Genomic DNA, 72,089 nt, shown 5'->3' with positions numbered 1-72,089 from the left:
GGAAAAAGAAATTGTACCTTTTTATAAGTTGCTAACATTAGCAAGTTAATGTTTTGAGATGATAAAAACCTTACATTTTCACTAGACAGTTCTTTTGCAATTTTTGTATAAGAAGCAATTATAAAGTTCTAAGCAAGATCTATTATCTTTTGACAAAGCTAAGACTCTTTGTAAAGATCTAGTTCGTCATTCAATTACCACCCACATTCCATTTCTCCTTTTCTTTGTATTCCTGTTAAAGGTTGTTCTTTCCCTGTCAAGCCACGGTATTATTTTCGTACTTGACAGGAATGTTACCAAAGTGTTACCTAAAAATGAATTATGCAGAAGGTAACTACTAGATGTGTTGAACCCTTGTGTGCACATGACCAGTTTTTACTCTACTTGTGTTCACTAAATACCCCAGGTATGTAGGAACTCTTCAGACTTTAATGGGAGCAAATATCCCTACCACACTGACCACATGCCCTTTCCTGGGTTTACCAAAAATGTTATTTTTGATTTATGAGTTTTTAAGATTCAACACTCTCTAAATACTGCTATTAGTATTTCCTAACATTGAAAGCCCTTTTAAAAGGAGTTATTTTATATCTGATAAGGGGCTGGTATCCAAGCTATATGAAGAGCTAATATACCTCAACAAAAACTGAAAAAACAAATAATCCTGTTTAGAAAATGGGTAGAGGACCTGAATAGACATTTTTCCACAGAGGTCATACAGATAGCCGACAGACACATGCAAAGATGATCTTCATCGCTAATCATTAGGGAAATGTAATTCAAAACCACAATAAGATATCACCTCACAGTAGTCAGAATAGTTACTATCAAAGAAAGAAAGAAGTTTCGAGGAAGATGTGGAGGAAAGGGAACCCTTCTATACTGTTGGTGAGAATGTAAATTGGTGCAGCCTCTATGAAAAGCAGTATGGAGGTTCTCAGAAAACTAAAACAGAAATATCATACAACCCACGTCTTGTAATTTACCCAAAGAAAACAAAATCACTAATTCAAAAATACATATACACTTCACATTTATCATAACATTGCTTACAATAGCCAACATATGGAAGCAACCAAAGTGTCCATAGGTAGATGATTGCATAAAGATGTGAAACATATATGTAATAGAATATTACTCAGCCATAAAAAGTGAAATCTTGCCATTTGCTACAACATGGATGGACTTAGAGGGTATTATGCTCAGTGAAATGAGTTAAACAAAGACAAATACCATATGATTTTTCTTATATGCAGAACCTAAACAACAAAACAAACAAAATAGAAATAGAAACACAGAGAACAGATTGGTCATTGCCATTGGGATGAGGGGTAGAGGCATGGGTGAAATAGGGTAAGGGGATAAAGAAAGAAAATAACTGTCTTCAAAAAAATAGAAGTAGTTCTTTTAGAAATATTGTAAACACTACAAAGAACTAATAAAACTCATTTCTAAATATGCATTTCTTTAAATGTAATGAATTGTAACTGCTAATTGAATTTAGTAGGCATGAGAAAGTTGAGATAAGGAGTGACCAGAACCTGCTGCCCCTCAAGCCCACAAGAAAACTACAGCACCAGTTGACAGTAAGGGGGCAATACTACAGTCACCAAACACCCCAATGTGTCCAACTTCCCTTTGAACATTTTTCATGCATTTAATCCTTGTAGCAACTTATTGGAGGCATATGTGTGTGTGTGTGTGTGTGTGTGTGTGTGTGTGTGTGTATACAAATATATATATATATCATCACCTCCATTTTACTTAAAAGGAAAATAGAACACATACCATGTCAAAAGTCAGAGAGTAAGTGAAAGACCCAGTAACTACACATGGCAACTGGAGGCCAGAGTCTATGCTTCCAACCTGTGTGCTCTGATGCCTATCAAGTGGTAGATAAGTAAAGAAGTTGGTGTATGGTGAACTTCTGATAAGGATTTTAGCATTAGATGATTGTCAGTGATAAAGTTCTAGTTGGACAAGTGGACAAGTAGTATGAGGGAGATAGAACAGTTGGTCTTGGCCCTAAACTTTGTGACTAATACTGGGGATTTGGGGGTCTAGGGCACAGGTAGAGAACAAATGCAGGTCTAGAGAAAAGACACATGATAAAAAATGTGGGTCACAAGGCAGCGATCATAAACCTAGTATGCAATAGGAGAGATGTCATAATTGTAATTGGTCCCTGGAAGTATAAAAGGCTTATTTTCTGCTTGATAACCAGACTAGTTTTCAGGTTGTGGGATTGATTAATTCCAATAGTGAGGTCTAGAAGCAAGACTATAGAAGTAGGGAAAGAATGTCATTCACTGTACCCTACTAAGGTATTTACTAAAAGTGTGGGCTCCATGGCTGGGAGGGAATCTTCTGTGAGCATGGTCAGCCTCATTCTCCTACACCTTGCCTCTACTGACTAGCATTTTCATTTTATTTATCGGGGGTGCTGAGCAAGGGAACATTTTTTTATTTTCCTTTCTAAGGTTTCTAACAAGATCTCCCAGAAATATAGCAGACATTTCCCTGCTTTCGCATCCTAAGTTAGGTCTGTGCTTCTATTGTACCGGGATATAATCCATTCCCATCCTTTTATCTGTCACAGTTTCGATGACATGTCTTCAGAGACTGCGCATCCACTCACTAGCTCCCTCAGCCTGTCTGGAGCTTTGCCACACAGGACTTTAGGACTGTCAGATGTCCTTCAACCAAATTCTGAGGAATCCACTGGGGGATGAGTATGATGCTTGCACAATTTGTGAGGCATCTCTGTTTCCCACTCAACAGTCTGTTCTTTGTGCTGACTGAGATCTATTCATTGAAACAGATTCCCACATATCCACAGCACACTGATGGCTAATATCAAGTTATAGTTTTAACAAAGATTCATTGAAGATTTGAAGGGTGGTACCAGAGGAGAATAGCTATAGAATATAAGAAAAATTTAAAACTAAAATTACTATTATATGTCTCAAATTGCTATGTTTCACTGGTTATTCAATCACAGCAAGTCCAGTAACAGCCAAAGGACCCCTCAGCTGAGTCACTTCTATCTTTCCTCTTCACCAAGTCTTTGTGCCCCCCAGATCTCTCTTGGTTAGCCTGGAGGAATTGTCTATTTCTTTTTATTAGTGATCTCTGGAAAAGACTATTTATCATTAACTTAGGGAAGAATTTTTAATGTGTTAACAATTTTTCTTACTATCAGATAAAATATTCTTGATGTGTACAGAAGTCAGTATTCAAAGGAACATTTGCATTTTCTTCTAAATGGTGCCATCAAAAGAGGACTTAATTAGCAATATATATATATATACACACACAAATATAAATGGTGGGTTTATTTTTTATATAGTTGCGATATATGTACACAATCTAACTACTGCAGTAAAGTGCTGTTATTAGAGCATAATGATTTTACAGTCTGTTTTTATTCATTTAGATTCTCCTAGATTTCCCCACAAATACCTCCCACTCTCACCACCAGCACAAGGGTGGTTTCATTTCAAGGGTATGTGGGAGACAGTGTATATGCATTTTAGAAAACTTTTATATGATGTTAATAATCAGATTCAAAATGGTGATTGTATGCACCTAAAGCAACTTGAATTACACTTAGATATAGAGACCTGAATTTTAAAGACTTGAAACTTTAAGATGCGAAAATTGGATTTACCTTATTTTTTTTTTTACTTGTCTCTGTGACTCCATACATACTTACTTTGCTGTTTTCACATGGTTATAAGAGGAGAGTTGGAAGAGAGATACCAAAATGTCTTATTTCTGGGCTTCAAATAAGAGAGAAGCTGCCAGAGAGGTCCCTCATGTACTGTTGTCCCGGTGCTGCTGGCTGTCGGTTTTAAAAGTCATTGGTGACGCCCAATGAACCGTCCTGGTAGTAGACGCCAAACCCTCACTGCTCAGCTTCGGCTATGGTGCTGATTCAAAGGCTTCCTCAATTTTTGTTGTTATAGTTTCCCTATTTGTTTTAAAGGTATTATGTATAATGTAAAATTTGCATTACATCATTAATCCATATTTAACAGAGAGCAAGGGACTAAAAAGCAGTTTTAACTAGTTTCTGATACTTCATTACTTTTAAAAATATGAGATCTCTGAGCAGTTTGCTGATTAGTAACTTGATTTGTATTTTGCATATATAAAATATTTTACTGTATTCAACCTTTTTCTTTGCATAATGCAAAAAGCAAAATTATGCTGCCCTTTTTTCTGAAACTAAAACATCTATTGAACTACCTCAGAAATGTAATTATCCACTGTTGCTTTCAAAATTTTAAGATGTGATGACCTAGGTTTGCCGATACTCTTTGCCCTTCCTTGGTAACTTGTAGATGTTTGCTACAAGCAATAACCACTTTAAGTGGAAAGATTAAAGTGTTGATGTAATGGTTTGTACTCAGTAATTTAGGAATTATTTACAGATTATTTTCATAGGATTATCCACATTTTAAAGACTGAATTTAAGTTGATTTTTGGATGACTATGTACTGTATTATGTTAATCACTCAAAAAATCATCAAGTTATTAAAAAATCATTTTAAAAGTTTTGTCCCTTTTTAAATTAAAACATACGTTAACCTAGGCCACAATATAAACAAAAGTATCACCATTCTAACATCACTAGTATTGAATTATAATAATTCTGTAACAGAAAAGTACCATTCTTCTGAGCATAAATTATGTATGCTGCCAAACTTGATTGAAAATAAATATCTCTATGACACCAAAATATAAAACCTTTATTCATTCTTCTGGGGTTCTATTGGGTTCCAAGAGAAGGGCCTGAGTTCTTCCATGATTCATATTATGAATCTGATTTGAATCCATCCTTTAGACTATTTTGACATTATAATTTCCATGGCAGCTTTACTGTTTTCTGAGTCTAATAAAGTTACATAGATACCTGATCCTATCTCTTCCACAACTTCTCCTAACTTTTTTATAATTTCTTGTCCTCCGGAGCATCTCAGCTTCCCTGCTGCCCTTAACATACAATGAATTCTTACAGCAAACATAAGGTATCTGTGAATATACATCAGATTGGACAAAAAGCTAGAACAGAACAAACACTTAAAAGACTCACATCATAATTTGATGGGGAATATAATATAATGGGGAAATCTGGATTCTCATATGCTACTGTTGGTTCTATAAATTGATACATTATGTCAGAGAACAATTTGACAACATATGGTCAAGGTGAAGATGCATGTACCAAAAAAATTCCAGTAATTTCACTTCTTTGAATATAACCTAAAGGAAATGTACACAGTTTCATTGCAACCTCATCATTATAGATAAAATATTGAAATTATATAAACATGAATTAGTTGGGCAAAAATAAATAAATAAATCATAGTATATTCATTTATCTAATTTTGTGCAACAAACACACTAGATCTTCATATGTCAGCATGACTATACAGTAAACATGTGAAATGAAAAAGCAGGTTTTAGAACTAATGTATATGGAATTTTCAATACATGCAAAATCTGAGGGAAATATGGCAAACTAGAATATTAATTAAATCTGAATGATAGGTACATGGCTATTTATTATTTTCTAATTTCTCAATTTTGGACCTACATTTAATAATCAAAAAGAAGTATCAATTACATATATCCAATTTTCTATGTTAATGTCAACATAAAGTGTTCGATTGTCTTATTTAGCTACTAGCTTACTTAAGATGTATGACTAATATTACAAAAAAATGCTGTACTGATTAAATGCCTTAGCATATTTAGGTAAAAAGGAACTGAATAGAGATTGAAGAAGTGGGAGAAAATAAGAACAGAAGGCATAACTAAAAGAATGGGAAAAATTTCTGAATTTCTGTGAATGGGAGGGATATTGGAAACATATTAACAAATACATTGTAAATTTATGGGCCAGAGAAAAAGCTGTCCTGGAGAGCATGTTGGGAAAGAAGTTAAAAATGATGCTGCATATAGAAGATGGTCAGCTTATCAAGGATGATTTAAAAAAATGGGCACATATTAAGTTATTTGGGGAAAAAAAATGTTACAATAAAATAAATTTTGAGAAAATATTGCGACAGTATTATTATGGAGTGGATTGCTGAGAGGACATGTAGAGTTCCAGGAGCCTGTCGTCAAATTCCAGGCATGAAAGCGTGGGTAAGCATGGTGGCGGAGAGAAATGAGGGAAAATGAGGAACTAGAGAAAATGTCCAAGGAGAAATGAGAGGATTCTGTGATTAGAGATGGACCATACACTCTGCAACAATGAAGAGTGTTTATGTCAACACTGACAGTCTCATGACTGCCAGGAATAGCTCCTACTGTGTTCAAACACTGCATTCAGGATGTGCACAGCCATGCAAGACAGAGCTAAGTTCCCTGGTTGCTTTTATACTTTGCTAGTTTTGGGGCTCCTCAGAGTGTGTACTAGTTCTTATCTCCAGTGCAGTGGAACCTCATGTATTGTTTTTGATTGTTCAATAAACAATCCCACACTGGAGGTGCCATCACTTTCTTATTTAATTAAAGTACTTGGTTTGATTCTCAGTCATATTGAATCTGAGCTAAGTGGACTCCTATAAATTCATTGAGTTTTCAAGGTAATTTGTCCCCCAGGCAGGAGGAGAGACCACAGAACCAACTCAACCCTTATCAACATCTCCCCACTACATATTCCTCAGGAGAGTTCTTATAATTGCTTGTAATTATAAGACATATCCACAATATTTGTGTGGGTAAAATTGCAATATTTCCAGAATCTCTCACCTGGCCTTAGTGAATCTCCATATCAGTAAGTATTTTTAAAGGGTGGAGAAAAGCAGTCCATCGCCATATCATAGGTGCTTACAAGGGGTGGAAAGAAGCAGTCGTCTAGATATCAGTAGGTGTTCATGAGGGGGAGAGATGGCATATCTGGACCAGAGAGGTTGGGTGGGGACCGATTTTTGCAGTCACAAGAGACATGAGGGAGCAGAAGTGGATGACTGCTTGGAAGCGATAAACGGGTTTCTTCCACTTCATTTTCCGTTTGACTGATTTTGGCTTCAAGGTAATTTGTCCCAGGGCAGGAACATGTTTTAAACCTGGAGCTGCAATCTGATGCATAGAAAACAGTGATGACAAGTAGTACTTATATCGCCCAGTGAGGAATGGAAATTTCCTCCTTAAAATATGCTAACGATAACCAAAACTCTCACAAGTTTTCTGATATTTTTTATCACTTGGACTATTCATTTCCTTCTTTAATTCATTATTTTTCATACTTTTGAATAGATTTTGATAAGAAATTCAACTGTATATAAAACTTTACTTTTTCTTCTGGCCAATTTCCATGGGTATGACAGCAACAGGGAGCTTTAGTTTAATGTCTGAAAATATAGCTTTATGCTATATTTATGCTAGGATCATTGTCTACTCATTTCGTTTATATTTAGGTCTATAAGTAAAGCTATAAATCTTTTACTATAACATATAGCTTCAATGCAGATATTCAAAATATGCTCTACACACCATATTTCTGTTAATATTATCATGTTATTTCTCAAACCTTCCATAGAAGATCTTTTTCTATATAGAATGCATTTCCTGTTACCAAAGGAATTGCCAGAGGCCACTGCTTACTAAGCAGTGAGGAAACAAATCAAGTGAGGAAAGAACTACCATGCAAGCAATTGACAGCACAGTATCCATTTCTCCAAAGGTATAAATATTCGTAAAGGAACAAATGATCTGAGTGAAGAATCCACATTATGTGGCTCACCTGAGGCTGACTGGATGTGCTGTCCCAGTGCTTAAGGTAGCAGTAGTCCCATGACCTTGACTTTCTAATTGCCCTCCTGATTTGTTGGCTCACTAAGCAGTCAATTGTTTGCACGATGATTCTTCAGATTCTGTCTGGGATGGGGGAACAGAGCATAACCATACCCTGACCTTTAGGAAACAAATTTTCAGCAACACAGGATTCCAGGTATCATTTTGAAGCACTGACCATCTGCCTCCCGACCAATTGGATGTACCGTGGGGAAAGTTCTTTGTTAATTCAGGACACCCTGGCCAGGAAATAATAATGATATAAAGTGTTCTTACTAGACACCTATTGTCATATTTTAGTCTACACATAGTGTCCCTACATATGTATTCCGCTAGCCTAGGTCTTCATCATCCCTAGTTACTGCCACCTTTTTAAAAAATGATTAGTATACTTTATTCTTTAAGCAGTTTTTGGTTCACAGAAAAATTGAGTGGGAAGTACAGGATTCCATATACCTCTTTCCAGATGCTCCCAGTTACCTCATTATTGATATTTTACATTCAAGTGGTATATTTGTTCTGACAGCCCAATATTAATATGTATTATTAACTGAAGTCTGCAGTTTTTATTAGGTTTCACTCTTCATTTTGTACATTCTATGGATTTTGACAAATGTTTAATAAAATATATTTACCATTACATTATTATACAGAATAATTCCCCTAAAAATCTGTTGTGCTTCACCTATCCATCCCTCCCTCCCATCCCCCAAAACTTTCCAGCTTTGCCTTTTCCAGAATGTCATATAGATGGAATCAGTGTGGTGTCTTTCAGGTCGGCTGCTGTCATTTAACAGTGTGCATTTAAGGTTCTGCCGTATCTCTTCAGGGCTTGGTATCTCATGTCTTAACTTAGAGTGGGCATCTCCTGCTGAGAGTTTCAGATTCGTCATACCACCCAGAGGCAATTAGATGAAATGACCTTTCTGGAATCTGCCCTTTTGTCCAGTCTCAAGAAGGAGTGCCATTAGAAAGTCAAGGTTATGGGACTATTGCTACCTTAGGTGTGGGCCGGAGCTTCCAGTCAGCTCTAGGCGAGCCCCATTATATGGAATGTTCACTCAGATCATTTGTTTCCTTAGGAATATTTATACTTTAAGAGCAGTTGACAGTGTGGTGTCAATTGTTTAAATGGTCATTCTTCACTCTTCTGGGACTCACAAGTGCAATCCTCAGCCTGTTCCAACTAGATCCAATAAAATAAGAAAAATGTTTCTAAGTTGAGAAAGTCAGTTAGTGTGTGATTGTATCACCCTCCAACCTTCATTCTCATCCCCATATTCTTTGAAAAGAATCTGTTTCAAACATGTCCCTCCTGCATTACCCCTCATGAAGTTTGGGCTATTCAGCACCAGCAGCTTGCTGTTTGGGGATTTTGTCCTTGGCCCTAACTGACAGCTACAACTTGTTCTTGGATGCAGTATACTCCCTCCTGTCCCCACTCCAGAACTGTTAGCAAATATACTCCTGTAAGCACCATTTCCACTTTATTAGTAGATCTGCTGAGTTGCTGTGTCTTTATTGGAAGGTCTTTTTGACATTGCAACTGTCTGTGGGGCTTTATTTATTTGGTGTTCAGTGGCTTGAACTGTCTCCACCAAATCCCAGGAATAGATCAACTGACTCCTGAAAATTATATGTAGACACTGTACTCAGTGACTTCCAGTTCTAAATTTCTGGTATTTTATGCTGAGATGCAATATTAGACTTCTTTCAGTGACTCTAATCTGCACACATTTATTTGATGATACTTTCAAAACTATTTTTGTTTTAATTAAAGTTAAAATATTCACTGTGGAGGGAAATTGGGCTATTCTGGAGGTTCTCCTTTAGCATGACAAACTAAAACTGAGCAAAAGGTGAAATTGACCCATTTAAGCTTTTAAGGCAGTAATGATAAAGCCCTCTATTTTATATAAAAAATGTATTCCGATTATGGGCTCGGGTGTAAGAGATGCCACAAGATATCATTCCCTTTCATGCTGTCCAATCTGCCGTTTCTTGTTAACTCTCATGCCATCCACTGCGGTAGCACTGTGCCCCCCAAGTTGTCTTACGGCTCTCTCATACTGCCCTCTGTAGCATCAGGTTCTCGTAGGCCTCATCCCAGCCTCTTGTTCACAGGAATGCTGTTTAAGAGGTCCTACACTTTGTTGACATCCACCACTATTTGCTTCACGGTTGTCTCACTTGAGGATGGCTCATTGCTGACGACCGTATCACAAACCTAGGATTGCTGGCACCCACAGTATTTCAAATGCCCAGAAGGACTGTTTCATTTTTCTGCAGGTGGCAGAGTTGCCACTTTAACTTTCCAAACACACCCTGTATTTCCACCTCCATTAATCTCAGAAGAGGTGACACTTGTGCATTTAAATTCTGAGCAATTGTTTGGGTACTGAACACGGCAACCGATGGATGAGTAATACTCATTTTGAATAGTCTCCCTATTCCATTGTGTTTACCATCCCATTATTATTCCCTTGATCATTTATGCAAAAAAAAGGAAGATAACAAAGATTCACAGGCGTTCAGCCAAGTCGTCCAGCTCTCCCCACTCCTGTTAACATACAGTAGTTGGATGGTGCATTTAGTAATAAAGAGTCATAAAGAAATAGCCTCATGAAGGCATGCTCTATCTTTCCTAGTTCCCAACAGAGCTTGTAGCAAAAAATGGGGCCCATTTTGTTTGTTTGTTTGTTACATACACCCGTGTCAATTTCACCTTGTTCTCTGTTATTTTCTTCCTCTTCCCTCCTCAGCAACTTCACTTTCACAAAGTGACTAGCAGAAACAGGCGTCTCTTATTTCTAGCATTTTTCCCCCACTTACCTTTTTTATTTTGTCAGTTTTTCAGGGGTCAGAGCTTTGTTATGCAAAGTTTATGAATTAGAATGCTTTGGTAATCAGCTTTAGAGTTTGCTACAGCATCAAAATCTCATGAAATCCTCAATCCCCATTTTCTTCCTCCAAAATATTTCTGATGTATTAATTTGGGGGTCCAAAAGTCACTTCCTGCATTGCTGTCATTGCCCTACTCACTTTACTGGCATTATTGGTCTAGGGTCAAGTGTCTAGGGACTTGAGTCTGAATTAAGGGAAGTGAGGTTTAAATTCTGAGACTCTCCATTTTTTACTTAGCTCTTTCATGGCAGCAATCCGTTATTTAATCTCTTTATAACACAATATATATTGTAGTGTTCATATCAGAAGATGAATTGATGAGAGTCACATAAAATAGTTAAAATTTCTTACAATTCAGGATTCATCCAGTCCAAAAATCAGCATTCTTCCATGCTACTTTTATTCCCCAGATGGTTCTGACGTGGGGGAGTCCCCTGCATCATTTCAGGTATCTTCAGCAAGAAAAAAATGCATATCCAGTAGAAGTTGGTGAATATGTATTCAATAATTTCTATAATTGTAATCACACTGGCCCCACAAAATAGGCCCAGTTGACCACCGACATCTCCTGTAATAAAGCCAATAAAGAAATGGACATATAAAGCAAATTAAATGTGACTAGAATCTAAACTATTTGAAGCTAATAAGTTACCCATAAAAAAATTAGGAGATTTTTTTCCAATTATATTCATTTTATGTTAGGCATACAATGAAATTTTTGGAGTCCCTCTCCCATGAATCACAATACAAATCACTTAAAGATTTTTCAATATCTCGAGAGAAGAGAATAGTATCTCCTGGTTTAGCGTAATGTATTTGGATAAGTAAGGAGAAAATAATTGTAGCATAGGAAGTAAGAAGCTACCTTGCACTCACACTTAGAATGAGTCATACTAATATTAGCATAACAAAGGATGCTTCTCAACTGTCAAGAGAAATGGTTTGCAGCCAATATTTCTTCTTTTATTTTCTGGGCCACAGGGCAGAGAGATTAGTTAATTTTTATATTGCCTATCATCTTTAGTCTTATGTATCTTGATTATTTCTTCTCTTTATTTATTCCATTTTGTCCTGTGATCCTACTTTCCATTTCAACTACAGGCAATCTTTACATTGTGTTTATATGCAAAAATGTATTATATGTATATTTACTTTAAAAATACATTTTCTTTTAAGACTTGTGCGCTGTGCCATGTGCATGCATTTTCAATTTACATAAACTATTGCATTATAGCCTTATTGTTAGTGGGGCTTTTTTAAACCTTTTTTCTACCTCGAGTTTCATTTTTGATATTTATCGATATTTGGGAGGCACGTTTAATCCATAGTGTCTTCCATAGCACTGACATCGGCTTCTCCACTGGTGGGCTCACAGATGATGAGCATCTTGGCATATCACATCTCTATGGGAGAATTTCTCTGGAGTGTTTACCCACGATTGGGATTTCCGTTATAAGTGGTACATACTGCTCATTTGACTTAGTGCTGTCAGGTTGCCCTGACCTCCATCCACAGCACCAGTACTTGCTTGTAAGTAAACTTGAAAACGTTTTTAATATTTTCAGAAGTTATTCTCATGTGGCTAAAGGAGATGAGACCCAGAAATACTAGCCAGAAAATGAATTTGGGGTTAGAATTCTATGACTCTGTGATTATTATTCAATGTGTTTGACAAGTCTTCTGAATTCACCACTGGCTGAACAGTCAGAGATCCTGAAAGTCCATTGGTTGCCTGAGGGGTAGGGACAGCACTGCAATTCTTGACATTCCTCTCAAGGTTAAGTAAGTACCTAGAGGTACTTGGAAGAAAATGATACAGTGCTCCCAAAATGCTATAATTTAACTTTATTTTCAGATAGATTTAAGTATCCAGCTGTCTAGGAAATATAGATTCCTGCTCCTCCAAAAGTCAGTGATACAACAGAACTCTCCAGACAAAAGCCAATAATTGTATTTGTTGAATTGTATTCAAAATGAAAATTCCCAGAAATTTTGGTAAGCATAAATTATATATGTTATTTCCTGAATAAAGAAGTATCTTGTCTCCTTATATACAGTTTATTAAGTCTAATTTATGTATTTAGTCATAAATAATTTATTTTTCCATTACACAAACACTCATTCATTCATTTAAAAAAATTTATGAAATGCCTACTTCATAGTCTCTACTGTTCCAAGTGCTGGGAATTCAATGATGAAAAACAATAAAACAGTTGTTATATCTTTTTTATATATAAACTAGTATATACATGCATAAATACAGAGACAAAGATTTATATAAAGATATAGATATCTACAATGACTTTTATTGAATCCCCAAAACTATAGCATAAAGTTACATAACAATGAATTAGTAATGAATAAATGTGCAGAAAAAAGCAAAAGCTTTTGTCCCAAGCGGACACGTGAACATCAGCATTCTTCCATGCTGCTTTTATTCCCCAGATGGTTCTGACGTGGGGGGGTCCCCTGCGTCATTTCAGTTATCTTCAGCAAGAAAAAAATGCATATCCAGTAGAAGTTGGTGAATATGTATTCAATAATTTCTATAATTGTAATCACACTGGCCCCACAAAATAGGCCCAGTTGACCACCGACATCTCCTGTAATAAAGCCAATAAAGAAATGGACATATAAAGCAAATTAAATGTGACTAGAATCTAAACTATTTGAAGCTAATAAGTTACCCATAATTGATATTATGTAAAGATGAGTTAATTATATTTCTTTAAGTTTGGTATAAATAAAGTATAGCGATAAAAAAGCTTAAAGTAATATTCATATAAATCATCTCATAAAGGAGAGGAAAAAAAAGCAAACAAAATCTGGTTCCAGAAGTATGACTCAAAGACTTTGGAAGATACTGAATCTAGGCAAATGCACAAAACAACCTAGGCAATTACAAGGTCATGTCTGTGTGTTGAATGAAGAACAGAAATGTAATGTCCAGATGACATTATCGGGTGATGATGTCCTCCAGAAACAAATTTCCAAGGAATTTGTGACTTCAAGTGTGTAAACTATTTCTTTTTAAGCATTTGTAACATTTTATTAAAGTAAAGTGTATTAACACAGCACTGCTTTCTTTATAAGAAAATTTTTAAAAGCAGCGTTTTTCTTTATTGTTTGTGCTTTTTTTTGTGGTATATGTACACAGCATAGATTTATCATTTTAACTGTTTTTAAGCGTGGTTTGTGACATTAGCACATCCACATTGTTGTGCCACCACCACCACCATCCATCGGCAGAAGGTTTTCATCTTCCCAAACTGAAACTCTCCCATTAAAAAATAAGTCCCACTCTCTTCTCCCCCCTAGACCCTTGCAACCACCATCCTACTTTTTATCTCTATGATTTGACTACTCTAGCACTACCTTCTGATAGATTGCATTATTAAACCTCTTCTCACTGCTCCGGGCCAGTCTGAGGCTCATGCTATTTGTGAAATGTGGTAGTGAAGTACAGGCTTACCTAAGCTTTGAGGTATTTGTATATTTTCTCCCTATTCAGAGGTTCAGTGTCAGCCAGTGTCTGACTGCTGTCATTGTGCCTGACTTTGATGCCCTCTTCTGTCCCCACATGACTTCCTCTTATATGCAGTGAGATCTAGGAAATCAGTAATTAAGTTTGCTGAGGATTGTGCGATGCAGGATCATGAGCAGCAGACTGTGGTTGTAACTTAAAGGCTGAGTGTTGCTTGCTCACGCTCTTTCAAACCCGCTCTGGGTGGAGGTCTGACATGCCTGACATTCTACCCAGATGCGGGATTGCTGGAACACTTTACAATAGTCACTTGCTGAGGGGGGTTCCTGAGGAAAAGTAAGATGCTGAGTGTGAGCACAAGATGTTGAACACCAGCTTTTCTTTGTGAAAGCCCATGTGAGGTTTGCTGGAGGTGTATCTATGGAGTAGAAGAGTGTCAGATTTAAATGGCAGGCAAATGACAAGCATTTTGAATCTTTCCCTGCATTGATAAGCTAAACCTTAAATTTGAAAGAAGGAAAAAAAGTGACAGAAAATAGAAAAATGAGGAACTACTAAATAACACTTACCAAGTAATTCAGACACACTCACTGCTTTTTGCTGCTGGGTTATCTTATAGTTTAAGTCACTGTAATTTATTTCAATGTTCACAAGATTCTCGCTGCAGATAAAAACAGAGTTAATCTAGTTCAAGATTGTCATTAAATTTTAATTGCTATTTGATGAGTAATATACATTTTCGATTCAGATATTACTTAATGTTCAAACTGACACACCGTTGTATTCAGTACTAATTACAATAGCCAATAGCTGCGTGTGGAAGGTACTCTTGTCATGTTGGTATTTAGCGAAAACACTTTCTCTCCAGTACCAATAATTTTTCTATGCCTCATTCTTGAGAAACTGGAAAAAGACATTAAATGTAAATCTACTGCATAGATTAGAATATTTACAAGAACTTAAGTGTATGTCTAACTTTAATTCAAATCTTGGTTCTGTCCTTTATTATTTATGTGATTCTGAAGAAAATACATGGTTTTCCAAGTCTTAATTTCCTCATATTTCAGAATTTTAGAATTGTGGCAAAGAGAACTTAAATAATGTATGTAAAGAATTGACACAGAACATGGCGTATACTGGGTGTTCAATAAATGGTAGTTATTTACATCATTAGTATATTAGACAGAGACTCTGTTTTCTCATGTGTCTTCCAGAAGACTTCCTGTGTGACCAGAGTGGCTAAGCACTATTTTGAAATGGTAATACTTTATGGAGTCTTGAATACCCTCACATTCTCTATCTTTGGCCCAGACTTCTACCTTGAGCTTCAGTAATATATACAATGGCCTCATGGTATTTCTACTTGGATGTTCAATAAGTACTTCAAGTTGAACATGCTCCATATGAAACCTTTGATATTTCTCCATTTATAATGTAATAACAATGGACAGTCAATTCTTCAGCAAACATTTGTTTTACCTTTAGAATATATCCAGAATCCAGCCACCTCTTTTCCTATACCACCTTTGCCAAACCTTCCTTTATCTCTCACCTGACCATTTCCAGCAGCTTTTTGATTGGTCTCTCTACTTCCCGCTTTAATGTACTCCACCTCAGCAGACACACACCACCTGTTCTTCACACAATTACTGAAATAACGCCTCTGCAATTTGCAAATCATATCACTCTGCTGCTCAAAAGCCACAGAAACTTCCATTACACACTAAGTAAAAATCCTCCTGTAAGATGTCTGTTTTATCACTACCTCTTCTCTTCAAGCTTTCTCAGCTCATGCCCTGCCGTTCTTGGCCATTACTTTCTCTGTGTCTTGGACACTGACCTCCATTCTATTTCGTCTGTGCGCGAGGCATGCTGCCAGCTCAGGACCTTACATATCCTGTGTCATGTCAAGGTTAGGTCTTACATATCCTGTAGGTCAGCAGTTCTCAGTATGTGGTCATAGACACTTAGGGGTCCCCAGTGTGTTTCTAGAGCTTTGTGAGGTTGGAATTATTTTCATATTATATTAACACATTATTTGACATTATCACTCTGACTGCTATTTCAAGAAAGCTGCAGTAGCCACTTGTACAGAACATCATTTTTACTCGAAAAAATGACTGACAATATATGATTATTTGAACCATGATATTTGGCAGTCATTTGCACAAAAATGAACAAAATAAGCCTGTTCCTTTAAGGAAAATAACTGATAAGATTCATGGTAGATAATAAATGTCAAGCTTAGTTTTTATACTAACAGAATTTTGGAAAATTTGTGTCTCTTATGATAGCCTTGACAGAATCCCCAATTTTTAAAGACTTAAAATATAAAGACGTTTTTGGAACTCAACCAAGAATTAGGTTGCAAGTTGTAGTGCTCCAAAATCTTGAGACTACAGACTATCTACTGTTAAAAGAACATATGGGATGTGAACAGTTCCCAGGAATGTGTTGTTTTAAATTGTCTGATTTTTCTCAAACTATTCAAATTCAGTTAGACAATATCCATCATATCATAGATAAGTTTTCACAAATGCTTAGGGTGCCTAACTGGTTTTCTTGGTTTCACTGGAGATGGCTGGTAATTGTAGGTCTGCTTTGGTTATGTAGCTATATTCCTATTATGTTAATGTGTGTGTGCAATTTAATTAGTAGTTTAAAACCTATACATGCTTAAGTTACTCTACAAGAAGATATGTCAAAGAAATAACCAATCTTCCCATGTTTTCTTCCGTCTGCTACTTCTACAGCTTTTTTTCTTCCTTCCTAATTACAACCCTTAAATAGAATTCGTGCCTCATATCGAATTTACCGAGTACCATAATTCTTCCAAGTGGTAAAGATACGTCAAGACAAATGCTGGGCATAAAACCCACAGGGCATAAATCTGCAAAGAAGTAAAAAGCTAACCTTTTCAAACAATATGGCTTCTCTCTCACTTACCAACTTTACATTTCCCTGTATGGTCCCGGAAGATGACTGGTTAGCCAGAGATGGGTAAGATTCCTTAAGGGAGGAACAACCTAAGACAGGCACAGTCGCAGGGGGGCCATCAGGTGAGAAAATGGGGGACAACAAAGGTGAGGCTTAGAACCTCACCCCCTCCTGTTTTGAGAGAAATCTTCTGCATCCATGAATGTTTTGTTGCCCTTGTTTAGCTTGGATTAATATTTAGCCTATAGGCACACACCTGATCATCTACATTTGCTTTCTTACAGCACTAAACTATGTTTTCTACCTTTATCTTGCATCTACCTACCATTTCAGCATTTTATTAAAAATAATAATAATAAGGGAGAAATGTGGGATTCACATATAAATCAAGTATAAAAATCAAACGAATATTCATATTTGACCTGATTGTTTATAGTTTATAATGCGTGATCAAAACCGAAAGTTTCTGTGACGACTGCCCTTGTACTGTTCACCATGTAAGAACTTACTCACTATGTAAGAATTTGTTCATTGTGCTTCAGAAGATCTGAGACTGATGAGAATTAAGCTTGGGGTGGATTAATGATTGAGCATTGAGTCCCCTGTACAGAATTTTATTGTTGTTAACTGTTAGCAACCATTTGATCAATAAATATGAGAGATGCCCTCTCAAAAAAATATATATATATAAAGACATTTTTAAAGACATAAGTAATGAAATTAAAATTAAATGTGTATTATATAATAAAATGGATCAATATTTAGAAGATCTGCATAACTCATAGAATTTTCCTAATGATCAGCAAATGATGTTCAAAAGCATTCATGGGCAAAAGATCCATTCAAAGCACAAGGGCAAAGTGGGTATTAATATAATAGAGTATGAAAAGTTCATTGATATGTTTTGAAATTTCACTGCTGACAGCTTTTGAATGGTACCATTTCCTCCTCTGGTCCCCTAAGAGGTGATCTGATAAGAGGGCCCCTGCACTTCCTCCTTTGGCACCTAGGAAAGTTCAAACCACATAAACTGGCCACATTTCAGGCCTCTCATCCAAGTCTCATCATTTCATACACACTGAAAAGCAAAGCCAGCTGCCTTTCCTTGTTCTCTCCAGCCAAGAGAGGATTTGCTAGGGAGCTTGCCCTTCTCTTCCCAGAAAGTCTCATTACATATGCAACATAGGTTTCATATTCTCTTGATGCATGTGTGGCATCATAAGTCTCATCAAAACATCCAAATGAAATCTTGACTGGGGAGTTTATCCCACTCCCTGTGGGACAATGAAAAGATACACATTGTCATGAATATTTGTGGAATTACACTTGTTTGAATTTTGATGTGTTATCAAAGAAAAATATCAGTTATCTGTAAAACCTATTAGAATATGCCTCGCTTTTCCAATTACGTGTCTATTTGGTACAAGATTCTCCTCACATTCTTCAACCAAACAATATAAACCAACAGATTAAATGCAAAAATGAGAATTCAGCTGTCATCTATTAAGCCACTAAAGAAATGTACAACATTCTAAAACAAACCATTGAGGAAACTGACAACATTCTAAAACAACACTCCTTTTCCTAAATTTTTTATTTTGGGAAACTTTTTTGTAAAAAGCTTTCGGTTTATGTTACAATATGGTACACGTCTTATTGTTGTGGTAAATGAATTAGTAAGTAAAATTTTCACAGTTGAAGTTGCTAATATAGAAAATATTGACACTTAACAACACACAAAGGAAAGCTTATTGGACTCCTTAGTAATTTTTACAGGGGCAAAGAGACCCAGAGACCAAAAAGTTTAGAACAACTGCTTTAGATCTTTGTTCACCTGTTACCTTTCCAGGAAGATCTTACTGATCACAGTCCTCAACCTTGAGAATAATCCCCCCAACTCTGGTTTTCCTCGGCCCTTTTTCTGCTTCCTTTACGGCCACAGTCTTTAGCACCATCGACATGACAATCTGTATTTATTGTCCACCTTCACAGCATTGGAGCCAAGCGCAACAAGGCAGGGCTTTTGTCTTTTTCTCACTGAGGTCTCCCTAATGCCCAGAACATCCCTGAATCCTTATGCATAATAGATGCTCATTATATATTTGTAAAATGGACAATAAAGGGAGCAAATTAAAGACGAAATAATTGAATGAATGGAAAAAATATTAGCATGTCAGTCTTATACATTGAGATGGAAACCAACCATCTGATGATTTTCAGATGGCAACAATAATTATCATTAATATCATATAGATCCTATTAGCAATGTTTCCTGGAATTACATGATGTTCTGTAATATATCTAAGTAACATGGCTGTAAATCACTCTTTATTGTTTACAGTTTTAGAAATCAATATTCCCAAATATGCTTAATTCGAAAACATTGTTAATATGTTTACTTAATTTCCTGGGTAGCAGGAAAATGTACGATGTTTAAGTAGATTGTCAGGGTATATCATAATATTTGCAAATAATAAAACAGTTGCCAAAGTGAAGGAAATCATAGAGTTGTCTTGGGAGTCAAGAAATCTTAGTAATACTGAAATCTTTTTGTCCCTAACTGTGCTCCTAACTTGCATGTACATTGATAATAATGTTTAACTTCCAGTTAAAATCCATTAAAAGCTGCAAACTCAGAGCCATTTCCGAGCATTATCCACCTGTGTTTTTGCAAGAACATAAAGTCACTCCCAACAAAAATATTGTGATATATTCTCTTAGGCACTCGACTTGCCTAGTAATTTGGCTCTCACTGAATCTATGCCTTACGGTAATAAAATTATTCAGCATTTAAGTTAAGAATATTTATTTATATAAGGTGAGGTACAATTATAAAATAAAGTCTGAATCTTAATAAGGGTAAGGAGATAAAAATTGAGTGTTTCTTGCATTCACAAAATACTAAAGAAATGCTCCCAGGTGCTTAAGTACTGTGTGCTGTATTAAGGGAAATGAATTGGTTTTACATAAAGCAATCAGTTTTGTAAAATTTTCACTTGAAAATTTGCTCAATTAAAACAGAAAAATTAGAAAACTTCACATCTTTTACTAATTAAATTGACCTAAATTCAGGCACAATTTACCCTTACATGCATTTCCCCACTGCCTGCTTTGGGTAAGATAAGCTTAATGGTGTTCAGCAGCTGCCACCCGAGGCCCTGGCTTGGTCATAGTCTGGGGTTGGTTTCTGCCCCTGGAAGAACACATACAAACTTCATGATTAAAGTAGGGGTTGCTTTGTTTTAAAAATCTTTTTGCTGCTGAGTTTTTCACATCTGTTTTCCTGTAAACTGCATTTTGTGTTTTCTGTTGTTCTTTGATGTCTGGTATCCATGCACCAACGAGGTTCTTAGTTACATGTGTGATTTCTAACCCCTGGTGCTATCTAGGAACTGGGCAGCCCTGAGAGCAGCTGCACTTGTTCAGCTCCTTGCCTTAGTCCTCCCAGAACAACCTTTATTCTTTATAACCGTGTAAGGTCCCCAAATATCAATTACATGATAACATTAATTGGACAGCTTTTTATAATAACCTAAGTTTAGATAACAAAATGTTTTCTAGGGTCGTCTTGTTTATACATGGGTTTCTTTTCTGATTCATCAATATGCCTCCAAAATGATGGCAACATCCTCTCCGTGAAACTCGGGAAATCTTTATCAGCTAAAAGTCACACAAAGTGTTTCACTCATTTTTAGGAGTAAGTATGAATATTCATTCATATTTAACTATAACAGGCATAAGTCAGTTAGTTTTCCATATTAAACTAGAATACAAAGAGTTATCTATACTGAAAACAGGAGTGTTAGCAAGATAAAACTCAAAATTTTCTAGCTTTCTGTCTTTTTATCTGCTGAATATTTGAAATCATACCCTATATTTCCTGTCTTGATGAAAATAACTTTTCTTCCTGATTTGTTAAGGATCACTTCACTGTATAGGAATTTATTTACATAGAGAGAACATTGTTTTAGTCCATCAAAATAAATATCAGGTTAAAACTGGAATCAAAACTAGAATCAAAATATAAATATGAGTAAAAAAAAAAAAGTGAGGTAGAACAAAGGAAAACTGAAGGAACAAAACAACAGCAGAATCACAGAACCCAAGAATGGACTAATAGTTACCAAAGGGAAAGGGACTGGGGAGGCTGGGAGGGAAGGGAGGGATAAGGGTGGGGAAAAAGAAAGAGGGCATTACGATTAGCATGTATAGTGCATGGGGGGCACAGGGAGGGCTGTGCAACACAGAGAAGACAAGTAGTGATTTTACAGCATCTTACTACGCAGATGGACAGTGACTGTGAAGGGGTATGTCGGGGGGGCTTGGTGAAGGGGGGACCTAGTAAACCTAATGTTCTTTCTGTAATTGTGGATTAATGATACCAAAATAAAAAATAAAATTAAAAAAAAAGTGAGGTACTTGGCGGCGCAAACAGAAATCACATTTTAATCAGTTAATTTATTTTTATTATAATAGATGTAAGCACAAACACCAATGAACCACACTGCTGTTTCAGGTCCTCAAGTTGAAAATATAAATGAAAACTCAAGAAATGTTAAGGTTGTTCCCTGATTTTAAAATACAGAGTTCTTTATATAGCTTGATTTGTAACTTCTAAAAGGCAGCATGGTGTAGCAGAAAGGGATTTAATTTAGTTCTTAATGAAAATTGGAATTATATATCTCTGTGGAAAATATATATGGAGACCAGAGTCAAAGGTCCTGGGCATAAATTTTTTCTGTGCCACCTACTGTCTTCTAATAGGTACTTGAAATACAGTTTGCTTCACTTTCCTCATCTGTAAAATGAGAAGAATAATTTCTGATCCATCTACCTTATACACTTATTCAAAGACTCAGACTGTGTAATATACAAGTAAGGAATTTTCATATTTTAAAGTATTAACTGACATTAGTTAGCATTATATTTTCCCCAAGTGGGCCAGTAAAGGTAATATCATAAACATATTATTCAAGCAGGCCTCACTTTACTTTTCACACAATTAAATTAAGGGATTGGAAGATATGATCTTATCTACCTTTAATATTCTAGGCTTTCGTTGTTAGCTAAGTGACCTAAGCCACTGCCTGCTTTGATGGATCAGAATTTCATTTCCCGAGGTTTTGAAAGTTTTGAGTGAAGAACATATTTATGTTAATTACAAATAATTTACTAGACTAAAAAGATTACCTGATATATTCTTGGCTTTGATTTAACTTCTTGGAAAGATATTTCAAAGCTTTTTGACTTGGAAAAGTGGAGTAAGAAATAGTAGCAGGGTATTCTGTTTCTTCACAAGCAACAGGACAGCTAGAATTATGTGTTCCCATTGTACACAATCCCTTAACTTCAATGTGGTCTGAAATGAAAATCAGGACAGGACATTTAGAGAAGAGGACTATTTCATAACGGGGAGGACAGAGCTTTTTAAAATTTCATCCTTTCACTTTCAATACCAAAAAAAATTGGCTGAGAAGATCTATCATGACTTAACAAATGCTGTTTATGTTTTTTATATTACAGCATAAATACAGCAAAAGAGATGGAATACAAAGCATGGGAGCTGTTATCCTTGAATTCATTGAGTCACTGGATTCAGATCTTTGTTAGAAATAAATTCTTTTCAGAAAGTCTCGGGGCTTATTTCTGTAAAATATCAGACATTTGGAGAGGAGAAAGATGCAAAGTTTTTTGTGTGACCTTGTGTCACTTTGAGAGGAATTTTCAAATGCAAAAAAATCCTGAAAGCCAATGACTCAAGTTTAAACTCAGCTTATCCTTGGGCTTGTCTCAACTTAATTGCTGTATGAAATAGTGTGGCAGGTATTTAGAGAGTCTTCTTTCTGTGGACCTAGTGACTTCTGTATCAGCCACGAAGATTCCCCATCTTCTGGCCTTTCGTGTTCCCTGCAGAACAGCCAGACTGTCAGTGCAAATATGTTGGGAAAAAGCCTCTACAGGAGGTAGCGTTTGTCTCTAGCTTTTCTCTAGACCACCTCCCAGTGCCCAGGTTCCCTCCTGCCTCATGGTAGATATTCCGGTCCCTGTTTTTCCTGTGGCTTTGTCCCTTACACTCTTCATTCTTGTGAATCCTTTGTTCACTAAGATCCCCTGATTAATGACCACCTTTGGGCTTGTATTCCATACTCCAACATTGCTATTCCTTCCGGGCATAACTTCTGTATGCGTCCTCTAGTTCCTTGAGATTATTGCTAATAACCACCACTCTGTCCCTACACTCATACCAACACACACGCTCACATACACACCCTCTCTCACACACACTCCTCCCCCACCACACACACACTCTTCTGACCCCATTATTCTACAACACTCTTGGAAGAACTGCATTCATGATTTGTTTTCCCAAACTTCCCCTCCTCTCCCTGTCTGGGATAGGAGGTGAAACGAAATTTGGCAGCCTAACTTGAGCTCCATTGGTCACTAATGTACTTCTGCTTATGGAGTCTGTAAGTTGGCAGAAAGATGTCAAAGTGGGAATACTAATTTTAAAATGTTGGTAGTTTTGACCTTTAGACCCCTTCTCCCCATTCCCATCATGTGAAAGATTTTACAACCATTTAAAGAACCTGTTCAATCTATTCCTGTGGTCCTTGGGATGCTTCCACAGTGGGTTAGAAAAGTAAGCTTCAGAGAAGGGTCTATAATATGATTTCATTTTAATAAAACAATCAATACGTAGAGTCATAAATATGAAATTATATATGTGGAGAGCATACTGGAAACTATATATATATATGGGGTAACATACTAGAGTGTCAACACTGTTTGCAGCTAAGATAAGGATATGTAAGCAAAAAAATTGCTGCTTAATAAGAAATTGTCTCCAGTAAATACAGAATGTATGGTTGTGATTCTATTTGTCTAAATGAACAATTTATGCAATTTTATATGCATTTATATATAATGTATGCATAATAAAGTAATAAAATGAGGGAATGAAAGGTTATCATTTAAATAGTGTCTGTAATTTTCAGAGTGAGGCAATTTCTACTGATTTTTACATGATTCTTTTTTATTCTGTAATGTTTGGCTAGACACAACAAGCATGCTTATACATGTAATTTGAAAAAACAGCAAAGCTAATTTGATTATAAAAAGCATAAAATTAAAAAAAACAAAATACAGAAATAAGAATCAGAACTCTCTTGCTGTTAGTTTGTCACTGCATAGCTTTAATTTGGATGTATCTTGAAATCAGATGGTGCTTTTGATTAGTTTTACTGTTTATGTCTATGTAAGCTACCATTCTTAATTTTAAGAACATTAAAAAGCTCCCCCTAATAGCCTCTGCGCTGTTTCATTTTTTGGATTATCCATAGTGTGACTTAATTCTTTTATTGCTCTGAGAAAGTTTCATACAAATCTTGAAAATAAAAAAATCAATTAAGCTACTTACCAAGTATAGGGGAGACGCAGTTGTAAAACTTTTGTAGGTCACACTCTATCCCATTTCCTTAAAAACAGTAAGGCTTAATATACTTGACATTTATGAGATAGCGATGTAATAACAAAAATACCTTTCTTACATTCATCCACCCATCCACCCATCCACCCATTCATTTATCCATCCATCTGCACATTTATTCTTTTGCAAAAAAAGTATGAAAACATATGATTATCCATTGAAAATATACTTTAAAAGGAAGGATAATATTTTTGTTAATTTCTGTATTTCTTCCCGTTTATATCATTGTAAAATCTTTTAAGTGGGAATACTAATTTTAAAATGTTGGTAGCTTTGACATTTATAATTGCTTTGATATTTATCATCTCATTTGTTCTTGTCCTAATCCTGTGGTGTTGGAATCATCATTTTATGAATGAGTAAACCAAGGTTCAGCAAGTGGCTTGCTCAAGCAGTTAGGGGGCCTTTGCTCATTCTGTTCACCTTCTGTCCTGCTCCCTTTATCCGTTGGTTTAAATATTATGTGTGTATACACACATACACAGCTGGTGCTGACTTTCCAGGGGTAGAATAGGGCAGGTAAGTGCCCATAATTGTTAAACACCTGCTGCGTACCCTGAGACAAATTATAAAATCAATATGTATCAGAAGTGAGTTTAATTCCAGGCTGATTCTGAAGACTTAGTCATTGAACCTTTAGGTAAAAAAGAAAAAATCCATCTCCAGCATTAAGTTAGAAAAATCTTCTCTTTTCCAAACGGTGCCCTACTTCTTGCAGAGATATTTATCCCATTACAAAGAACAATGAAATTTTGGAAATAACTGATATCTGAAAAGCTGATCTGGGGGATTACCTCTACAAATTGTTGGTGGTGGTACTTTAACTTTTGCATTTAATGTTTGAAAATCTCAATTTCTTCATCTGTAATTAGAAGATCAGACCAAATAAGATATTATTCTGAAAGCACTTTGTACATCCTAAAGTTTGTGCAAATGGCACTCTTTGTGTTTTATATCTCATCTTGCCTAGCTTCTGATCCATATTAGTTATTCAGTCTGTGTTTTGTGAAGAAGTAATGCATTTTAAAATTATAGACATTATTTTCCACCTATCAATTCAGCCTTTTTTCCAGTAAATTTGGAAATATAATTAGGAATGATAAATCAGAGCCAGCACTAGCAGTTTTATAGAATGGCAATGTTGGAGGAGCCAGAGACCGATAAGAGTTTAGAAAGAAGGAAGTGATGAGTTCTGAAGTTCCTAAGAACCAGTGTGCCAAGTAGAGACTATTGTTAGGACAGAGGTGGCATCAGTATATTTATGTGTGAGAGGTAGTGTCGTGTGTGTATGTGTGTGTGTGTGTGTGTGTGTGTGTGTGTGTGTGTGTGAGATGGAACAATGGCAAGCTTAAGAGCCAACCTGCTTTGCCTTTAATTCATTCTACAGTTCTTCATAAATATTCTGGAGAACGATGAAATAAATCTGAATAGAAATATCCAGTGCATATGTATATAGAATGTATTCTGTGCCATGCAATTTAAAAATCACTCACATACTCATTTCATCCTTATAACAGCTCCATAAGGCAGGACACTATTATTCTTCCCATTTTACAAGAGTACAGAGAGGTTAAGTCCAAGGTCATGTAGATGAGGAACTGCAGAGCTGAGATGAGCAGCCTGGGTGAGAGTCTAACTCTTACGCACCCTGCTCTACGGCCTCATTCAATGTGTGCCTCAAACAACCGTCGCTCTGGAAATGTTTCACATTATATGCACAAGGAACCTGGAATTACTTTTCTAGCTACAAATACTTTCCCTATAACGCAATGTTCAGGGTCAGTAAGTTTGTTATAGATGATCTCATTTTTCTTTCAAACTGAAAAACTGTGGTTTTAGACAGATGAGAGCACCCATTGTCACAGTTTGAAAATAAGAATTGGGGAATGGACCTAATAATGCAGTTTTTTTCCCTTCACAAATCTCTTCAATGATTCAATCATTTAAAATCTGTCAGCTGAGGTTAGACTGTCCAGTGGATGACTTTCCAGAACAGTGCGTCATAAGAAAGGAAACAATTTTATGACATGTTGACTTCTAATGTTCCAAATTAAGTAAATACAAGTAAATAAAGGGAAAGTTGTCATTCTCTATTTACCAGGAAGCAGAAAGGGTAAACATCCACATTGCTTTTGTATGTACTGAGCTTTGCATTCCTTCAAGCAGCCGGAAGTGCTGTAAGTACTAAAACTCTGAAGCTTGATCTCAGGATTGCATTCTCCCCACGGGTATTCTTGATGAACTGTCTTAAGGTAAAATAAACACCTGGTTTAAGAGATTTATCTGAAGCAATCCACCCATTTCTACCCCAAGAAGTAAGGCTGATACACTTTTTTCTTTTCTCTCAGAGCATTTTGATTCTTTTTCTCTTTTTCTTAGTTGATAACATTCACCTATTTTCCCTACTTTTATTAATCTGAAAATCTCTGAAGGTAAAATATGATAGTGATCCTTTAACATATATGCCAAATGCTTTGTACCTCTGGTGAGTCAATAAAACCAGGTTGATTGCTCTAAAAATTAACTCATATAAGGAAAAATGGTGTCATTCATAGAAATGATGTTAGCATAGTAATCAGCCCATCCACAAAACAGCAACCAAGTCACACAAAAAATCCTCTATTGAGCACATGTTATGTGTCAAACAACATGGTAAGTGCTTTCTTTTTGTTATTTCACTTAAACTTTATAATAACTGTGAAAAGCAAATATTACCTCTCTCTCCCCAGTGTGCGAAGAGGAGGTAGAAATTCAGGAAGTTAATTAAGGAAATTTCAGAAGCAGCAGCTGGCAAATGGAAACGGCCAGACATGCCAGACTCTAAGATTCCTCCTCTCCCCACTTATTATTCTTCTTTCCAGAACATTCCATTGAGAAAACGCACAGTTCAGAAACTTAGGTGTCTCCTCAGACAACCCTTTCCATCTCTCATGAAATTTAAAGTTTCTTTGGATTCATGAGGCTTCCCAGCTTTCAACTGTATTTTATATGTGAATTCACTGTTTTTACTAAATATGTGTTTTCTAGTAATGGAAAAGAATCTGAATTGAAACTATGGAATTTCCAGGGAAATTCCATTTTGTTCTAAAGGCATGGGAAATAGGGGTTTGTAGTGAGTAGTTTCCTTTATGTATATATGCACTCCCCAGCGCACCTGATTCCCTCAAACGCTACGGTTCATGAACATTTACCTTCACCTGGCGGATCGCTAACCGTGCATGCATTCCTGCCGGGGCTGACAAGCCCAAACCATCAAACTGTGGCACATTATGTGGTGAGTGGATAACAAAGATGATCCCAGCATCCACAAAGCCGAGGGTTGGGTCATCGGTGAATTCCTCCTGAAATAAAAATCCATTGTTCCCCAATTACAAATTGGTATAAATTCTACAGAATTGTAACACTTAATTTTATCATCTCATGACAGCATTTGATTTTCGTAAAGTCAAGTCTTTCATATCAGTATGAATTCCAGTTTTATATTAACAACTGCAAAAGTTAAATACCTAAGACGTTTTTCGGGACTGAATCACATCTCAAGGCCTCAGCTGTTTTTCACACATCAGTCATCACGTCAGACGAACACCACAGAACAAACCTATCAGGCCTGCTAGTCTGTCTGAGGGCCTCTGGGGCTCTCCTCACCCAGTTGCCTTTTATTTTCTTCCTCTTTGGCTGCTTTCTTTGCTTCATTTGTTTTAGGAAATCATTGTTTAGAAAAGGTCCTTTTCTTTTCGCAGTTAAAATCTCTGGCTTTATTTAAAATTCAAATTCATTTTCCCATGAAAGAGAAGATGTATTTCTTGAACACCAGTGGTCTTCTACACATCTTATGTCAGATGAAGAATTCTAAGGCCAAACTTTGGATGACTTTGTTACACAGATTTTCCTCAACTTATGATGGGATTATGAATGGGATCATTGCAAGTTGAAAATACCGTATGTTGAAATTGCCTATAATACATACACCTAACCTACCAAACATCACAGCTTAGCCTAGCCTACCTTAAATGTGCTCAGAACACTTAGATGAGCCTACAGTTTAGCAAAATCATCTAACACAAAACCAGTTTTATCACGAGGTATTGAATATCTCATACAATTTATTGATTACTGTACTGAAAGTTAAAAACTGAATGGTTGTATGGGTGTGGGGGGTGGTAGGTTTATCAGTTGTTTACCCCGGTGATTGCAGGCTGAACGAGAGCTCTGGCTCACTGTCACTGCCCAGCATTGTGGGAGAGGATCGTACTACACATTGCTAGCCTGGGAAGATATCAAAATTTGAAACCGACTACAATTTCTACTGAATGGGATCACTTTTGCACCATCATAATGTCAAAAAATTGTAAATTAAACCATTGTAAGTTGAGACCTGTCTGTAGTTATAATTTCAGACTTTAAGGAGTAGGGATGGATTTGGAATATAATGATTTTCCTGTGAATGGGTCAAATGCATATGTAATTACATTTAATAAACATGCTTAACATTCCTTTATAACTCTATTTAGAGGACTATATTTATCCTGAGTCTGCTGTGACTCTCTAAGAAAACCTTTACCTGGCTAGTCTGGAGAAATATTTATGTGTTCTTTTATTTATGAGACATTGCAGTCACTTTGTGGATTTTAATTAGATTCTAAAAATATTTGGGAAATTCTGGCTTGTAAAATTCATAACATAATGTTTGAACTAACCATTACAGCACATATTTGAATGACTTGAAAATATTAATCAAATATGTGACAACTATAGGTACATGCACTGCATTGTGCAGTCTTGTGTTTAAACATAAAGGAAGGTCTCCTGAATGGGGTACAAAAGGGAGTTATGAAGCACACCTTAAGAGAAATTCTTTGGAAGTAGCAATAGGCCTCATTCACTTGGACTGGGAGATAAGGTAGTATAATGGGATTTGGGGACACTAGGTTTATTTCTCAACTTTGCTATTGTATGATTTTTCATACTTAATTCATTAGCATTTCAGAAACTTCATGTATAAAACCACAATAATGGAGTAGATTATCTCTAAGTGCATAGTATTAGGAACAGTTGTGCAAAACTGAGCATGAGAATTCATCTTGGGAGAGAACTAGATTAGTTGCCTTGGTGACACCACTGCACTTAGGACCTAACAATTGGACTTGCTAAATCCATTACAAATTTACAGAAGCTAGGCTTAGGCAAAGTCCATTTACACAACAATCTTTACATAAACGATTAACTTTCAAATCACTTTTCTGACTATAGATTCTCTGGTTTGTTAAATGTTTATGTGTGGTTTCTTTCCAAAACATATTGCCTTATTTACATGAAAATCTTTCTAAAATATTTTTAAAATATACAGAGTCATCGTAAATTAGCTATATACTTAGCAGTTTAGAAATTTCTGGTTTCCTTATTTTGTGACATGAACAATAATGACAGTCAATGGTATAGCTAAAAATATCCAGCTTATTTCTCTAAACTTTGCCTTTTAAATGCTAATAGTTGCATCCAGGAGACTCTAGGCCAAATTAACAAAAAAAGAAACAATATCTAACTTGTGGGAACGATCTGACAAGGCAAAATATTCTGATAAATCTTTTGAATCCCCTGTACATTCCATTCTGGTTTGCTTTAAACCCTGGCTAGGTTTAAGAAAATTCAATACCTGATTGACATTGAAGAGCAAGCTTAAGCCTCTTCCAGAGACACTCACTTTTTTCCTTGCTTGAACATTTTCACCATGATTGAATGTAAAACAATTTCCATATTCAGTGAAGACATGTGCAAAATCCTTCGATATGAAAATGAACCAAATAAAGCACAATCAATTGGTAGTTTTGTCACTTTTGAAGTTTAAATTGCTATAGCTTTAGTAAAAATTACAGATGTCTAAATGAGAATTCAGAACTACTAGAAAAAGTATATAATCTGGTGATTCTGATTTGTATTAATAATAGTTCTCATTTTTTGTAACATGCAAATGTCAGTTTGTAAGTGATTATCTAATTGAGACATTTTTATACACAGACATGTTTTAAAAACATTTAAACAGTTATTTGTTTTATATTTACTGAAGATTCATGGAAACATATTTTTACCTATGGAGAATTCTCTCAACATCCTCTCTTTAAGGAGCTATCCCTCCCCCACACTGCATGGTCATGGTGGGGCAGCCAATCACATTTCTCTTCTCCTTTGGTCCTCTTCCTCCAACCACCCGCACCACAGAGATGTACATGTGACATTAACTGGACCAATCTTAGTACCCCAATCCCTTGTCTCAGTTACTGGTTCAGAAATTGATATGTTTTCCAAGAAGAGCTAATCAGAAACTTCCACAGGATTATTAAGCAGATAATGCAGTGCTGACCGACCTATGATAACAAGAGGCTAGGATTGTCAGCAGCCATCTTGGTTCTGCATTGGGGGAACTCATACACAAAGAAGCCAGCTTGAGTCATGAGATGGAAAGAGAAGCCAAGTATTGATGACGGTGGCAGAGTCCCTTGTTTGAGCTTTTTCTGAAACCAGTCCCACTGTTACATTTCCTCATTAAACCATTGCATTCCTTTTACTTTTTAGCTTTCCAGAATTGAGTTTCTATAATTTGTAACTGAAAATGTCATAACTAATACAGAATTTCTTGGTGACCAAAATTGCAAAATTCCAAAACCTCTTGCCTGGCCTTAGTGCATCTCCATATCAAAAGGTGATTACAAGTTGACAGAGTATACAGCAAGGGCATATGTGGATCAGAGAGGTTTAGTGGGGTCCTTTTGTAGCTAGGTCAAGAGAGACATGGGTGAGCAGAATTGGACAACTGCTTGTAGGCAATAAATGGGTTTCTCCCACTTTATTTCTCCCTTTGAATGATTTTGGTTCTCCGTGGGCTGGGAACATATTTTCTCCTCAGAGTTACACCAGTTTAAACATACTGGTAAGTAAAAAGCAACAAAGAAAAGCTTCTTTTTTAAAAATTCATAGTTTAAAGCAGGATTTCATCTCAGGTGTCTCTTAAGTATTTCTTTTCTGTTTACTGTGTGCTAAGGAGGCTACCAAAATGAAAAGAAATTGTGTCCCAGAATCATGCATTTGTGAAGTTTACTTGGAATCACCTAACATCACATGAGACAGAATTGTTGATACAACAAATAGGGGGCCAAAGTGCCTACATAACTCTTTACTAATAAGTTCCAGATATCCTGCATGTCTTCTTAAATATAGTTATATAAAAAATAAAAACAGGATGTTATGAGTAATTAGAAAAATATATATATAAATTTTATACTCAAATGCTGGAGCATTCTTATTTTCTGTAGTTTCTAATGTGATACCAAAAGCAAACAAGCAGAGTGCTGGCTGCTTAATGATTTTAAAAAATGTTATCTTGGAATATGTTGTTTATTGATTAATGGGAAAAATTAAAATATCTTTTTGTGTTACAGTAGTTTTTCCTTTGGAAGGACCACCCTACAACAAAGATAGCCAAAGAGTTCTGTTCTCTGTCTTTTCCTTGAAAAATGAAATATGCATATTCCATATCTTTTAATATCATAAGGCTGAGCTAATGAAATAAAATCTTTGAGCAAAATTAGATTGATTTCCCATGGCAGTAAGCTTTATCTCAATGTGAAACAGTACAATCAAGTGGATTATATTTTGATGATATTTCTAGAAATATAAAATCATTACCTGTGGGCCACATGGTTTTCCAAAAAAGTCACATTTCAACAAAGTGTTTTTGTTGAGATAAAAACCATTTTTCTTGACAAACTCTGTAATGCTGAAGTTGTGGTGACTTGTAAGAAAATCAGTAACCTCTTTAGAACCAGTGGAATTTGCACTGATTTCCTGAAGATGGAGGACTTTGGATACAATATTCCACAAGAAAAAAGCAACACCAAATTTGGCTACAGCAGTTGTTTGGAACCTAATAGTAAGAATAAAGGCAATATTTAGAATAATAAAAACTTATTATCTAGAGAACAGAGATCAAATATTTGGATCCTGTCAGTTTATCCAGCTTATCTTCTGCACTGTCCCTCATACATAGTACCTTCAAGGAAATTGTATTCCTAAATTAAAGTTTTCTGAAATTTGCCTGTACTTATATAGTTTCATTTACTAGAATATATCTCAGACCTTGTTCTGGATACATCTTGATGGATTTTCAAGAATCTGCATAAAAGGAGAGGGTAAGAATGTGTAGCTGTAAGAATATAGAATCAGGAACCAGATTTTCTGGGTTCAACTCTGCCATCAACAGGGCATAGGACTGTGCCCTGTGGCTATGCTGGAACTGCATTTTCCAATATCCCTTTCCTTGTACATATTTGATTACAGTCTAAACTTTATTGTACAGAGGGAACTGAGGTCCCTAACAAACACTATGGCTGATTTCTTGATTCCACTTGTTGGTATGGGCAAACACCCAGGGTTGTAGCTCCTCCAGCTCCCATGAAGTATCCTCCTTCAAATCCTGGTTCAAGTGAGAGTGAAAACTGGTAAAGGTACTAATTTATCCTACAGGCCATCTACACTGTAAAGATTGGTGATAGTGAAAAAGACAGATTTACAGTTTGTATTTATTTCCATCACTTCAAATCTATCTTCCATTCTAACTGCTGATGTTGCTGTCTTCAGGACCACCCCTAAAAACAGAAGCAGCAGACTTACAAAAACTGCTCCACCAACACAAACTGGATTTAGTGGGGCTTATTCTGCTTCACTCACAGTGCTTGTGTTTCCTTAGTTAAGCCCTGACTGTTACAGCCACTTAAAGATATGACTTAATAAATGTCTTCATCTTACTGTTACTCAATTTCTTCACTTATAAAATTGGTATATGCTGTATTGGCTTAAAGATGGTGGCATGAGAGGTGAGACAGAAACCTCATGCCAAAACCACATATATTATGAAAATATAGCATATACAACCAATCCTGAAAAAGCAACAGAAAAAAATGTTGCAACAGACAGCCTACATCTGGGGAAAAGAAGAGACCTCAAAGAAAAGGGAAAGGTACCAAATGCATGATTTGGTGGGTCCCAAGCCCTTACCCCACCCCAGCTCAATGACAGGAGGAAGAGGCCTAGGACTGCTGAACACCCAGTCCTGGAGATCTGCTCTAGGAACATGAACCTACATTACATTGTACTCTGGAGATTAGTGGGGTTGGAATGCTAAGACAGGCAGAATACCCAGAGAGACTGAGATTCCAGCTGCTTGTGGAGAACAGGTATCCACAACCAGCCACTCTGAGACAAAAGAAAGGCGAGCACTCTGAGAGACATCCCAACAATGAGAGGGCTGCTAAAGAAGCAAGGATTGCACAGAGCTTGCTGCTTGGGAGAAAGGAAAGGTGAACAAAATTGTCCCAGTGCACTCAGTGAAGTAGGTTGTAAACTTTCAGTAGCTACAGGCCCTCCATACCCCTGGCTGGCAACACTGCTCTGAGGTCCCCCACTGTGATACTCAGCCTGCTGCTCCTTCCTCCTGGCCGGCACTGGCTTGCAAAATTGTTGCCCCTCCATTGCGCCAGGCCAGCAAGAGGGCAGCCCTGCCTACAGCAGCTACAATGACATGGCATAGAGGTTCCTCATGCATGCACAGCCCACTGGCCCTGGTAGTGGAGGCATGCACTGAAGCCAGGAAGCAGGAAAGAGCTCTTTCCTCCTGGCAGGCACCAGGGATGCTCACCTGTAACCTCTGTGATTACTCTACAGTGTGAAAAGCTCCAGAGAGTAGAGCTTCTGGGCACTAGAGGGTGCCACACAAAAAATATGAAATATCAAAGGAACCTGGTTCAAACCAAAATTCCACAAACAACAGAAAAAGTGTCAAGTGAAACTGAACCCATTGATCTTCCTGAAAGAGATTATAAAATAAAGATCATAAACATGCTCATGGAGGAACAGAAAAATATTCAAAAACTCAGGGAAGAATTCCACAAGGAGATCTAATCCCTAAAGAATACAGTATCAGAAATGAAACATACAATGGAGGGATTTAAAAGCAGACTGCATATAGTGGAGGAGATGGTAAAATGAAACAGAAATTAGAGAAGAGGAATACAAAGAAATTGAGGCACAGACAGAAAACAGGATCTCTAAGAATGAAAGAATATTGAGAGAACTGTGCAACCAATCCAAATGAAAAAATATTCACATTATAAGAGTACCAGAAGAAGAAGAGAGAGAAAAAGGAGTAGCAAGTGTCTTTGAGGAGGTAATTGCTGAAAGCTTCCCAACTCTGGGGAAGGAGATAGTCTCAGGCTATGGAGGTGCACAGATATCCCAACACAAGAGACCCAAGGAGGACAATACCAAGACATATAATAATTAAAATGGCAAAGATCAAGAATGAGGAAAGACTATTAAAAGCAGCCAGAGAGAGAAAAAAGATCACATACAACAGAAAACCCATCAGGCTATAATCAGAATTATCAACAGAAATGTTACAGGCCAGAAGGCAGTGGCATGATACATTTAATGCAATAAAGCAGAAGAGCCTCTAATCGAGAATACTCTATCTGTAAAGTTAATCATTTAAATTTGATGGAGGGATTAAACAATTTCCAGATAAGCAAAAACTGAGAGAATTTACCTTCCACACTGTTTCTACAGTGTATTTTGGAGGGACTGTTATAGACGGAAGTGTTCCTAAGGCTAAATAGCTGTTACCAGAAGAAATAGAACCAGAGTAAAGAAAGTGGAACAATTAATTTCTAAGCAGATGCAAAATTAAATCAACTACCTCCAAAGATAGTCAAGGGATAAACAAAGAGTACAGAATATGACACCTAATATGTAAAGAATGGAGGAGAAAGAAAAAGGAGGGGAAAAAAAGAACCTTTAGATGTTGCTTGTAATAACATATTAAGTGAGTTAAGTGAGACTGTTAGATAGTAAAGACGTCACCCTTGAACCTTTGGTAACCACGAATCTAAAGCCTGCAATGGCAATAAGTACATACCTATTGATAATCACCCTAAATGTAAATGGACTGAATGCACCAATCAAAAGATATAGAGTGACTGAATGGATAAAAAAAGAACTTTCTATATGCTGCCTACAAAAGTCTCAATTCAAACCCAAAGTCATACACAGACTGAAAATGAAGTGATGGAAAAAGATATTTCATGCAACTAATAGGGAGAAAAAAGCAGGAGTTGCAGTACTTGTATCAGACAAAATAGACTTCAAAACAAAGAAAGTAATAAGAGACAAAGAGGACATTACATAATGATAAAGGGGTCGGTCCAACAAGAGGATATAACCATTATAAATATCTATGCACCCAACACAGGAGCACCTTTATATGTGAAACAAATACTAACAGAATTGAAGGGAGAAATAGAGCACAATGCATTCATTTTAGGAGACTTCAACACACCACTCACTCCAAAGGAAAGATCAAACAGACAGAAAATAAGTAAGGACACAGAGGCACTGAACCACGTATTAGAAGAGATGGACCTAACAGACATCTACAAAACTCTACACATAAAAGCAGCAGGATACACATTCTTCTCAACAGCACATGGAGCATTTTCAAGAATACGTCAGATACTAGACCACAAAAAGAGCCTCAGTAAATTCAAAAAGATTGAAATTGTAACAACCAGCCTCTCAGACCACAAAGGTATGACCTAGAAATAAATTATTCAAAGAAAACAAAAAGGCTCACAAACCCATGGAGGCTTAACAACATGCTCCTAAAACACCAGTGGATCAATGACCAAATAAAAACAGAGATCAAGTAATATATGGAAACAAATGACAACAACAATTCAACACCGAAAAATCTGTGGGACTCAGCAAACGCCATGCTAAGAAGGAAGTATATTGCAATACAGGCCTACCTCAGGAAAGAAGAACAGTCTTGTATGAACAGTCTAAACTCACAATTAATGACACTAAAAAAGAAGAACAAATGAGGTACAAAGTCAGTAGAAGGAGGGACATAATAAAGATTAGAACAGAAATAAATAAAATCAAGAAGAATAAAACAAAAGAAAGAATCAATGAAAGCAAGAGTTGGTTCTTCGAGAAAATAAACAAAATAGATAAGCTCTTAGCCAGACTTATCAAGAAAAAAAGAGAGTCTACACACATAAACAGAATCAGAAATGAGAAAGGAAAAATCACTATGGACAGCATAGAAATACAAAGAATTATTAGAGAATACTATGAGAAATTATATGCAAAAAAAGTGGATAACCTAGAAGAAATGGACAACTTCCTAGAAAAATACAACCTTCTAAGGCTGATCCAGGAAGAAACAGAAAATCTGAACAGACCAATTACCAGCAATGAAATTGAACTGGTAATCAAAAAACTACCTAAGAACAAAACTCCTGCACTAGATGGTTTCACTGCTGAATTTTATCAAACATTTAGTGAAGACCTAATACCCATTCTCCTTAAAGTTTTCCAAAAACTAGAAGAGGAGGGGATGCTTCCAAACTCATTCTTTGGGGCCAGCATCACTCTAATACCCAAATCAGACAAAGATACCACAAAAAAATTAAATTACAGACCAATATCCCTGATGAACATAGATGCAGAAATACTCAACAAAATGCTAGAAAATTAAATAAAAAAATACATAAAAAACTCATCCATCATTATCAAAGATTTATTCCAGGGATGCAAGGATGGTACAACATTCAAAAATCCATCAACATCAGACACCAAACCAACAAAAAGGACAAAAACCACATGATAATCTCAATAGATGTTGAAAAAGCATTTGACAATATTCAACATCAATTCATGATAAAACTCTCAACAAAATGGCTAAAGAGAGCAAGTACCTCAACATAATAAGGGCCATATATGACAAACCCACAACCAATATCATACTTAGCAGCGAGAAGCAGAAAGCTTTTCCTTTAAGATCAGAAACAAGACAAGGATGCCCACTCTCCCCACTTTTATTCAATATAGTGTTGGAACTCCTAGTTACGGCCATCAGACAACATAAAGAAATATAAGGCATCCAGATTTGTAAGGAAGAAGTCAAATTGTCTCTGTTTGTGGAGGACATGATATTGTACATAAAAAAATGCTAAAGAATCCACCACAAAACTACTAGAACTAATAACTAAATTCAGCAAAGTTGCAGGATGCAAAATCAAAACCCAGAAATCTCTTGCATTCCTATATACTAATGATGAACTAGCAGAAAGAGAAATCAGGAAAACAATTCCATTCAAAATTGCATCAAAAAAATAAAATACCTAGGAATAAACCTTAACCATGAGCATGAAAGAGTTACAGGCACCAACCATGAAAGACCTATACCCTGAAAACTACAAGACACTCATGAGAGAAATTAAAGAAGACACCAATAAATGGAAATACATCCCATGCTCATCGTTAGGAAGAATTAATATTGTCAAAATAGCCATCCTGCCTAAAGCAATCTACAGAATCAATGCAATTCCTATCAAAATACTAATAGCATTCTTCAATGAACGAGAGCAAGTAGTTCAAAAATCATATGGAACCAGAAAAGACTCCAAATAGCCAAATCAGTCCTGAGAAGGAAGAATAAAGCTGAGGGGATTATGCTCCCCAACTTCAAGCTCTACTACAAAGCCACAGTAATCAAGACAATTTGGTACTGGCACAAGAATAGTACAATAGACCAATGGAACAGTCTAGAGAGCCCAGATATAAACCCAAGCAAATATGGTCAATTGGTATATGATAAAGGAGCTATGGATATACAATGGGGAAATGACAGCCTCTTCAGCAGTTGGTGTTGGCAAAACTGGACAGCTACATGCAAAAGAATGAAACTGGATTATTGTCTAACCCCATACACAAAAGTAAACTCAAAATGGATCAAAGACCTGAATGTAAGTCATGAAAACATAAAACTCTTAGAAGAAAAATAGGCAAAAATCTCTTGAATATAAACATGAGTAACTTTTTCCTGAATTCATCTCCTGGGGCAAAGGAAATAAAATAAAAAATAAAGAACATCATGCTAAAAAGTTTATGCACAGCAAAGGACATGATCAACAGAACAAAAAGACATCCTACACTATGGTAGAATATATTTGAAAATGACATATCTGACAAGGGATTAACACGCAAAATATATAATGAAGTTACACACCTCAACACCCAAAAAACAAGTAACCTGATTAAAAAATGGGTGGAGTATATGAACAGACAATTCTCCAAAGAAGAAATTCAGATGGCCAACAAGCAGATGAAAAGATGCTCTATATAGCTAATTATCAGGGAAATACAAATTAAAACCACAATGAGAAATCACCTCACACCAGTTAGGATGGACAACAACCAAAAGACAAGCAACAACAAATGCTGGTGAGGTTGTGGAGAAAGGGGAACCCTCCTACACTGGGAATGTAAATTAGTTCAAACATTGTGGAATGCAATATGGAAGTTCCTCAAAACACTAAAAACAGAAATACCATTTGACCCAGGAATTCTACTCCTAGGAATTTACCCAAAGAAAACAATCCCAGATTCACAAAGACATATGCACCCCCATGTTTATCACAGCACTATTTACAATAGCCAATGTATGGGAGCAACCTAACTGTCCATCAGTAGATGAATGGATAATGAAGTGATAGATATATATATAATGGAATATTATTCAGCCATAAGAGGAAAACATATCCTGCCGTTTGCAACAATGTGGATGGATCTAGAAAGTATTATGCTCAGTGAAATATGCCAGGCTGAGAAAAACAAGGACCAAATGATTTCACTCATTTGTGGAGTGTAACAAGATGCAAAAGTGAAGGAACAAAACATCAGTAGACTCAAATTCCTAGGAGTAGAATTCCTGGGTCAAACAGACTCCAAGAAGAGACTAGCAGTTACCAAAGCGGAGGCATGAGAGAGGATGGGTGGGGAGGAGGGAGAAGGGGATTGAGGGTATTATGATTGGTACACATGGTGTGTGTGGGTCACAGGGAAAACAATGTAGCACACAGAAGACAAGAAGTGACTCTGTGGCATCTTACTACACTGATGGACAGTGACTGCAATGGGGTGTGGGGGGACTTAATAATATGGGTGAATGTAATAACCACACTGTTCTTCATGCAAAACCTTCATAAGAGGATATGTCAATGATACCTAATAAACAAATTGATATATGCTAATAAAAGGAATGTCAAAATATTATTTTGGTGATTAAATTATTTTTCCTAAAATGTTTTGAAGTGCCTACAATAGAATGAGTGTTAGGTAAATATTCATTAAATAAATGCTTCATTATTTTTGAAGTGTTTTCCTGACAATCAAAGCAGAAGTCATTCATTTGCCTTAACTACTATAACTACTTTTCAATTCTCTTTGCTGAGAAATTTCTGCCTTGCATTATGCATGGTTCTTTATTTGAATGCCCTATATTCCCTTCAAATTGTGATTGGTACTTTCATATTTTGGATATTATAAATCTTGAAACTGAACAAACGTTCTCTCTTTATACTGGCAGCTAGAAAGCATTGATGGAAATGTATATCCACTCTTGGCAAGTGTAGAGGGCCATCTGGGACATGGTTCTGGACTTCCTTTATGTGCCAGATTTTGTATTCTCACTTTATTTTAATGTTATCTTTCATGTAATTTTCTTGTATGACACACATTAATGTGTCATACAAGTCACATTAAACCCTTTCCCAGTCAAGGTAGAGTATACACAAAACAAAACAAAAATGAAAAACAAGAAACAGTTGACAACCTCCTATATTCTTTTAGAGGTGAGAAACTTTCATGATCAGTTCCTAATATAATACCTTCCTTAACTAGCTTTGAGCCTTGCAAGATCTGTCCTAAAACATCCAGCCCAGGTTCTAGATCCCTATAAATATACTCCTTTGACTTCCCCTTTTGTTAGAGACCTATTAAGTCATGGTGTTTTTTTTGGCTAACCACAGAATATCTAACAACCTTGCTTTTCTTAGTCTGAAGTGTTTCTAGCGATCTTTGAAGAGCTAACAGTCAACATTAGCAATAGATTCAAAGATGATGCCTTCTCTCCGAATGACTGACAGGATAGAAAGGATCTGCTCCTAAAAGCTGCAATGTGGAATCCTACCCAGGCTGAGTCAATACTGTTTTACATAATGTTCACAGGATTCTCTTTAAATAATGATGCAGAGAAATGAGGAAATTACCACATAGGTAGGAGGTATAAATACAATAGATAAAATGGTTAAAAGGGAGGGCAGTTAAAAATATTCTTTTAAAACATTTTTTTATTATTCTAATAATAGTTGAGACCATGAGGGTAATTTAGGTAGATGAATTAAACTTAATGAATAAAGCCTAACAATATTTGGAACAAAGGAAATGAAAAAATTTTGTAAGGTACATTGTTCAGCTTGAAACCAAAGTGCTTTGCTCTGAGTTTACTTTCAACTTTAAAGCTTCAAAACTCTTCCAACTATATTCTTTCAGAAAGTTTGCTTATAGTTTTCCTTACTCTGTTATTTAATGTATATTGGTAAGAGGCTAGTAAAAGAAAATAATAACTCAAAATACATTTATTTGTTTGAACAAACTAATTTCTGATAAGCAATTACTAAATCTATCCTTCTAGTGTATATTAATGCATTTAAATAAATTTTCCAAAACTATATGACCCAAATGAGTAAGTTTCATCTGAGGTCCAAGTTGATACCTGACTCAAGACTTTACTGAATCCCACCAACACAGATCCAAGTCTACTGATTATTCACAATAATTATATATTCTACAGTTCAATTTATGGAGATGGAAAATAAGGAAGAATGTCTGCTCTTTGGATTTCCTATAAGCCAATTTTAACTTCTTACAGTTCTCTCACTGAAATAAAATCTTTGACACAGGTTCATTCCATAGATGTACAGGAGTCATAATTTTTTATTTTATTGAAACAGTAGATCTGGAATATACAAAGGAGGACAGCCATTCTTGCAAAGATGGAGAACAGAAGTTGAGTTACTAGTTCTAGAACAATGGATCACAGAATATTCACTATATTCAGTCATTATCTCTGATTTTAGTAGAAAAAAAAAGGTTAGAAGTTTTTGTCAAATATGATGGAAATTTATGATAAATTTTATGGGGAAGATATTTAGTGGAAGTTTTTGACACAGAGGTATTTGACAGGCACAAGAATTGAGCTCAAAGAAACTAAACCATTAACAGTATTGCAGTTCTTGGAATTTATACTAAGATGTGGTTTTTATAAGTCTCTGTGAAACATTTCTTTGTGAGTTTAAGTCTTCCTTCGCATAGCCCCTGTACACTAGAGAAGAGTATGTTCTGCTATTGTTGGGTAAAGTGGTCCATAGATGTCTTTTAGGTCTTCTTGGTTTACATAGATGTTCAAATCTTCTAAGTATTCTATTTCACATTGATTGTCTGCCCATTTGTTCTACTGCTTGCTGAAAGTGGGGTACTTAAGTACCCAACTGTATATCTTAAATTATTTCTTCTTGATAGATCACCCATTTTATCATAAAAAATACCCTGTTTATTTCTAGTAACATATTTTAAGTTTTGTCTGAATGATAGTTGCTATTTTCATGATATATCTTTATTCCATCCTTTTAATCCATCAGTACCTTTGCATCTAAAATGTGTCTTGTTTTTTCTAAATCCAATTTGATGACCTCTGTCTTTCAATTGTATTGTTTAATCCACTCAATTTAATTTTCTTATTGGTATAGATTTATATCTGCTATTCTACCATTTTGTTTCTATATGTCTTGTCTTTGTTCCTATAGTCTTTCTTATAAGTTAAGATTCTCTTTTGCATTAAATATTCATTTTCTAGTGTAAAATTTGGATTCTTTTAATAATTTTTCAATATACTATTTTAAAATTATTTTCTTAGATGTCACTTGGGCTTATATACATTTTAACATAATCAGAATCAGCTTTAGATTTATACTAACTTGATTTCAGTGAGCCATAGATATATTGCACCTACATAATTTATTTCCTCTTCCCACTTTTATTTTGACTATTAATGTTATACATATTGCATAAATTCAAATTAAGTATATAATTTTATGTCTTTTAAAGAAACAGAGAGGAGGAAATATATTCAGTATATATTTACAGCTCATGATATATTAACTTCTTTATTTACGATTTCTTGTTCTCTTAATTTTTTTCTGTGTATTTCAGTTACCATCTGGTGACAGTTTCTTAGTCCAGTGCACCTTGCTTTCATCATTTACGTTGTTATTGTTAAAAATATTACATTTCTCTACAGGCCTAAGTACTGTACAATTCCCTTTTAAATCAGATAAGAAAAGAAAGGAGAAGAAATATGTACTTATAATGCCTTTTATAATTACAAATAACCCTTAGTGATGCTTTGTTTACTCATGTGGATTTGAATTACTCTCTGCAGTCACTTGCTTTCAGCTTGAAAACTTCATTTCAGTGTTTCTTTTAAGATGAATCTGCCAGCAATTAATTCTGTTTTTGTGTCTGAATGTCTTCATTGTACCATCACTTTTGAAAGATATTTTTGCTATATATAAGATATTTAGTTGGTAGTTATTTCTTTCAGCACTTTGACTATGTCATCCTATTGCCTCAAGACCTCCATTGTTTACAAAGAAAAGTTAGGTGTTAGTCTCATTGGATTCCCTTGTATGTTATGAGGTGGTTTTCTTTTGCTGCTTTGAAGATTTTTTTCTCTTCCATTGACTTTCAATGTTTCCATTATGGTGTGCATGACTGTTAATCTTTTTGTAGTTTATTGAATTTTTGGATGTATAGATTAATGTTTTTCTAAAATTTGGGGGAATTTTGGGTCATATTTTCAATATACTTTTCTCTTTTCTCCTTCTTGTACCTCTGTTTCACGTATGTTGTTATGTTTAATAGTGTCCCACATTTCTCTGAAGCTCTGTTCATTTTTCTCCATTAGTTTTTCTCTGTTCTTCAGGTCACATGTGTTATCAATGTGTCCTTAAGTTTATCGATTCTTTCTTTAGCCAGTTCAAATCTATTGTTGAGTACTTCTAGTGGACCTAGTGATTTTTCATTTCAGTTATTGTGCTTTTCAACTTCAGAATTTCTGTTTGCTCTTTAGAATAATTTCTCTGTCCTTACTGATATTTTATCTGATGAAGCTTTATCATTATAGCTTCCTTTATTCTTTAAACATGGTTTCTTATAGTTCTTTGAACATATTTATAGTAGCTGTTTCAATGCCTTTGTGTACTACATCTATTATCTGTGCTAGGCAAGTTCTGTTACCCACTTTTATTTTTCTGTGTATGGATCATAATTTCCTTTTAGTTTTTCTGCCTTAATTTTTTACTGGAAAAAAATGACATTTTAGATGATAGACAGTAGCAAATCTGGACACCAATTGTATTTGTTTACCTGGACTACTATAACAACCACAAACTTGGTGTCTTAAACAATGGAAGCTTATTCTGTCACAGCTCAGTAGGCCAGAGGTCTGGAATCAAGGTGTTAGCAGGGTTTTGCTCCTTCTGAGGGCTCTGGGAAAGACTTCTTGCTTTTCCCAGATTCTATAGGCTCAAATATTGCTTGCCTTATGGCATGATAAAACCATCCTTTGATTTTCCCTCTATGTCTCTGTGTGTTATCTTCTATTCTTATGAGGACTCTTGTCAGTGAATTCAGGATCACACTAATGCAGTATGATCTCATCTTGACTAATTACATCTGCAAGATCCTATTTTCAAATTAGATCACTTTGAGGTTCTGGGTCCGTATGACTTTTGGGAGACACTATTGCACCAATATACTAACGGCCCCTCCCCTGGAACTGTTGTGTTTTCTTTTTAAAATCTGCTTAGTGACTTGGATGAACTACTATGGTCAAGCCCTTTCCTCTCCTGCGTGCTCCACCCCAGTGTGAAGTCTTCTATACCACTCCTGGATGGCACAGCCTTAGGCATGGCCATAGTCACCCTCTGATAGCAGCTATTCTAGAAGGCCTTTCCAACAGTTTCTTTTCCTAGTTTCCCTGGGAAGCTATCTGTCTCTGTTGGCAAGTATTAGGCTCCACTAATTGCTGCATCAATTTTTTGAAAATGCACTTTATTTTTTAGAGAAGTCTTAGATTCATAGTAATTTGAGTAGGAGGTACAAAGACTTTCCATATATTCCCTGCTCCCACACATGCATAAGTTCCCCCATTATCAATATCCCCCATCAGATTAGTACATTTGCTGTAATTGATGAACCTGCACTAATACATCATTATCGTTCAAAGGCTGTAGTTTACATTAAGATTCACTCATGATGTTGTGCCCTCTATGGGTTTTAGTAAACCTATAATGGCATTTATCAACCTTTGTGCTATCATACAGAGTAGTTTCACTGGCTTTGTGTTCTTCCTGTCCCTTCTTCCCGTTCCCCTAACTCTTGACAACACTGAACTTTGAGCTTTCCCCATAGCCTGCCCTTCTCTAGAGCGTCACATGATTAGGATCACACAGTGTGCTGCATCCTTTTCAGCTGGCTTTTCACTTATGCGTTTATGTTTTTCTCCACATCTTTTCATGGCTTAATAGTCATATCTTTTTAGAACTGAAAAATATTCCAATGTCTGGATGTACCACCGTTTATTTACCTATTCATTTACTAAAGAACATCTTTGTTGCTTTTAAATTTTGGCAATTATGAATAAAGCTGCTACAAACATCCATGTGTGGGTTTTTGCATAGACATAAATTCTCTATTCCTTTGGGTAAATACTAAGGTACAGAATTGCTGGATCATATGATAAGACTACATTTAGTTTTGTAAAAAACATGCCAAACTGTCTTCCAAAGAGATGTACCATTTTGCATTCCTACCAGTCATGAATGAAAGTTCCCATTACTCCACCTCTTTGCCAGCATTTGGTATCAGTGTTTTGGATTTTGGCCATTCTAATATATGTGTGGTGAGATCTCATTGTACTAATTTGCATTTCCCTGATTACATATGATATGAAGTATCTTTTTATAAGCATACTTGCCATCTGTCTCCTTTCCTTGCTGAGATATTTGTTAAGCTCATCAGTCCATTTTTCAATCAAGTTGTTTGTTTTCTTATTTTTAAGTTTTAACAGTTCTCTATATATTTTGGATATATCAGATACTTATTTTACAAATATTTATCCCATTCTGTGTCTTTCCTCATTCTCTTAAATTCTATTGTTTTAACAGTACCTTAGGACATAAATTATTTCACGGTCTAATCTAATTAAATTTGGGCCCCTTTACAGGAGTAGATTTTGCAACCAATCTTTGAGATTTTTTCTGACCTCAGGAAACCTCTTCTTATATGTCTCTTTCCTGGATTTTCACAGGAAAACTATCAAGCCTGTAGTTTAGCTTATTGCTCTCATGGACCTGTTAGTCTCCTCTTAATTGTTTTCCACCAAAATCTATGTTGTTTTTGAGATCACCCTTAGGCTTGAACTTTACCAGATTGTTATAAGCAAAGGGGAACTTTTTCACAGTCTGTTCTAAGCAGAGCTTCATTAGGGAGTGTTTCAGACTTCTTTGTTCTCAGGGCCTGCCTCTTCCACGTGGCAAAATATTTACAAGCAGGATTCTGGGCGGTGCACTGGTTTCTGTTCTTCTGACCTTGCCTCTTTCAACGTGGAAACTCGGTCCCTGAGCAGGCTGGAGTGAGTGATGAATGTCTCAGACCAACATGCCTGAGGTAGAGTTTCTACTCTGAAAGTGGGGGTTGGGGTCCCTCAGCCTCTTAACTGTAACTTTCTGGAATTCAGCCTCTGTATGATGAAGCTGGAATAGATGACAAATTTTGACAGCTGGCGTCTCCTGGGGCATATTGTAGCTCTACCCTGAAACTGGGAGAGAATGAGTCCTGTCTTCCTAGTCAAGCCCAACAAGAGTCAAGTTCTATCATGCTGAGACAGAAACAGGGAAAGAGGGAGTAGTTTGTGGCTCAAGTCCTACAAATTATTGTTATTATCATTGAGATTTAGTGTATTTTTTGACTATTTCTTCATTTGCCATAATCCTTCAAGACAATTACCAGAAATTTTAAATGGTTGCTTTAGAAAATAAATTTAGATACATGTTATTATATTCTAATTATTATAGTAGATACAATGATTTTCCCTTTTTTCTGTTAATTTTTAAAAATTATTTTATGTAGTAATAAAAAGTAACATGAGAGCCACCCTCTTAACAAATTTAGGTGTAGAATACAGTATTGTTGACTATAGGTACAATATTGTACAGCAGGTCTCTAGAAATTATTCATCCTGCTGAACAGAAACTTTATGCTTATTGATTAGTAACCCCCCCTTCCCTTTCCTCTCCCCCTCAGCCAGTGCCTGGAAGCCATCATTCCACTCATTGATTCTATGAATTTTACTATTTCAGATACTTTATGTAAGTTACCCACATTGTTAAATCCTCACTCCAACTAGTGCATTTACTATCTGTCAACATAGGAATATGTTACAGAATCGTCGGCTATATTTTCCATGATGTACTACCATCCTCATGACCAACATATATTAGAATTGAGAATTTTTGTGTCCCTTTATTTCCATTCCAAACTCTCCCTCATGGCAACCATCAGTCACTTCTTAGTGTCTACGAATCTACTGCTGCTTTTTTTCATCTGGCTTTTCTTTTGTTTTTACATTCCATGAATAAGTGAAATTATAGTATTTGTCTTTCTCCACCTGGCTTATTTCACTTAGTATAATACCCTCTAGGTCTATCCATGTTATTGCAAATGGCAGGATTTCTTTCTTTATTATATGTCATTATATATATGTACCACATCTTCATTATCCCTTTATCTATTGTGGACAGTTTGGCTGTTTTCCTATCTTGGCTATTGTAAATAATGTGGCCATAATTAGGGGTGCATATATCTTTTTGAATCCAGGATTTTGGTTTCTTTGGGTAAATTTCTAGAAGTGAAATTACTGGGTTATATGGTATTTCTATTTTTAGTTTTTGGAGAAACTTCCATACTGTTGTATACTGTGGCTACACCAATTTACATTCTCACCAACAGGGTAGAAGGGTTTCCTTTTCCCCACATTCTTTCCAACACTTGTTATTTCTTTTATTTTGGATAGTGGCCATTTTAACGGGTGTGAGGTGATATGTCATTGTGGTTTTGATTTGTACTTCCCTGGTAAGACGTACGGAGCATCTTTTCATGTGCCTGTTGGCCATATGTATTTCTTTGGAAAAATACCTATTCAGTTCCTCCACCCATTTTTTAATTGGGTCATTTATTTATTTTTGAGGGGTGTTAAGTCATTGAGTTCCATATATATTATGGATGTTAACCACTTATTAGATAATTTTTTTATAAATATATTTTATAAATGTAAATAAATTTTTTATAAATATATAAACACTGTTGATGGTGTCCTTTGCTGTACAAAAGTTTTTTAGTTTGAAGTAGTCCTGCTTATTAAATTTTGCTTTTGTTTCCCTTGCCTGAGGAGATATGTCCATAAAAAAAGTTACTCATGCTTATGTTCAAGAGATTCTTACCTATATTTCCTTCTAAGAGTTTTATGGTTTCATGTCTTATGTTTAGGTGTTTAATCCATTTTGAGTCTACTTTTATATATGGAGTTAGATAGTAATCCAGCTTCATTCTCTTGCATGTAGCTATCCAGTTTTCCCAACACCATTTTTTGAAGAGGCTATCTTTTCCCTGTTGCATATTCATGGCTTCTTCACCATATATTAATTGATCATATACATGTGGGTTTATATCTGGGCTCTCTATTCTGTTCTATGTACCTATAGATCTATTTTTATGCTAGTACCATACTGTTTTGATTACTGTAGTTTTGTAGTGTAGCTTGAAGTCAGGGTGTGCAACATCCCCAACTTTGCTCTTATTTCTCAAGATTGTTTTGGTTATTTGGAGTCTTTTGTGGTTTTATATAAATTTTAGGGTTATTTGTTCTAGTTCATTGAAAAATTCCATTGGTATTTTGATAGGGTTTGCATTGAATCTGTAATTATTTTGGGCAGGATGGGCATTTTGGCTGTATTCTTCCTATCCATAAGCATGGGATAGATTTCCATTCATTTGTGTCTTCTTCAGTTTCTCTCATCAGTGCCTTACAGTTTCAGAGTATAGGTCTTTCACGTCCTTGGTTAGGTTTATTCTTAGGTATTTTATTCTTTTTGATGCAATTGTAAATGGAATTATTTTCCTCATTTCTATTTCTGCTACTTTGTTGCTAGTACACAGGAATGTAACAGATTTCTGTGCATTAATTTTGTATTCTGCAACTTTGCTGAATTCAGGTACTAGTTTTAATAGTTTTTTGGTGGTGTCTTTAGGGTTTTTAATCCATAGTATCATTTCATTTGGAAATAGAGATAGTTTTACCTTTTCCTTACCAATCTGGATAGCTTTTTTCTTTATCTTGTCTCATTGCCATGACTAGGACTTCCAGGACTATGTTGAATAAAAGTGGTGAGAGTTGATATCCCTGTCTTTTTCTCAGTCTTAGTGGAAAAGCTTTCAACTTTGCACCATTTAGTAGCTGTGGGTTTGTCATATATGGTCTCTATTATGTTGAGATACATTTCATCTGTACCCATTTTGTTGAGAGTTTTCATTATGAATGGATGTTGAGTTTTGTCAAATGCTTTCTCAGCATCTGTTGAGGTGATCATGCAGTTTTTATCCTTCTTTTTATTAATGTGGTGTATGATATTGATTGATTTATGAATATTATATTATTCTTGCATCCCTGGAAAAAATCCCACTTGGTTATGATAAATGATCCTTTTGATGTATTTTTGAATTCAGTTTGCTAATATTTTGTTGATGATTTTTGCATCTATGTTCATTGGGGATATTCTATAATTTTCTTTTTTGTCGTGCTTTTGTCTTCTTTTGGTGTTAGAGTGATGGTGTCCTCATAGAATGAATTTGTAAGTATTGATTCCTTCCTTACTTTTTGGTATACTTTAAGAAGGATGGGTATTAGCTGTTCTTGAAATGTTTGGTAGAATTCAGCTGTGAAGCCACCTGTTCCCAGTATTTTGTTTGTTAGGAGTTTTTTTAATTTCCAATTCAATTTCATTACTGGTGATTAGTCTGTTCAGATTTTCTGCTTCTTCCTGGGTCAGTCTTGGAAGGTTCTAGTTTTCTTGGAATTTTTCTGGTTATTCTAGGTTGTCCAATATATTAGCATATTTTTTTCATAGAATTCTCTAATAATTCTTTGTACTTCTATGGTGTCAGTTGTAATTATTCCTTTTTTGTTTCTGACTTTATTTGTGTCTACTCTATTTTTTTCTTGATAAGACTTGCTAGGGGGTTGTCAATTTTATTTATTTACTTAAAGATCCAGCTCCTGGTTTCATTGTTCTTTTATATTATTTTTTCTTCTCTATTTCTGCTATGACTTTTATTATGTCCCTCCTTCTACTAACTTTGGGTTTCATTTGTTCTTCCTTTTCTAGTTTCTATAGTTGTGCATTTGGACTGTTTATTTGGGATAGTTCTTTTTCTTGAGGTAGGCCTGTATTGTTATGTACTTCCCTCTTAGAACACTTTTGTGGTAACCCACAAATTTTGCACTGTTGAATTTTTGTTTTTATTTGTCTGTATGTATTGCTTGATTTCTACTATGATTTGTTCATTGATCCATTGGTTATTTAGAAACATGTTGTTTATCCTTTATGTGTTTGTGGGTTTTTTTGTTTCATTTTGGTTGTTTCATGTAATTCATATTCATTTTCATACCACAGTGGTTCAAAAAGTTGCTTGATACATTTCAATCTTTTTTAATTTAGTGAGGCTCTTTTCATAGCTGAACATGTGATGATCTATTCTGGAAAATGCTTCATGTGTACTTGAGAAAGTTATATATCCTGCTGCTTTTGGGGAAATATTCTGTATGTCTCTGTCAAGTACATGTGATTGAATGTGTTGTTCAGTTCCTTTGTTTCCTTATTTATTTTCTGTCTGGATGATCTGTCCATTGGTGTAAGTAAGGTGTTAAAGTCTTCCAAAATGCTTGAGTTGTAGTCTATTTCTCTCTTTAGTTCTGTTAGTATTTGTTTTACATATTTAGGTGCACCTATGTGGGGTGCATAGATATTTGTTTTACCCTTTTGTTGGACTGATCTTTTATCATTACATAGTGTCCTTCTTTGTCTCATTACTTTCTTTGTTTTGAAATCTATTTTGTTGATATAAATACTGTTACTTATGCTTTTTGCTCCCTATTATTCATGAAATATCTTTTTCCATCTCTTCACTTTCACTCTCTGTATGTCATTAGATCTGAAGTATGTCTCCCATAGACAGCATATAGATGAGTCTTGTTTCTTTATCAATCTGCCATCCTGTGTCTTCTGACTGGTACATTCAGTCCAACTACATTTAATGTAATTATGGATAGGTATGTACTCACTGCCATTTTATTAATTATTTTTTGTTTGTTTTTGTAGTTCTCTTTGTTCTTTTTTCCTCTTTTACAATCTTCTCTTGTTATTTGATGGTTTTCTTTAGTGTTGTGATTGATTTCCTTTTTAAAATTTTTTTGTGTATCTATTACAGGCTTTAGGTTTGTGGTTACCATAAGTTTCATGGTTAGTTTCTTAAATATATAACAGTTTATATTAAGTTGTTCATCACTCTATTTTAACCACAATCTAAAAATACTTTTTTACTCTTCCTTCTCCACACTAAGTATTAGATGTCATATTCTGTATTTTTTATGTACGCCTTGGTTGATTTTGTGTATAGTTGGTTTTACTCCTTTTGTTTTGTTTTGTTTTGTTTTGTTTTTGACTCATACGTGCTTAGTAAGTAATTGTTCTGCCACCTTTATTATGGGCATATTTTCACTGGTGATGAATATTTTGGCTTAAGAACATTTCCATCTGCAGGAGTTCCTTTAACATATCTTGGAAGGCCAGTTTAAGGGTGGTCAATTCCTTTAGCTTTGTTTTATCTGGGAAATCTCTCCTTCAATTCTAAAAGACAACCTTGCTGGATAGAGGATTCTTGGTTGAAGGTGCTTTTGTTTCAATACATTAAATATTTCATGCCACTCCCATCTGGCCTACAAAGTTTCTGCTAAGAAGCCTGCTGATGACCTAATGGGGCTTCCTTTGTAAGTACTTTTTTGACTCTCTTTAGCTGCTTTCAATACCCTCTCTTTATCCTTAATCTTTGTCATTTTAATTATTATATGTCTTTGTGTTATCTTCCTGGGGTCCCTTTCATTAGGGGCTCTCTCTGCTTCCAGGACCTGGACATCTATCTCTTTCCCCAGATTGGGGAAGTTTTCAGGAATTATTTCATCAAGGAGACTTTCTACTCCTTTATTTCTACCCTCTCCTTCTGGTAACCCCATAATGCAAATATTGTTTCATTTGATGTTGCTACACTCTCGATTCTAGAGATTCTTTTTTTCTCTCTGTTCCTCATCTTTGTTATTTCCATGGTCTCTAATTTGCATCTCATTGATTGTCTCTTCTACTTGTAGCAATCAATTATTCATTCCCTCCATTGTACTTTTCATTTCAGTTATTGTCTTCTTCAGCAATGAGTGGCTTTTCAAATCTTCTATCTTTTTGTTGAAATCCTCCCTGAGATTGTCAATACTTTTCTGTAGATCATTGAACATATTGATGACAATTAGTTTAAAATCTTTATCAAGAAGATTGGCGATTAGCCCTTTTTCTGGTGTCTTATCCTGTATTTTTGTTTGAAACATATTTCTCTTTCTTCTCATTTTGTCTGAGTTTTTGTTTCTACCTTTCTATTAGATAGAGTCACTATGCCTCATGGTATAGAGAATAATGGCTTTAAGAAGGTGTCCTGTGGTTCTCAGAACCTCAGAACCTCAAGACTCTTTATTCACCAGTGCCTGGTTCTTTTTTGTGTGGAGCCCCAGTTGCTATTGGTGGGCCATGGTCTGGGCCATGTTTCTGCCTGTCTATGGCAGTTGCTGATCCCTGACAGCAGAGGCCGTTGTGAGCCTTGGTGCTTCCCCTGGGATCATTGTGGGTGGGACTGCCCTTCTGCCTGTCTGCTAACAGTGGCTGATCTCAGTCTGCTGTGGCTGGTGGCTTGCCTCAGCTGGCCATTTGTGAGCCATGTAGTGGCATTTATGCTAGGACTGTTGTGGATGGGGCTGCCCTCTGCCTGGTAAGTGCTGATGGCATGACAGCACTGTTAGGCTGGTGGAGTGGGCAGGTGGGTGCAGAGTAGAGGACAGAATAGGAGGAAGGAACATTTGGAGCTGGCTCCTATGGATACCTACACAGTGGGACTGAGTGATGGCTGAGAAAGCTGGGAAAGCCTTTCTCTGCTTGCCAGACAGCAAATTCTGAACACTGCTGGGCCAAGCAGGCCAGGTGGGAAGGAAATGAGGTGTGCAAGGTAGGACCTTGGGGCTGAGCTGCCAGTGCAGGGGACAGAGAATTTGAGGCTTGCTTCTGTGGACACCTGATCAGTTGGGCTGAGGAACGGCTGGGAAAGTGTCATCCACCTGCTCTTTCTTCTCTGGAGAGTTTTCTTCACACCCCTACTCTGCTAGCACCCTTCCCACTGCTGGCAAATCTTTCAAACTGCTGCCTCTGTATTGGGTCTCAGCAGGACTGTCAGTGTGCCTTCCCTCCGCAAGGGGCAGGAGTCTCAGCTCTCCAGAGGGCTCTAACTCTCCTTAGTGACCAGCCCTTTAAACACCAAAGCCCAATGTGATGCGAACTTGTGTTCCTAGAGAAGATCTCCAGGGTCAGGTGTGCAGAGCTCCTGACCACTTAGACCCTCCTCATTGTGTTCCTCTCCCTACCACTTGTGGGCTGGGTTGGAGAAAGGGCTCGGGTCCTGCTCAGTCACAGCTCTGCCACTGTACCCCTCTCTGTGTGGTCTCCTCTTCTTCACCAGGTATAGTTGGTCTGTTCTTCAATCTTCAGGTCATTTTCAGGGTTAGTTCTATTTGCTAAGGGTGTGTAGGTAGAGGTTTCCACCTTGCCTTCCTACGCCACCATCTTTCAGCTCCTGCTACATTTTCTTATAATAAAGTATATCTTCAACAAATCTTTGCTTTTGTTAGAACACATACCATTTAAAATAGTATGAAGCAATAGTATTGAAAATCTTTGTGAAGGTTAATTTGCTTTTACTCTTTGGAACCTTGATACATATCTAACAGTCACACAAATATGCTATAATATACATTTTATACTGAGTACCCATCAAAGAAACAGCAAGGATGAGACAAACTGATGTACATATTATATTATGTAATGTAGCAGCAAAAAAAGGGACTAGATAATATTGTATCACCTTATATATTAAAAAATTGAAGCTAAGAAGTTTAAGTGACATGTCCATGGTCAAATAAATTGATCAGGGGTGGATCTTAAGGAAACCACTTCCTCCACCTCCCAGGTGAAAGCCTACGTGTGATTTTTCACACACTCCATAAAGGAGCAATTACAAGGCTTTTCCTGAAAAACCGCATGAGGAATAGCTGCCCTCCACACAGGAAACAGAATACAGCCAGTGAACTGCAGTTTTCTGGAAGTTGTAGTTAGGGACTCAAGGGCAGTAGAGCATTGAATCAAGTGTGAGGCTTCACTGAGCTCAGAGCCCTGTGGGACTTCACAGGTCACACATCCATGCTGCTGTCCCTGCCTCTGTTACATTAAATATCTCATCATGTGCACATCAGGACATTTTGTATCCCCATACTTCTACTCAGTAGTTCCCTCGGGTTTTCCTCATCTCCACCTAGAAACTTCCTAGTCATCCTTCAATACTCAGACTTCAATGATACAACAGAGACTGTCCCTTGTCCTCTGTGCAATCAGAGCCTTTGCAGATACCTTTAGTGTAATGTACAATTACCATATGTACTGCATTAGGATTGTTTATGGCTTCTCTCTTTTTAGTTAATTGATAAACTTTTTAAGTGCAAGGATCTATACTTTTACATTATACTTCTACTATTCAGCAACAGGGTTTGGAATGTTGCCTAGCATGTAACTGTGGAAGGATAAAAGAAAGAAAAGGAGGAAAACTAAGAAATCAATAATCTTCTTTGACCCCCTAAATTTCTGTTTTTAAGTAAAATTTTGAAACTTCACTAGCTTTATGTATATTAAATATCACTTAACCAAACTATTTCAGTCATCCAAAAAAGGTTAAACATAGCAAAGTTATAGAGACATAATTATTAGAAGTAATTTTTACCTGTTCAAATTACAAAACGTCACAGCTGGGAACTCGATCTTTTCCACATACTGAACCTCTACAGCTGTTGTGGTCGGCCATGTGAAGTAGTTAGCCAAGCGACAATGGATCTGCCATATCACTACTGAGACTGAGCCCAGGACCACCACCAGCCAGATCACCTTGCGAATTCTGCTCCGGTTCCGAACAATATTATGTATGCCGTGAAAGGAAGTGGAGATGGCAAAGTCATGGTCAGACTTCTCTCGGTCAGTGGGAGATGGTAGTGATTTCTTTGAAAGGCAGAGCTTTATCTTTTCCAAGAGTCCTTCATTTTAATAAAATGATTAAATAAACAAACAAAAAAGTAATGAGGTAAAAACCTTAATGCTATTTGTGAAAAACACAACTCATATATAAATTAGAACAGGCCATCCTTTTTATGTGTAATACATAAGGAGCCATGTTGATCTGCAGTTGCACAGTATTTTTAGGTATCAAGAAATAGAAGTGTTGACTGCCTGGGTCTAATAAGGATATGCTAATGATATTCAGAAAATGCCTCTTGCTAATGCAAATTTATTAGTGCCATAAGATTGACATGCTGTTACTTCCAATTTCAAAACCAACCCACCTTGAGTGGGTTGCTTACCACAACTCATAACCTATAAAATATTAACTCTAATTTTAAATGACTTTTTCTTGCTGAAGAATCACAAAGTCCCTTAGATGTCATGAACAAGATTAGGCTGATTCTTCTGTGTCACAAGTGAGGTTAAAAAAGGATTTGATTCTTCAATTAATCTCAGACGTATGGTGGTATATTGTATGGCTGAATGTAATTTCCATAGCTTTCTATGCCTCAGTATACAACTCTTCTATTTCATTTGGTTCTTTAGTCAGAATGTTTAAAGTTGCATTACTGGTTAAGTAGTCCATTTTCTACCTCCTTAAAATGTGTATTCATCCCCTTAAGACTATCAGTAATCAACCAAATCATGTTTATCACTATTAAAAATGATTGGTATTCAGAATTTTCTTTTGGTTTAGTGTGTTTTCATTTTTCTGTAAGAGAAGACACGGAGAATTCCTAAGCTCAGGGAAGGATGTAATACAGTCCCAAGGATGAGGTGGGCTTTGAAACAGAGAGATCAGGCTTCTGGTCTAGGCCTTGCCTCTTGTAATCTCTGCCGCTTTAGCCAAATTTGTTAATCTTTCTAATACTTTATTGCTCTCCTGTTGAATGGAAGCAGCAGACTCAAGAGTTTGTTGTGAATATTAAATAGGTTAATACCTGGGAATGGCTGGGCACACTACCTGAACTATAATACATACTCAGTTAGTATTAGTTATTTTTGTTATCTTGCTAATTAGTAATTATGTGGTAAATGGTAACAAATTCAGGGATTTTTTAAACACTGTCTAAAATTCTCATTTAAGAAATGAGCAAGAAATAAGTTCTTAATGGCCTCAAAAATGCTCATTATTGGGTGAATTAACTTTTATATCCTTGGCTTCAATTCAAGAAATATTTTCTGTCTGCTAGTCAGCATTAATTTACCTTTAAAAGCTTTCAAGTGTTATGTATCATTAAATCATTATTTATTACTTCATAAGTCTCCAATCAGTTAACTAAGCTTAAGTCATGGGGTATATAATGATATATCAAAGGCAACTATGAACATTTTCTAAGGGACTCCATTTCATTTGCAAGGTGTTAGGACATGATTACAAATTATAATTATTGTACAGAAACTATACACTAAGCAGAAAATTGTGTATTAATCTGATTAGCTTGAATTTGGAATAAAATTTTACAATAACCCTGCATATAACTTTCAATATGGAACTACATTGGGGCACTATTTTATATATACATATATATATATGTGTGTGTGTGTGTGTGTGTGTGTGTGTGTACATATACATATAATATATACACATACAAAGAGAGAGAAAGAGAAATTGACAAACCAACCCAGTCCCAGGGCAAAATCAGAAATGTAAGAAAAGCTTACATGTAATTCAGAAATGTAAGAAAAGCTTACATGTAATTCAACCAAAAGCACTATTAAATTTATTTCAAAATTTATTTATCCATTCCAAGTACACATGAAGAATTGACTCTGACAGGAGACCTCAGCCTCTGGGTAGCTGGTAGCCTTCTAGAATAGATGCCTAAGCAATTCGAAGGGAAGAGTAAACTACTATGTGGTAAATGGCCAACCAAAGTACTGCTGGTTACAAGCATTACACCCAAAAATGTAAGTTTCAAGTTGATCTATCTACTTCTTGAAAACCTTCAGCTTTATTGGGGTCTTCTGAGCCATTTGGGTTTTTGAAGAGTTGGGGTTGTTTCTAATATTATTTTAGATGAACAGCGAAGAAACAAGGTGGTGTACTACTATGAGGAAGATTAAAATTGGTTTATTAAGGGGCCCACCAGCCTGCAGACAAGAAACTTCTTGCCTTCCTGATAGAGTACATACTGTGTGATTTTGGCAGGTGGCCCTTGCATTGGTACTGATCTTTACAGAAACATTTTGAGGAATATCAAACAAGTTTTGCTGTATTTTGCAATATCACTTATAGGCACATGATAAATAGAAACCAAAACAAAATAAAACTAAAAAACAGATTCTAGCCCATAGTAATATTTTAAAGCTATTTTCAAATCCCTCATACAAATTCTCCTTTTCCTAAGCAGCTGTATGATTGATATTTTCTTGAAGTAATATTAGAAATCAAATTTCCCAAAAGAAAAAGATAATCCCCCTTTCCCTTTGCTAATTTCTAGCGTTTAGAAATGAAAATTGTAAAGTGTTCTGCGGCTTTTGCTCCTTACCTTTCTTTTCACATGCTTGTGATTTCTCAATCTGCTCCATTTGCAATGTCAGGCAGCAGGAGGCCTTGGCGTGTATTGAATTTTCATCAATAACCATATTCATTTTGTGGCCTTTATATAAAATACAGCAATTGAGGTTGTAAAATGTGGGGAGCAATTTAAATGTTTGTGTTGCTATGTTTTGCCTCATAAAACACATAATCTGCAAACCAAAAATGCTGGCAGAACCAGCTATGGGCATTTATGCACTGATGGAAAGCTATGGATAGAGTGAAACCAAAAGATAGAATTAGGGAACCATTTTCTCAGAATTAAAGGGAAAATACTTACAAATATCTGTGGTTTTGAAGTTGTCCCTGACCAGGCTAGTGACATTCAAGTGACTCCCCTTGGAGAGCTCTCCTTAGGCTTTATTTCTACGTCTTTCTCTATTCCACTTTAAATTGAAATGCAATTAGAATGAAATCCTGGGAATAAAGATATTGAACTTGTTGAAGCTTCCTGGTTGAAGTTTCCTTCTTAGTTAATAGATTGAGATTAAGCTGTTTTAAACAGAAATAGTGACAAAATAAAACACTAGAAAATATTTTCTCAAGACGAAATGATTGCTGAAAGCCATACAAATTCAACAGAACACAAAGACTAATTATTTGTTCATATTAACATTTTTGAGAAATTGTTAGAATTATAAAAAATAATAAACTGGAGAATGTGCATTCGGGTGTATAAATAGCACCACCTCCTGACACAACTGAGGAATTGCATGTATGTCTACTTGGGGCATTTTAGAATTGCCATGGTAATATTTTATAACTATGTAACCACAAACCATTAACTTGGTTAGATATAATATTTTACATAGATTTCCTTGGAAACTTAGTACTATAGGTTAAAATTAGTCTTATGGGGAGGCACTAAGAAGTTTTAAGGGAGGTAAATGGACGTTCTGGGAAAGCTTCCACAACTATCATTAAAGATTTCAGGAAGAGGGTCAGTGTCATGATGTATGAGTTTCCCCATTAAAACTCTCTTCTTTGGGTTTAAAAATTACAATCACAACTTCAGCTAAAGATTTTTAAAATTCAGGTACTCCTGAGAGGAATGACAGCTAACTCACCCATCCACCCTTCCTTCCCTTGGCTGTCTGCTTTCCTTTCTTCTTAACATCTTTCCACAGTGCACCTTATGGTGAAGAAGGTTATAGATCAGTGTGCTAAGTAGGCCAGTTATCCGTCATTCATTGCTTGAACTTCTAAGGGCAGAGACAGTAGCTGACTCAAGCTGGGGCGAGACTGGAAGGCAGTGGGACTAGTACCGAAAGAGTAGGCGGCGGGACAGTAGCAAAGAAGGCAGGGAGGGGGCGCAAGTCATGGAAGAAAAATGAAGAGAAAAACAGAGGGCCTTCCAAAGCTCTATTTTATCTGCTTCACAATTTAACCAAGGCTCAGGAATAATCAGACATTTTCTTTAAAAAGTTCATTTCACGTTTTCACTTCCTCTTTCTTCTAGCCCACAACCTCTAGTTACGTCCCTACTGTGCCTTTGTGCATTACAGGGGGAGAAAAAAGTGAACCAGAGAGAAGGCAAGAAGGCAGGCAAGATCTCTCCATTACTTGCCCACCCTTTATTTGACAAAGAATAAAGAGAAGAAAGTATCTTCTTATTTTTATTTGCTCAAACAGTTCCTTCCTCTCTTCTGTGACATTTAAAAATGATGAATGTTTCTTCTTGATTGCCCTGATCTGATACTTCCTTATTTCTCTTCTACTTTAAAATGAATTTACCAACGCTGTTTCCTTTTCTTCTTCTCTCCTCAGTCATAAAATGACTCGACTCTCACTCCTCCATTAGCAACTGTTAGTACATTTGAATTCCATCTTTGTCTAGTGAAGAAACATCCCTGCTATTTGCCTTCATCTTCCATTTGAAATCAAAGCCCAGTAACCCTTCCAGTAATCTCTTGTTTCTTTTTTGCTATACAGCTTTAACTTTTCACATTATCTCATGAAAAATGCACACGGAGGCTCCCGCTTTCCTTCCTCCTACTCTCCCTCCTTCTTGCAGCTGATTTGCAGAGCAGGTACATTTGGTAAAAGAGATTCAAATTCCTTCAATCACCATTCCCCAACATGCACACAAATATAAAGGTGGTAAGTAAATGAAAAAACCAAATGCAGTCAGGACCTAAAGAGTTCTGAATTATCATTAGTCACCACCCTTGCACAAGGGGTATCAACAGAAAATCACTCATTACTACTGACAAATGCAAGGATGAAATAAAAATGAATGGATAGAAAAAAAATTCCTTTTATGTGAACTTGCATTTGAATTGAGGGCATAAGCAGCATAAATAATTTTATACAGTATCTGCAGAAGTATATTCTGGCCCAGTACCAGTTACAGAGACACATAAATATGTCTTATTCATGTATTTCCTATTATCTTATTTGTACGGGTTTTTAATAAAAATGTTGCTCGTATTGAACTGGCATATACCTAAGGGTATGAAAAAAAGTCATATTTGGCTACTACTCTTAAATTTAGCTTTGAATTAAAACTTTGTATTTTACTTTCTGTTTGGGGCCATGCATAATCATTAATAGTAATGCAATTTATTTTTAGATTTAGATAAATTTGATAAAGACTACAGGGTCTGCAAAAAAAGACAGTATAAAGAATACTTTTTTTTTTATTGGAAGTAGATATTTTTTCTTCATAGTCTTGGTAAGAGAAACCAAAACAAACTCACAACTTAGCATGTTTTCGGTAAATACTTCCATAGTGTCTTGCTTTGAGTTTGTAATACTACAAAAGGCAGAACTGATACTATTTTCTGTTACACCCTGTGTGTAAGCGTGATTAATTAGTGTTTTTGTGTTCATTACAATATATTCTTTTGAAGACACTAAGTGGAAGAAATTAGCCACTGTATAATATCTATTCAAAGCAAATAAATTCATTCACTAAAATGATTGCATTTAGTCTAGAAAGGAATCTTATGGTATCATTGACTCCAATGCTTATTGCCATCCCTCACCCTCACCTATTTAAATTAGGAGGACACTCAGACGTGAGAAGAAAGACTGTAAGCCCCACAAAGGCAGGACTCTGTCTGTTTTCTTTGCTAATCTGTCCAAGTAAGGAGAAAAATTCCTGCCGGACAGGAGGGAGTCAATAAACATTTGATGAATGAATGAAAGTTTGCCCTAACTTTGAATTTTTATTATTATACACACTACTGTGACATAAAAATTTATTGTAATTTTTTTCCAAAATTTTATTTCGAAAAGTGCAAACTTATAGTAGGGCTGCAAAACTGTGCAAAGAATACCTATATACTCTTTATCATATTCACTAATTTTTAACATTTTCCAGCAACTACTTTATCTTTACCTTCAAATGTATCATCCTCTTACCTCTTACAATAATGGGCATCCTGCTGCACAGACACAATATAAAAATCTCACTCAGGAAACTTAACTTTGATACAGCATTACTATTTAATATGCATTCCATACCCAAAATTTCCAAATTCTTTCCAAAAAGAAGTTTATTTTATTTGTCCAATAGTGAATCCCATCAAGGATTAGGAATTGCATTCAGTTGTCATGTCTGTTTAGTCATCTTTAATCCAGAGCACTTCCCTAGCCATTACTTCTTTTTCCCCTCCATTTTCTCATTACATTGCTATTTTTGAAGAATTCATTTCAGATGTTTTATAGAATGCTTCTCAGTTCTGAGTTGCACAGTGTCTTCATCATAATTAGGCTCAGGTCAAATATTTAAGGTCATTGGAGAACCACATAGGTGATGTGCATCCTTCACAAGCCATCAAGAAGCATGTGATCGCAGTTTCTCCTGTTCTTGGTGACAGTGAGTTTGATCTCTTAGTCAATGCAGCGCCTGTCAGATTTCTCCTTTGTAAATGGACCTCTTCCCGTTGGTGATTAATAAGTAACCTCTGCGAGTAGTTCTCTGAAACTAGAATATCTTGTTCCCAACCTCTCACGTAATGATTTTAGCATAAGTCAATTAAGTCTTTTCTGAATTAAGTGTTTATAAAATGATAATATTCTATTATTATTTCTATATTTTTTGCTAAAATTCTTCTGAAAATAAGAGCTTCAGCTTCTGATCTTCCTGGGTTTTTTGTTTGATGAATGAATTACTTTATAATTTTATACATTAACTCTTTTCCCTATGGTTGGTCATTTAAGGAATGCTGCCCTCAACTCAGGATTGAGTGGAATTGACCGATCAATTTGTTTATTTTTGGGGGCAAGTGAGACAATGCTAAACTATGTGTTTCAGGTCTCAGATTTCTCCAGAAAAATCAATGATTTTCTAAAAATGTTTTTAAGAAAATGACTAGGTATAATACTACAGTGAATTTCCAGAAGGACTAATTAAAATAAGTTTACTGTGCTTATTGCTGTCTTGTTTCCGTAATTATCTATTAAAAGTTAGTAACTCAAGTTACATTTTAGAAGAAAAACATTGGTAAACTGAGATTATGAATTTGTGATACTTTAGACTAAGATTAATCAGTTTAAAACAACAAAATATTTAGCTGTAGAAAAGGAGACAGGGTTCATGATCATTTTAGCTGTTATTTGGATGGTTATGAAAAAAGTGGTAAGGCAAGATATAAACCTGCTAGCAACTGCATCTTCCTTTTAAATAACCCAACAATTTGTTTATGCTATATTCATTTTATACTTTTCTAGCAGATATACTAGAAACCAACTTCTTGGATGAAAACGTAAGTGGATCACATACTTCCCATTTCTTCATTCTATTTTCTTGTTATCTGACTGTAGTTAATAAGATGTTGAACTTGTTATCCAAATAGAATTCTTCTGATTTGTGTTTTCACGTACTCGTTGAATGAAATGCTCATCCTGAGATCTTTAAACAAAGGAAGCAACTGTTTTGTAATACACACAGGAGTAATGTGCACAGGAACATGTTACATATCTGTGACATTATCATCAACAAACAGAAATTAAATGTACTATGGATATATCCTAACTATTTGTATACTCAAAAAACCCATGCCCAGCTGGTGTGCTCAGTTTTCTGAAAATGAAAGACTTTTGGGAAGCTGCTAATGAGTTTCTTATTCCCATTTTCTGTCATGATCTTCTATTGGCTCAGTCTGTGGGAGGTTTCTGTTTGTCCCTTAGCTGTAGTCACGCCATCAGCAGCACAGCCACTGTTTAAACACTTCTGTGGTTTTCCTCACAGTATTGAAACTGTTCCTGTTATTGGCCAAGGTAGGGGGAAGGACTCCACTAATGCTTAACTTGTAGGCCCAGAAGGTTGCAAAATTACGTGTCCATACAGTTCATAACATTGTGAGTCAAGGTTACCTGGATAGAGTCCAATTACCCAAACACTCTACCTGTGATTTTATGTTCCTGTCTGTTTTCTCAACTCTAATCTCTCTTTGTGCAACAGAACATTTGGGAGAAATTTACCTGCCTTCCAACTACTTAGAACAAAGATATTGTCATCATTATTTTCATGCCTTTGGGCACACTATTCTCAAGGAGGGTTATAAGTTGTGTGTTTACATCTTATACAAAAGAAAGCAAAGCAAAACAACACAAACAACTCATAGATGTCAAAATTTCACACCTAAACATTGAAGAGGCACAAATCACAAAGGATAATACAATGTAAATGATTTAAGGTTTTTTCTCAGGTGGATTTATCCACTTGTGGGATAAGTAGTGCTCCCAAAAATTCATGTTCACCCAGAACCTCAATGTGCCTTAATTTGAAAATAGAATCTTGGTAGATGTGAAAAGTTGAGGATCTCAAGACGAAATCATCATGGATACAGGGTGAGCCCAAATCCAACGACTGCTGTCCTCATAGAGAAAAGAGAGGGGTGTGTGGACACAGAGACATACAGAGAAGAAAACCATGTGAAGACAGGGGCAAAGATCGGACATAGGCTGCTAAGCCAAGAAGTCCAGGAGCAGCCAGGAACTGGGAGAGGGGAGAAAGGATTCTCCCTCCCGTCTTCAGTGGAAGTATGGTCCTGGTAGCACCTTGATTTAGAACATCGGGAGAACGGTGAGAGAACACATTTCTGTTAATTTAGGCACCATAGCTACAGTAATTAGTTACAGCAGTCCAAGGAGACTAGTTCACACACTGAAAATAAAACAGATGTATTTTAACTGAGATTCATAAAAGGTGCAGTGCTCCTGCACCACTATACGGATTTTAAGCTGATGACAGAGCCTAGTCTTTCAAAGGGAACCGCTGAGGTTAGACATGGGGTAAAACCCTTTTGCAGCTCTGTGGAGAAACAAATGCGACAATCCAGATGAATGACCAGATAAATGCAGACTATTTAAAATAAACGTTATTACATCAATAAGGAATAATTCATTAACACCTAGGCTACAGAAAAGGGCCAAGATATTTATAATGTTGTCAATAAGTGAAGAACAATAAGAAATGTTTTTATACTGTACTTGGGTTCAACATTAAATTCATGGGGATATTTATCTTCAGTCAACAAAGATAGAATGTGGTCCAGATGCTGTTTCCAGCTGTATAGGTTTCATCAATGAACCAAACAAAGATCTCTGTCTTTAAGAGCTTCTGGTTTAGCAGGAGACGACAATAATCTTAATTACCAAGTTAGTTACCTAATGAGTTAGAAGATGAAGTGTATTAGGAAAGAAAAATAAATAAAACATAGGAAAGATTAAGGCTCCTTGGTTTGAAGAGATGGTGTGGATTATGGTAATAAGTGGGTTAGTCAGTGTAAGCACACTTGGGAAGGTGAAATTTGAGCAAAGTTTTGAAAGCAGTGAAGGAATTATTCAAGAGGAAAAGAATATTCCAGGCACTTGTAAAGCTGGAGCTAAGATCCTGGTGGCAGCTACTTGCTTTTGAGGAGGAGCAAAAAAGCCAGTGTAGGTGGAAGAGAGTAGAGGAGACCAGAAAGTCATGGGGAGACGTAATATTGGGTTTCTGGGTCATTGTGAGGATTTTGTATTTTGTTTTAAGAAGATGGAGGTTTGTAGGTTTTTTAAAGAAGAGTAGCATGATCCAATCCACCTTTATTCTTGCTTAAGGTACTGAGAATAGAATGTGTATATGTAGGGATGGGCAGGTGATGAAACAGGTTACAAGAAGTTGGATTCTTCACACATTTTTAAAGGTAGAACAAAAGGATTTCCTGGTGGATTACCTGTGGGTTGTGAGAAAGAGACAGAAGTCCAGGATGACTCCAGGATTTGTGACCCAGTAATCAGGATAGAGTTTCTATCAAATAAGATAAAGAAGGCTTTCTGCAGAGTAGATTTTGTAGAAGGAGAAAGATTAGCTCATTATATAACTGTTGAGCTCACAATGCCTATTAATTTCCCAGGTTGTGTAGGCATCTGGAAATGTGAGTGTGGGTTTCAGAAAGGAGGTCTGGACCGGAGACAGACATTTGGGAACCAGTGGCAAATGGATTGCATTTAGACCATTAGAAGGAGTCACCAAGGCAGAGAGTGTAGCCAGAGAAGAGAAGATGAAGGCCGAATCCCTGAATCTCCAATTTTAAAATCTATGGGAAAAAGGAAGATCATATGGAATGACCAGTGTATGGAGATAGAAATACAAGCAAGTGAGATATTCTTGAGTCCAGATGAAGAAGTCAATCATAGAGGAGGAGTGACCAACTGTGTCAAATGCTGTCGATGATTCAGGCAAGATGAGATCCGAAAATTGACCACTGCAGCGGTGGAGGCCAATATGCAAGTGATTTAGAGAGAATTCAAGAAGAGAAGTTTGAGACAGTGCACCAAACAACTCTCTTGAGGATATTTACCATTAAGTGGAATAATAGAATACTTCTGACATGCAAAATGTGACCCATAAAAGTTTCAGAAATTTCAGAAATAACAGTATGTTTGTATGCTTATATATATATAATGCACTTAAGAGTGAATATGTAAATATGTGGAAAAAAGGCTAGAATTGTTGGAGCAAAATTCTTTAGGAGTCAAGATGGGTCATAATGTAACACACAAATAGAGAGTTTTGTATGGGTAGTTCATTCATGGTAAAGGTCAAGAACGCAGAGTATATGGCAGTAGATACTAGGAGGTGATGGGAGTCAAAGTGGAAATACTCTTTTGTTTCAAATTTCTCAGTAAAAATGAAATAAAAATCATCAGCTGAGAGTGGAAATAGGGGTAGGAGAAAGAGGACAAGGGTAAAAATAGGTAGACTGAATGGGGTGAAAATAGGCAGAATGAATGAATGAATAAGTAGAATGTATCATATGACTTCCTGGCAATGTGAAGGGCCCACTTGAGATTCAGGGTTATGACTTAAAATGAATCCAGTGGTGTGGCACTAATACAAGACACATTTGTAGTTTTAATTTTTTTGTAGACATGAAAGGGTAGAAACAGGTGAAATTAATTTTAGTAATAGATCTTAATTAACAAAATAAATGAAGATATTATTTTGATTTGTAACCAATGTAAGAATTATTGAAGTGTTTGGTCTTTAAAATATGATACATATTTTACATTCACATCTCTGGGCCAACCACACTTCAGGTGTTCAAACGTGGCTAAGGGCCACTGCATTGGTGGTTCAGGGTTAGGGGATGACTGCAGGGGTGTGCAGCTGAGAGATGGGGAGTTCAAAACTTCAGAGGACGAGTAGCAAATTTCAGGGAACTGAAGAGCCAGGCTGTCCTTACATATATAGAAATTTCCAAGAACAAACAACAGAGAACTTTTAAGGAAAATAAAAATAAGCAGGTAGATAACATCATTGAGAAACATAAGAAGATGATGCAAGAGTCAGTAGATAAAGGTGCCAGTGAAGAATAATGACACCTTTAGGGAAAAGGGGAAATAGTCTGAAAACAGCAATAGGAAGTGGATAGAATTTCTACTCCTTCCCGTGGTACAAGGGCTGAGGTGAGAAAAAACAGCCACCATTGGAGTGATCTTTGGGAATCAATAGCTTTAGAGGAGGTTTTCAGTACAGTAAAAATAACTAGTTTATCAAGAAATACTGGTTTGCTTTCATTCTGGGCATAAATGTATCTTTGCTGATCTCAAAGAATTGTGCAATAGGAGTATATGCATACTTACATTTTCAACTGAAATAAAGAAATCCTTGCCTAAAATAATATTTAAAATAACTGCTTTTCTAGACTAGGAGAGAATTCAAGAAGCATATGAGTCACATTAATAATTGCTTATTTCTGGGAAGTGAAGCCCTGCTAACTTTCATTTGTGACTTGATGGATTTTTTGTATTGCTATTTTGTTATGATACATATATATATCATAACAATATATATATATTTGTTTGAACAAAGAAAGATTCAAAGACTTATTCTTTCCTTAAGATCTTTTAATTTGATATAACCTCTCTCCTCAAGAAAACATGGGGCTTTCAAAAAAAGTGCTAAGTGATTGAGATTGTTCTCCGTGTGTGTGTTTATGTGTGCAAATGCACACAGTAAATACCTGCTTAGATAATAAATACAAAGGTCAGCTAAAATGGCCAAGTAGTCAATAATATGGAAGGAAACCAGAATATGTCACCCCAAAATATGCTTCTGTGACATAAAATTTATTTTGAGGTAGGCAATTAACAAGCAGAAAAATCTCTCTCTTGTGTACCTAAAAGGCAGGAAATAAAATTCTTTTACTCGAGACAAACTCTTATCAGCTCACAGAAGGCACCAGAGGAAACTGCAAATAAACCTTGTTAAACTAGTTCTTATCTTTCCACTTACTTCTTCACCATTTACTACCCTGTAGCCCAAATCTTTTTGTCTTGCCAATTCCTCACAAATTTGTTGTTTCATGGTCTAGAAGGTATAAAAGATTTCTGCTCTTACTACTTCGGATCTTCATTTCTTCATGAAGGCCTCCATGTACATGCACAAAGTCAAAAAATTGTCTATGCTTCTCTCCTCTTACTCTTTCTTGTCAGTTTAGTTCTCAGACACATCCAGGGTCCCTAAGAGAGTCAAGGGAAACCTGTTCCTCCTGTACTGTAACAGTTGTTCGTGTTCACTATGTGTAAAGCAAACACCAACCTTCAAAGACAAAGATGTTTCTCAGACTAGACTCTAAGACAGGCAGCTGAAAGAAAGCTGGAATCTGTTGGTATAAGCATATTGGCAGAACTGCTAGGAAATTGCTATTGACGTGTGAAGTGCTTTTAACAATCAGTGAGAGAGCCATGGTTATTTCCTTTATGTAAAATGAAATCAGCCCCTTGGCTGCTGGCAGCAGCCATGGTTTGCAGGCCTGTGGCTCTTTCATAATAGCCTTTTTAGCTTAATGGGACTGAAAACTTGTGATTAAAATAAGCTCCAACTCCCTCAAATCAGAATGACAACTTGGCTTAAAAATAATTTTTGGAGTTGCCATTATTTTTCTGTTTGTTCTTATAGAATTTCTTCCTCTTACATTTTGTGGTTTTCCTACTTTCAGTTATTATAGTTCACCAGGTTGTTGATACTTTGTCAACCAGTTTGAACAAATATCAAGATAATAAGCTCATTTAGAAGACACAGTTACTTTATTATTGGAAGGCAGCAAACCAGTACAAAGAGCATAGTGTTTACAATGGAGAGTTTGTACCTCTCCCCGCCCAACCCCTGCAAATTCATATGTTGACATCTTAACTTCCAAAGTGATGGTATTAGAAGTTCGGGTTTTTGAGAGGTGATTAGGTCATGAGGCTCTGCCCTCATGAAGAGGAAAAGTATTTTATTAAGGAGGCCTAGTCCCTGCTGCCACATGCAAATCAGGCTCTCACCAGACACTGAATCTGCCAGCTCCATGATCTTGAACTTCTCAGCCTTCAGAATTAGGAGAAATAAATGTTTATTGCTTATAGGGCTCCAAGACATTTTGCTATAGTGGCCAAGTGGCCTAAGAGAGTACTTGAAATCAGACTTGAGATCTGAACCCTGACTCTACCCTTTCTGATTATGTAACCATGCCGAGTCCCTCAAATTCTCCGTGGTGCTGCTTCTCCTTCTGAGCAATCAGCCCTGCAGCATCTTGTAACGTCTTTGCAAGAATTACATAAAATAACATGGGTCTGCTATGTGGTAAGCTCAATCCATGTTAGCAATTACTGTTACAAAGTAGCCCATATTGTCAATTAAAAATGACTTGTTCAAGTTTTTTTGTTAAAAGATAGAAACTAATTGTAATTAAAAGCATATTTAGATAGAAAAACGTCACAACTATTTTTGCCCTCAAAATGGGATGCCATCTATAGTCTTTTATTTATCTTTTAGCATCAAGGAAACTTTTTATAAAATCAAATCAATCGTGTAATATCATTAAATCAAATTAAGAAAACTATATTGTCTATCATGGGCAAGAAAAATAATTGTGATCTCCAGAGGATAGAAAATCTGTTTTCTAGACACAGAGAGAAAGCAAACATTTTGCAGGTGACTTTTATAAATATGCATCCTCTGAAATCATCAGGATTTTATTGCACAGTGGGATGATGTTGCTATGAGAAGACATCATGATGAAGGATTTCAACCAAATATTGAAGAATTAAGGAAAGCATTGGGGGGATTATCCATGTTATTTTGCACATGAAAACATCATATGAAATTGGTTTTATTATGTGCTGCAGTGAAAGAGATGACACACAGTGAACTCAAATATCCTCTTCTGCTAACATGAAAGACTCCCACTTCTCCAGTGAAATTCCAGCTCTACTTTTTCCACCAATCACTAATAATATCTGACCACCAATCACTAATTGGTGTCTAATCACAGTACTTCTTACGTTTCATTTATTTTACTATGTTTGACACAGGAAAAGTTTAACCCACCAGATGAGATGTCAAGAGTCTGATAAGAGGAAGGTGGTATTTAGATTTTCAGTACAGGATTTCACAGTTTTTTTTTCCTATAGAGTACTAGTTCTTTGATAAATTTCTGAAATTTTAAAGCCAAATCACCTAAATTTGTGAATTACCATGTACTTTGGACATTTTAAAGGCTTTAAGAAGCCTTGCAGGATCTAAGCCTAACTGTGTATAGACAGTATTTGATGAGAGAAATTTTATTTCTATTACTACTATGAAGTCAATGAGGGAAATACTGTTCCAGACACCCGCCTAAAGTGATTAGTTAGAACTGTCGTGTGTGTACTAATGAAGCTTCTTAGGCAATCCAGACCCATCATAATCCTCAATAAAATATCTATTGATTGAGATTAGTACCTGTCTCATCCTATCCATCCATCACCTTTATATTTTAGGTTATCTCCTAATATTAGAACAAAATAAATTTTTGTTTGCCTAATTATGAGGAATATTTGTGGATTTCTTGAATATTAATTTATCTTTATTTGAATGAGGCTGTAAGTCATGTATTTAACTAATTTTCTTCTTTGTATTAGCTGCAAAAAAGCTTAGAACCAAATTTTGGCCCATCTCTAAAATCTGCCTAAGTGCTTATTACTTGCATTGTAATAATCTCATTCCTGGCTTACTTATATTTTCCTACATTCATTTCCCTTCTGCCCTGTTCTCTTTATCTACCTAGTTTAGCTGCATTACTTTTTCATGCTTATTAAATATATATTGTTAATTTTCTTAAAGTTGTTTTTTTCCTTTTGGAGCAGGAGGGGTATAAACAAGTAGTAAATAACATTTTACAAACTACCTGCATGCATTTTGTTTAATCAGCCCAGTCTTTCAGAGGAGCAGTATAATGTAAGAGATTATCATTGTATTCTTGGAGACAGGAGACTTTTAAATGACTTTATCCCATTCTATTTCTGACCAGCTGTTGCATTCAGGCAATATTTTGAAATTCTGTGGGTTTTCATTTCCCCATCTGTGAAGTCAGTTGATGAGAAATACCTTAGTTTAAACATTGCAGGTGAAGTAGTCTTGGCTAGGAATCAAAACGGAACTTGTACTGCTAGCTGGAGAAGAAAACAGAAGATGGGGATAGCTTCTGTCAGATATAGGACAGGTCTGGTCTAGGATATGTGGGCAATTAGAGTTTGCTAGCAATCTGATAGCCATTTAATAGATTTCTCTTATAGATCTGCTTTTGCTTGAATTTGTTGTTTGCTTGTTTAATGAGAGCAGAGAAGCACAAATTGTCATTTAATCAGAATTGTTTTTAAAAAGATTTTCACACCATAATTTATTTCCCATGTATGAAGTAGAACGGGGAGTTTGAAAAAAAAATTTAAATGGCATATTCATTATTTGTCTTTTTTAAAATCTTCTGAACATAGCGTATCAGAAGGTTTAGAAATTATATATTAAAAGTAAATAATCTACCCCCATGAGACAACAATATTGTTGCCTTATTTAGTTTCAGTTGCAAAGAATCAAAATCATATTAACAAATCATTATCATAAGAATTGGTTTCATTACTGAGTAAGATATAGAGGTATGCCTAGATTTATAGCAGTGCAAAACATGGAACTTAATCCTTGATAAAGAGGAGAACCAGTGAAGGTTTGTAAAAAGGAAAACCTAGTTTCCCACCAGTTGTGTTGTGTTTTCCGCCTATTCTTTGTCACAAGACACTTCACTTTGGGTCACCAAATAGGTGAAGGATTTTCCTCACACTAAGCAATTCTCTTTTTTCTTTCATGAATTATTGAAAATTTATTATAACCAGTGCTGTCTTTAAAATCCTACCAGGACATTAGGTGAGGACAGGAAAAAGTATGGGCAGCAAATTAATCTGCAGATTAAGCAGACAGGAGTCAGGGCGCAGGCCCATTGCCGCCCGATTTGGCTCCTGGAAGGGAAGACGTGGCCCTCACAAGCAGGGTCTGCTGGCGAAGAAGGGTCCACTCTCAGAGTAATGGTACAGTGACCACCAAAGTTCTCAATCATAAACAAGGTAGGAGCAAGAACAGAAGGCATCGGAAAGGAAGCAAAAAGAAAGCTGGACACCAGCTGGGTGTCCTACAATTTAATTCAATTCTAGCGTTATCTATCTGGAGATAGTGTCATATCTCACAGACAAAAGGCTCAGTCCCATTAAGACTGCTCCCACCGGACTTGAGATGCCAGTCACTTCAGCTGCCCCAGATCATCCACAACTTCTCTCTTATTTGACCACCAATCAGAGGTTTCCATGACTGCCTCCTGAAGTTCCATTGGTTTGCTAGAATGGCTCCCAGAGCTCAGGAAAGCACTTATTTATACTTAATGGTTTGTTAAAGATATGATAAAGAATCTAGATGAACAGCCAGATGAAACGGTGCATTAGGCAAGGTATGAGGGCTCCCACATGCCCTCTGAGGGCACCACTCTCAGCTCCTCTCCAAACCCCAAACCACTGGGGTTTTATGGAGGTTTCATCATGTAGGCATGACTGATCATTAACTCCATTTTCAGCTGTTCTCTCTTCTCAAGAGAATGGGGGGTG

At 36.1% G+C, this 72,089-nt stretch overlaps 1 protein-coding gene across 1 annotated transcript; it reads right to left on the bottom strand.

Annotated features, from left to right (window-relative positions):
* Nucleotides 1–13,021: 13,021 nt before the first annotated feature.
* On the bottom strand, nt 13,022–58,929 carry ASIC5 (acid sensing ion channel subunit family member 5). Its single transcript, XM_017678553.3, has 12 exons — nt 58,772–58,929; nt 57,985–58,196; nt 57,655–57,765; nt 54,831–55,137; nt 32,304–32,541; nt 30,277–30,402; nt 27,815–27,964; nt 26,722–26,869; nt 24,555–24,611; nt 22,325–22,493; nt 14,767–14,858; nt 13,022–13,316 (listed from the first exon to the last, which is right to left on the bottom strand). The coding sequence occupies exons 3-12, from the start codon at nt 57,755–57,757 to the stop codon at nt 13,126–13,128; spliced, it is 1,581 nt and encodes a 526-aa protein (XP_017534042.3). The 5' UTR covers nt 57,758–57,765; nt 57,985–58,196; nt 58,772–58,929; the 3' UTR covers nt 13,022–13,125.
* Between the last annotated feature and the right edge of the window lie 13,160 nt (nt 58,930–72,089).

Source organism: Manis javanica, chromosome 3, assembly GCF_040802235.1.
Source record: "Manis javanica isolate MJ-LG chromosome 3, MJ_LKY, whole genome shotgun sequence".
Classification (NCBI taxonomy): Eukaryota; Metazoa; Chordata; class Mammalia; order Pholidota; family Manidae; genus Manis; species Manis javanica.
Note: the sequence above shows the minus strand (reverse complement) of the source record. Positions and strands in the feature narration are given on the sequence as shown.

Coding starts and splice junctions, on each gene's coding strand:
- ASIC5 (XM_017678553.3), bottom strand. CDS start 57,757: ATGAATATGGTTATTGATGAAAATTCAATACACGCCAAGGCCTCCTGC. Junction 32,542..54,830: donor ACGTTTTGTAATTTGAACAG/GTAAAAATTACT, acceptor TCTTACTATTAG/GTTCCAAACAACTGCTGTAG. Junction 24,612..26,721: donor TTTACCCTTTCTGCTTCCTG/GTAAATAGAGAA, acceptor ACTGTTTTTAAG/GAAATGGGATAGAGTGTGAC.